Genomic DNA, 61,696 nt, shown 5'->3' with positions numbered 1-61,696 from the left:
GGTGACGTCTCTATATGAGTGACAAAGTCTCGAATGGGACGTAAAACAATATCCAATCAATCAAAAGTCCATTAAACAATACAAATTTTGGAGCAGAGCAAACACGGACCTCTAAAACATCAGAGGTGGGATCAGATGCCATGGAGGAGTGAACATCCCCTGCCGACCGGTCACACCCGCCGTGTGCTCCTTGTCATGATCGGGAAATAACGGAAAAATCCGTCTACAATTCCGTGTGTAAATAATGGCCTAACAATAAGTATGAAAAACGTCAGTCAGCGTTTGACTTAATGATAAATTGTATTTGCTGACAAGGTCATTGTACCGACAATAGAACTTACGAAATGACGACTTTAAAGGAGACTGCTAATATTCTTGTTTCATCAACCTTGTTTGTCAATAACTTACCTCATTTTAGAAATTGTTCATATGTAGAGCATGCTCTTGCGTATCGAATCAACTGAGAGATATAAACCCCATATGCAGGTGACGAAGGTATATTGCTGCATCAGTAAGGGATGTTGACGATTGAAAAGTTAAAGTCATCACGTTTATCATAAAGCTTGGTTGTTAGATTACCTTTAACGTCTTTTTCAAGTAAAATATCCAAATATAAAACAGATGTGTCAGTCTCTGTGGTATCTTTTATTTCAAGCTCACTGGGATATGGAATGGAAATAAATTTTGCAAATGACCAATGACAAGGTAAGTAAATTTACGAGTTCCATTTTTATTGAAAAAGCAGCTGTCAATGATATCAAAAAGCCTGGACTTTAATTTATCGTGGGGAATGGTTGTATATATAGTTGAAAAGTCGTAAGTTTTTATGTTGTTGATTTGGTAAAAATTTGTGATTTCAAATTTTCCAAAAGTTCTTTGGAATTTTTTACGTATCCACATGTGATTCACACCACTTCTCGAATATTTTGTTGCACAGTACTATTGAAGTTTCTCCTTCACTACTGTTAATATTTTAGCGAGAAGTAAAGAAAGAGGCTTGGTAGAATATTTACTGGAACCCGCTATGTATCTTTGTTTGTAAGGACTTTTATGAAGTTTCGGAATCCAATATAAATATGGTAATTCGAATTCATTTTGGTTGTTGGGAATATTTAAAATATTCAAAACTGACATATGCTTTTGAAGAATTTCCTCCTTAGAAAGGGAGCTATGGGTATAAGTCGGATTACCACTTGTTGAATTAAATCTCAGTTCCTCTAAAATACAATTTAAATAATGAGCCTTACGAACAAAGACAGTGTTGTTACCTGCTTTGTCAGCAGGTACCAGTACATACTGATCGTGTAATCTATTTAATTCTTTTTTCACTTCTGAATTATTAAACACAGAAGGATAGTTGGTTTTATTATAATATTTATGAAATTTTGACGCCAGTTAAAAGATCGGGATTCCCTAAATTTTGGCCCTTTTAAAATTAATGATTTAAGGTCCTCATTATTAACTATATTTAAGTCACCAGTAATGACGTGTCCAGAAGGACTATAGTTGTAGGGTAAAGAAGAACTTGAAAAGGAAGGAAGATTATGTATCAAATGCTCAATATCAGGGCTCTGTAAAGTTTTCTTGTAATTAAAAAGACTGGAAGCAATAGTCGATGTATATTTGTAGGAAACACAAATTGTAGTCTTCAACTTGAAATATGGTGGAATACAAGACTGGACCCTTTTGTGATTAAGAATATTACTTATATTAATGTCAATTCCCTTGTTGGCATATTGAAGTTTAAGGGAAAACGGATTGTTTTAGCTGCATTTTCTTCTGTAAAACGTGTCAGTTTAAAAGGCCGATGATTTGCAATATCCATAACCACAGATCCGAGCCTGTATTCTGGTGTCGAGGAATAAAAAAAAAAGGACTTTCCTTGACCGTTTAAAGTAGACTATTTAAAAAGTTTCAAAAGAACAGAGTAAAGTTTGGTGCGAATGTGATGAAGATCTAACTGTTGATTTACATAAGGTAGTAATGAATCAAAAGAGACATCGTATATTAAAGGTTTGTATTAAAGTATTGTAAGACCGATGCCCATGACTACGCTTATATCTCTGTGTATGGGTAAAAAGTCCCATCACATTTACATTGTTATACTGTGGACTGGAAAGATTCCCAACACTATCGACATTGTCATTGCATCCATAGGGAAAGACTATGCCTAGTTTTCTAATCCAATATTCTTCTCGTTGTCTACGGAAAGGTGTACTCAGTGATGGACTGTTTGTATGATGGTAAATCTTTTCTAGAATTCTAACTTTCATTGACAAAATAGAATGATCAGGTAAATTAAAATACTTTCCAATAAAAACTAACTGTCCAATTAAAAAAAACTACGCATGTCTTCAGATGCTTTTAAACTTATATAAACTGAATATTAAGATGATTGACTTCCTACTTCATCCTAATGCATGTAGGAGTCGACAAATGGAGGAATTCACTTTAGTGCACATTTTATTGATAATACATTATCTATTGAAATTGTAAGATGTATAGCTGTTTTACTTTAATTAATTATTTATAATTTAATTTTGTTTGTATTCTAGCCTCTGATTGGTTAATATCCAAAAAAGGAACACAAATTATTTCTATATAACCTGGTTTGGTATGGGGACACACCCCCCTGACAACCAGCTGAATCATCTGTATCCTTACAATCCTCTCATTTCCAGTCCTCGGGATTCATGGAAAATTCCAGATTTAATAAATGTATCTTTAACTTCAAAAATAATTCGATCTTACCACATGTAAACAAACAACAAGGCTGCTAGGCCTATGTATCAGTTTTACCTCCCCTCGCTTCCCATCACTTCCGTTACTTCCGTTACTACGGTTGTATTACTGAGCGGCAAATTTGAACTAATAAAAAGCAACGAAATTTTACACCCATTGTTATTTAATGATTTTAAAATTAAATTATAAGGAATGACTCTAATTCTTGGCCAAATTATTCGAGTATAACCTGGTTTGGGTCAGTTTACGCTGTTTTATAATCCGCTTCGCGGATTATAAAGCGTAAACTGACCCAAACCAGGTTATACTCGAATAATTTGGCCAAGAATTAGAGTCATTCCTAATATAATGAAATATGAAGATAATGAACAGTTAACAAGCTTAGAAGTCCATATAGGAACAATACAAATTAGGTGCAGAGAAAACACGGACCTTTAAAAACATCAGAGGGGGATCTGGCGCCATGGATGAGTAAGCATCCCCTCTCGATCCTTGTTCCGTCTGCTCTTTGTCAGGATCGGTCAAACGAAAAAATCATAAGTAGTTATATTTGAAGTCGTCAAAGTATGGAATTTGTTTTTTATTTGTTATTGTTTGCATATAAACATGTATTTTATACATATTCCTATAGCAGAGTAATCTGGTAGACAATCAGATTTTCAATTATGGGAGTCCATTAAACTTAACAGTCTAATTAAACATCTCTTATTCATCTTATAAAATCATTTCAATTTTCACTCGGCGGGTGTGACCGGTCGGCAGGGGGTGCTCACTCCTCCATGGCACCTGATCGCACCTCTGATGTTTTGGAGATCCGTGTTTGCTCTGCTCCTATTTTGTATTGTTAAATGGACTTTTGAGCTTGAATACTGTTCCTTGTCTCCATATATTTCATTCAATAAAAGTGTTTACCACCGATATCCAAATTTTCTACAAGTCACGAGAAGCTTTTACAATTATATGTGACTTTTGTACAGTCTTCGTTTTATATTGAAATCAATTTTGATTCTGATCAAATTAAGCACTTTTTTCTCTGAGTTACCCGCTCACGGTGGGTGCGACCGATTGACAGGGGATGGTTACTCCTCCTAGAGCCTGACCCTACCTTTGGAATTTCCAGGGGTTCGTGCTTTTCTGTCCTGTTCACATATTTGTTTTGTATGTAGGTTTTATGGGATCCAAAACTTCATAAAAATCCTTACGAACAAAGATACTAGCGGGTTCCAGTAAATGTTCGACCAAGCCTCTTTACTCCTCACTAAAATATTATTAGCAGTAAAGGAGAATCTTCAGGAGAACTGTACAACGATATATTTAAAATTGGTGTAAATCAGATGTGGATACTTAAAAACTCCAAGGATCTTTTAGAAAATTTGAAATCACAAAATATTACCAAAATCGTTAACATCAAAACGTATGACTTTTCGACACTTTATAGAAGCATTCCTCACGATAAATTAAAGTCTATCCTTTTTGACATCATAGACAGCTGCAATTTCAATAAAAATGGAACTCGTAAATTTACTTACCTTTTCATTTGTAATTTGCAAAATTATTTTGTTTAAAAAACATTCTGATTATACACAGAAGTACTCCGAAGTTGATATTTAAAAGATGCTTAAGCTTCTGATTGACATTATTTATGTAGTTTTTGGAGATCAAGTCCTCCAACCATCTGTTGGAATTGCCATGGTTACTAATTGCACCCCGTTATTTGCGGACCTATTTTTGTATTTATATGAAGCAGAATATTCAAAAACTTCTACATGAAAAGAAGACGTCTCTTGCTGTTGCCTTCAATTCAACATTTAGATACATCGACGACGTTTTAACCCTTACCCTAACCCTGACGTTTTATCAATTAACAATATTGATCTTTTACATTCCTACTTCATAGTGTCGGACATACTAGTATTTGTTTTATATTTGGATATTTTACTAGATAAAGATTTTAATGGTAACTTAACAACAAAACTTTATGGTAAACGCAATAACTTCAACTCTTCTATTGTCAACTTCACTTACTTTTGTAATAATATACCTTCATCACCTGCATATGGAGTTTATGTCTCCCAGTTGATTGGATAGGCAAGAGCATGCTCTATGTACGAACAATTTCTCAAACAAGGGAAGTTTTTGACAGATAAGACGATGGTACAACGTTATCAACTCTCTCGTTTAATGTCAATATTTTGAAATTTCTACGGTAGATACAATGACCAATCGTTGTTAAATCAAATGTTAGTTGACATTTTACATACATTTTGTTAGGCCATTAATTCACAATGAATTGTCGACGGATTGTTCTGTTTGCCCGATCACGACAAGGAGCACACGGCGGGTGTGACCGGTTGACAGGGGATGCTTACTCCTCCATGGCACCTGATCCGTCTCTGATGTGTTAGAGGTCCGTGTTTGCTCTGCTCGATTTGTTTTGTTTCAATAGACTGTTGACCTTGTTCGGTATCTTTATATTTTGATAATCACTGTTCGCTATCTTCACTTTGTCACTATTACTTTTTCAATTAAATGTTATTCAAATAAAAGGGGAAATTTGGCCTTTACTGTACCTTTCATTTCCTGTTTATTTCATTTGATGCATAAAAAATTATCAAAATAAAAAATTAAAACAGAAATAAACTTTCACTTAGAAATTATTCAGTACGAGTCAAGTTACAATCCAATTGAAATTCCAATTACATTGCAATTGAAATTCCAATTACATTGCAATTGAAATTCCAATTACATTGCAATTGAAATTCCAATTACATTGCAATTGAAATTCCAATTACATTGCAATTGAAATGAAATAAATCATATCATAAACATTTCAATAACCTATATAGTCGATAAACTTCTAGACTGAATCAGAAAATATGTTTAGAAGTCACAACACCACTTTTAGGTAAGCAGTTTCTTGAAATTAATTTTAAATTATAAAATATTTTAATTTTGTCTGATATCTGGCTTAACTTTTGCTAATGATGATTGTTATTACGGAAAATTATTTAATATTGGGAATTTTCCGCCAAAAGCTCGACTTCCATAAGCTGAAGCCTTACTTTCCTTCATTGATACTTCACAGACGGCTGGTGACATTCAAGGTGTGGACAGAAACTTCACATAAAGCTGGTGATATCCTGCGAGAGGATATACACGATATCCAGCAAGAGGATATACACGATATCCAGCGTGAGGATATAAACCACACCTATATCTGATGACAAAGAAAGGGTGGATAAATACTTTACCTTATGCTGTTGTCTAAAGTGTGCATAGACCTCTTACTGTTGAGAGAAAAAATTATATATTTATTTTGATATCTAAGTACTGTACAGGAACATAGCAACATAAAAAATTAAACATAAATGATGTTATAAATATCTATGATAATTAGCATCAACGTGTGCTTCAGTGAAAGTTTTATTTAAATGCCATTCCTCCAGACACTGTAAAGCCAAAGGCTGATAGTCATAGTAAAACTTGTTTGCGAAAAGGTTTTTCTTCGACACCAGTTTATTCAAATCGCCGATGCCAAACACACAGATGAAGTGGACGTATTTCCCATGGCATTTACGCTCCACATTCCAGGACACGGTTACAGCGATCCATAATCTCCTTACGTTCACACCTACAACTGTATTTTTAAATCGATCATGATAAATGACTTAATTTATAGGAAATTTTAGATACAACAAGATCAGTTTGTGAAACACTAATGCCCCCGTACGACAGCTCATTGCTAAAGATTTAATTGAATTGGGGGAAGGGGTTTCAATACATCTATAGTTTTTAATATTTCAAAATAAATATGTATGAAGAAGAATATATATGTATAAACAAGAAAAACCCTTCTCTATTACTGAAATCAAAGCCGGAGAATTAGTTAATTTCTATCTTTCAAAATCTATTGTTAATAAAAAAAATCCACCGAGAAAAAAATGAACCGAAGCTTACAATTACATGTTATACTCACTATTGTAGAAGACACCTGGAACATTGAGGCGACTATTTTTTGCTAAAGTCGCCCAGAAGAATTCATCAGGACTATAAGTGTCTTTTAACCATTCTAAAAGTCTCTGAGCTCTGATGTCATTGATTGAATAATTCACAAAACTACGACTAAATACACCATACGCACTCCCTTTTGCTATGGTTATATTATAGGGCGGCGGATACTTTCTCTTGTTTATAGGTTTCACCTTATTACCGATGACTTTATGTGACCTTTGAAAGCGATGACGCCATTTTTCAGCACTACGAACCTCGATACTACTTCTGCCATGGAAAAGTTTCAAAATCTTAACTATTTCTAAATTAGTTTTGAGGGGATATTCCTGAGACGGTAGATTAATCAAGTATTTCCAACGAACCTTTGTTGTTTGCAAAAGATCCGTCATACAGTTCAGATCTGCTTGCAACCGAGAAAAACTTGCATAAATGACCTCCTCAGCTTTCGAAACAATGAAGACGTTTGGAAAACAACTTGCTATTGCCTTTATGGCTTTATGAAGTGATGCACTAGAACTCTTGTCCACGTGAATACAATAAATGTTGTGTGGTCTGTAGATGGCTCGGAGAAGTTTTTCAGTTTGGACGGCATGTTTATGTGTCAATATTGTATAAGCAAGGGGAAAGTTGAGCTCCTCCTTGGAGACAATGAAATTTTCATAGTCGTAAATTTCAGAAAATCTATTACAGTTTTTAGCTTTCATTTCCATATCTGCATCATTTGAAAATTCATATTGCTTTGATTTCATTACATTTCTAGCATGTTTTATGTAGAGTTCATCGCCTTCTATTATTCTTTGACAGTCAACATCAAAGACTAAACGCCTTGGACTATGATGTTTCAAGGGATAAGGCTTGGCAATCTGTACGTTTGAGGTAATCATTTTCTTTAAAAGTTTTGTTTGATGATTAAGTTCCACATACTGGAGAACAAGGAATAGGAATGTAAGCGTGGTGACGAGAAAACCGCATCCAATTAAGACTTTCGATCGTACTCGAACCATCTTTCATTAATTATTGTCAAGATGAATTCATTCTGAAAGGAAATAGAAGAAAATGCATACTCATGTGAAATTTACTCGTTTTGATGTCATACGAACTTTAATTAAAAACAGTTTAGTTAATTCATGGCATACTCACGGAGTATCAGTATGTCACCTATCATTTTTTTAAGACCAAAAAGTACAATCTTCTTTTTATTTTTATTATTTTTTAAAAATTTTTTATTTTTTACAGTTTATACCTATACTTTCCATGTCTGTATCGAATTGCTTTGATTTCATCACATGTCAAGCATAATAAATATGGAGTTCATCACCCTCAATTATTCTTTGGCAATCAATATTAAGGACTAAACGTCGAGGACTATGCTGTTTCAAGGAATTAGGTCTTAAAATCTGTACGTTTGGGGTAAACATGTACTTAGAAAGTTTTGTTCTGCTCACATCGTTGCAGTTATTAGACTATATCTTTCAAAAAATAATAGTTTAATGTTTAATTAACTGTCGTGTGAATTCTATTCAGTTCTCATTAATTAAAAAAAAAGATTGGCGTTATTTATCTTCGCATTAGTTTCCTGTGAAGTATAAACATTCGTGCGAACAGGGCATAAATGAGGCCTCATTAATCCGGACTCTAAAAATCCGGACGCTTCAGCTTCCGGACGAAATTTGTGGGGAATAATATATATTTATGTATACCAAGTGAAATGGATTTTTAAAACTTCTGAGAATAGTATATTAAGAATCAAATTATTATTTTTTTACTTTGTAAGCGCGGTATGATAATTTGTTGGCACTGGCAGGTGCTTTATTCGACAGATGACATCCAAAAGTAATACTTCAATGCTTATATTTACATTCTCTAATTTTCTGTCTTTATAAATGTTAATTTTCATTTGTCTTATAAATTATAAAATTGGTTTGGGTAATCGACAGAAGAACATTTTGTCAGGGAAAGTTATAGATAACGGAAATGAATATTGACAGGAAGATAAATGACAAATAAATTTTAAACGTAAAATTGTTACGATTTTACAAAAAAATATTGGGTAATATTATTATTTTTAATTTAATGAGCATAGCAATACACATTATGGTGGTCCTAATTATTAAAAACGTTTGAAGTTCCTATTGTATAATATTGTATCTTGACGAGGTTTAGAAAAAAAAATGTTTTCTTTGTTAATTTGGGAATTAATGTGCAGATGTTGCAGCCCGCGTAAGCGTTATGTATTTTTTGAATAGCTGCAACGTTAAATACCGTAATAAGCCGAGAAAAACATTTTATGTTCAGTTTTATTTCTTTATAAATTATCGTACAAATTACGATGTTGAATACTGTTTTGTTGATATGTACGTCATTGTATGTTTCATTGATGTAAGAGCAAACTGCTCGGGTAATCTATAAAGGTGCAATACAACGCAAAATGTAATAATGACGCAAAATGTAATTAACAGAGACTATTACATTTTGCGTTGTTATATACTGTGTCGAGATCAACGCAAACGACCGGTCACAACCGCCGTGTGCTCATTGTCAAGATCGGGAAATAACGGAAAATCAGTGTAAAAATAATGGCCTAACAGTTTGTATGAAAAACGTCAGTCAGCTAAAAAAAAAAATGAATATCCTCTATAAATTTGAGATAAATGTCAAGTATAATCTTATTTCCAGGAGTTGGAATCTGTGAACGATGAGGTAATATCTAGAACGGCTCCATTTTGATTTTTTTTTAAAAATACAGGACAGCCTTAACAAAATCTTCCCTGGAGCCTTAATCGTTCCCGAAAATAGGTACAAACACCTGAGTAATCAAGGATGCATAGCACAAACAAAATTGATGCTTGGATTGATATATATTTTTTGACTGATTTAGAATAGAAATGACATAAATAATAAGTCCCTAAAATATAAAGAAATCGTAAGTTTTCTTGGTGCTTAAATGTGCGACTTTGTTTTGTTTTCTATATAATTCTATACAAAATTGTGTATATATTTTTAACATTGCTACAAAATCTTATAAAGGTCTCCCACTTTACCCGGTGAACATTATTCAGGTTACTTATTTGAATATAAATCTATGAGAAATTTTGCTTATTTCTGAAAAAAAAAAATGTTTGTGTTATTCATCCTTAATGCTAGTGATTCTGCACTCCCTGTTATTTTCTCACAGGGACGTTGTTTTCATCCAATATATAGTACGAGTTTTGACAAAGCATGCCATATTTATACACTTTTAGACCTCCTCCAAACTATCGGAGCTCCAGGTTGTTCTGTATATGACTGTAAAGACTGTAGCCTATCCCTGACAAAAACAAAAATATAGTAAACTATAGTTTACCATAGTATCAAAGTATTTGCTATTGTAAATCAGTGTTTTTACTATTAATTTCAAATAGATATATTTCATCCAGGTTTCCAAATGGCATGCAATTTTCTGATATTAAAAGGAAAAATAACTTGTATACTCATACTTATTTCTAAAATTACATCATTAACCTGTAGCTAAACTAATATTAAGGCTCTCAAAATAAGTTCTAGAGTAAAGTTTTATAGTAAATTAAAGTATTTAAGTATTTACTATAGCTAACTATAGTAAACTACAGTGATTTTTGAAGGGGATGTAAACTTTCTTCCAAATGACAATTGTGTCCGTTAATGTGCATCCAAGTAATGAACAAATGTTAACTCTTAAAGAACTGCGAACGATAGTATTGTTCTCCCGCCTACTTCCAAGTCAGTTTTCAAAAGTTAACATATTTGAATGATTTTTCAGATCTATATAGATATTTATAGGAATTTTCATAAAACATTACTTCTTTGGGAAAACAAAGAGAGATAACTCTATAATTTTGGTAAAACTTGAGTTTTTCACTATAGAAATCAACGGAAAACGGAAAATATTTTTAAAACATCTTTCCCCCGCATGAAACAAAAATTCCTTTTTACAGGTAATATGGACTGTCATTTCACAAATTCACACCAAAGCTTTTTGTGTTTCACGGGGGGGAACATATGTTTACAGACAAAAAAAATACAAAAATGCTTATTTTTTTCACCAATTTCAAAGGGGTTTACAACTAAAACATTGTATTTTGTTAATAATATATGTTTAATTTTATATGAGTAAAACATAAGAAAAGATTTAAGGAACGTTTATTCATATCCAAGAATATTTTAAAATGTGGTGATGCTTTAAAGCCCGATTTCTATGAAAAATATCGTCTACCCCCCTTATTTAAAGAGCTGGAATTAGGGGTAATTAACTACTTAACACTGGAATTAAATTTAGCAGTCAATTACCATTGAACTGTTCTTTACATTCAACAAAGATTTTACGGCCAGATTGCCATTAGTATTGAAAAAAATGGGTGTAAAATGTAGGCGGGAATCGAGAGTTAGCGTGCGTAGTTCTTTTAATTCGATAAACCTCTGTCTTTTGTTACACATGATTTAAGTCTTTTCGGAGTTATTTAGTCACATAAAGTGCAAAGTTCATAATACATGCATATTTTTCTCCTCTTTTCAATGAAGTTCAGTTATATATATATAGTAAATATTTTAAAACTTTTCAAATGCCCCTCGAATGTTTTATCGATCTGAACTTTTCGTGAATCCGAACAATTTGATCGGGATTAACAAGGCTCCACTATCAATAAATTGAACAATTAATCCGCCATACAAACAACTGAAATTAAGCAAGACTAAACTACACTACATACATCTGATACATTCTGAGTAGTTTTCATTTTCCGCACATACTTTATCCGTCATCTGAATGATTAAAAAAAGAACAGCTGTTGTAAAAGGAGAAAAAAGTAGAATATCTTACCCCGGATGATTATATCGGTATCAATTAAAGGTCACCGAGACCTCGGTAAGTGACAGTGTTGTAGTGGTCACGGAGAGACATGTTTACTTCATGTAAAATATACATTACCGACAGAGAGCTGCTTAAAGGCATTACATTAACAGGGCCACTGTATCAAGACATTAGCCATAAAGAGAGTATTGAATGTTTTGTTTGTTGTTTTTTTTAAATTTAAAACTGCCATAACTATTTTGATTTGAGATTATGTACGCCCCATAAATCAAAATCGAAACTATATTGACGAGGGGTCTGTACACGATAAAGTGGTTAGTATAGACGCTGACAAATTATTTACAATTCAATAAATTTCATTAAAAAATAACACAATTAAGAACAAGATGTGTTTGTGAAACAATGATGTCCCCGTATGGCAACTTATAGCGAAGTAAACTTTCTCAAATGCAAATCAAATATATTGGTACCCAAAGTAAGGTCTTGTCTCGAGGAATATACCTGGGAAATATGAAAACCACAGCAGCAACCATTGAATGGATATGGAAAAGGTTAACGTTTTTTCAAAAACTCCAAGGACAAGGTCAAAGTTGTTGGTATCCAAAATCAGGTCTTCTCACAAAAATACACATGTGAAGTGTGAAAGCCCTAGCACAAACTGTTCAAAAGTTATGGCCAAGGTTAGAGTTTTCCAAAAGTAAGTCATACTCCAAAGTCAAAGTCAATGGGCTTTAATTGTTGGTATCCTAAGAAAGGTCTTGTCACAAAGAATACACATGTGAAGTATGAAAGCCCTAGAACCAACTGCTAAGTTACGACCAAGGTTAAAGTTTTCCAAAAGTAAGTCAAACTCCAAGGTCAAGGTCAATGGGCTATAATTGTTGGTATCCTAAGAAAGGTCTTGTCAATTTTGACCCCTTGACCTTTGACCTACTTTTGAAAGGACAGGGGTTAAATTTGTTATTACCCAAGGGAAGATCTTGATCTTTTGGTCATTACTTTTGAGTGCTAGGGCTTTCCTATTTCACAAGTGCATTTCTCGTGACAAGATTTTCCTTAGGTACCAACAATTTTGACCCTTTGATCTGACCTTTGACATTGGCTTACTTTTGAATGACCTTAGCTTGGCCAAAACTTTTGAAATACTAAGGCTTTCAAATTTCACACGTATACCCTTTTGACAGGATCTTTCCTTGGGTAACAACTTTAACCCTTGTCCTTTTCGTTTGACCTACTTTAGAAAAACTTAACTTTGGCCATAACTTTTGAATGGTTGGTGCTAGGGCTTTCATACTTCAAATGTGTATTCCTTGTGAAAGGACACCTTTGCTTGGTAAAAAAAGACCTTTGCTTGAAAAATCCTTGGGTAAACGCAACGGAAGTGCATAAAGAATGTATTACCTATAACGATAACATCTGAGAGATTGTTTGACTGACGTAATAATCTATCTCGGGTGTTATCGTTATAGGTAATACATTCTTTATGCACTTCCGTTGCGTTTACCTAAGGATTTATCAACGCACTGAATGTAATCGTGTTTGAGGATTAATTTTGGGATTCATACGAGATGCAGAGTCAATTCAATAGCATGAACTATGACAGAAATATATGTAGACACAATGTGATCCGACATTTAGGTTTAAATAAAATAAATACATGTTTTTAACCCCGAAAAACCAGCGGGGGTACGATGTAAACAAACGGAGTGACATACCTTTCTCTCTTATAATGTAAATTAGGGTATTTTTTGTATGGAACTATTATAATTACGCGTTTTTCCCGACTTTTCCTATGCAAACATGTTAAATAACTGTAATAAATATAATTTGTGAAGAAATGTCCAACAAGCCTCAGGGTTGAATATTCCGCAAGTACCTGTGATCTAGATATTATAAATGCCATACATGTTTCGGCTGCTGGATCTGACCTACATTTACTGGATGAGTAAACAGGTTAAAGGTTTTGAAGCAGGTTTATTCCCAATTCACTGTCCTTCTTAAACAAATGCTTGAACTATATCGTACTACATGTAGTATACAAGTGAATAGCTGACCACTCTTAGATTTATTTATACATGTATATGTATCTTAAATGAAACTATAGCAGGTGACACATGCGTGCCTTGGAACAATCTAGTAAGAATTAGGAGTAGTGATTTGAAAAATTGTTGACAGACTAAACACGCACAGACGATGAATACCATCTTTTAAACCACTAAAGCTTAAAAAAAGCAGAAAGTCAAAGCTATAACTTTGATAACGATTTAATCTACAATATCCAACACGTCAACGTTACGATAAAAACACTTAACGGAATAAAACGCAGAAAGGATGGAACGTCGTGGAGTATTATCGTCATGAAAATAAATAAGAGGTTCCGAATAATTTATATGAGAGTACCCAAACAGCATACCCTCTCTGGTAAGAAATATAAATAAATCACAGACCTTGCATCACGGAGCATGCGCGCTCCATGGTTACCCTGCGTAGTGGTTAAACACAAAGTTCATTGTCATGGAAACGCTCCATGGCGCTAAAATATTTAAAATCACTGTAATAAAAATAAAACATCTCATGAAAAGACCGATTAATTATCGTGACTCTTCGCTGTGTAACGATAACGCCGTTTTCTCTGACGATACACTAATGTTCGAGGTTTGGTCACTAGAAATGTCTGGCAGTGGTTTATCTGCCGCCAAAAAACTTGTATCTGAAGCACTGTCATCTAAGCCGTCTCCCGTCGATAAAAGAGTCTTTTCTGACGTAACTTTAGCGTCATCACTGGGTTTTTCTGATATCATCGGTTGTTTTTCTATCTCATTATCCTGGTTATCATCAGTTTGCTGTGGTTTTTGAGGTTCCTGATTTTCTTTTTCCTTTTCCATAGCTTCCTTCTCTGCTAATTCTCGCCATTTCTTCAAGTTAGCACTGCAGGTCAAGATAAAATACCACTTATCATTTCTTAATCAAAATTCAGGATCTAATTTTACTGACTATGGACGATAGAGGTCAATTACCAACTAATTTGTATGATAAACGAGATGACTTCTGCTTTTCCATCGTCAACTTTCCTTATTTATGTAGTAATATGCCACCATCACCTGTCAATGGTGTTAAAGTCTCCCAACTTATTCGCTACTCAAGAGCTTGCTCTGAGTACGATCAATTTTCAAAGCAAGGCAGGCTACTCACTGACAAGTTGATATTGCAGGGATTTCAACAGCCTCGTTTAAAGTCAGCATTTCGTAAATTTTATGGTCTTATAATGACCATGTTAGCAAATATAACCTATCATTGGGTCGTATTTTGGCTAACTTGTTTCATACCAATTGTTAGGCCTTTGTTTTTAGTACTGAATTGACTACGGATAGTTCCGTCTACCTGATCAATACATAGGGCTCCCGGCGGGTGTGACCGGTCAACAGGGGATGCTTACTCGTCCTAGGCACCTGATCCCACCTTTGGAATTTCCATGGGTCCGTGTTTTATGCCCTCTTTACATATTTGTATTATTTGTGGATGTTTTTTTAGATTGATCACTTTTCGTTTTCTTTACCTTTTACTTATTAAAGACATTTTGCCTCACTGACATCAATTACATGTAAATTAAAAAAAAATATGTAAAAATAGAAACTTGTCAAATAAAACTAAAAGCGATATCTAGTAAATAAATTGGCAACTGTACAACTGACTCTTCCATTAAGGAGGATTTAATTTGGTCACTGTACAACTGACTGTAATTAAAGAGGATTGAATTGAGCAACTGTACAACTGACTTTTCAAATGGTTGTTTCATTAAGGAGGACTGAATTGAGCAACTGTACAACTAACTGTTTTATTATGGAGGGATTATACTTACATGGCTCCGTTCACCATTGGTTTTGTTTCTGGGAGGATCTGAGCCATCACCTCGTAACAAGGGAGGCAAATGCCAACAAGGAACCCCACCTAAAATGAGGAATCCTTTGGTATATAGTGACCATAAATATGTGTGAAAAGTAGAGGTCAACTTACATTGACAACATTCAAAATTTTAAAATTATGTGTTAAAAACAGTAACAATTTTAAAGTAACAAAACTCTCAGTTAAAAGTGCGTTACATATTGAAAAAAAACAACGATTATTAGCTAGAATATACACGTATGATATGCAGTTCTCATTTTGTCTCATGTGTTAATTATGGCTTGCTGATTGCAGTAATAATCAAACAGTTTAAGAAAATTACGTGGACAAAGTGCTCCAAATAAACAATGGCAGCACACAATACGTAAAAAGTGCAGAATTGACTGTTAATTAATGAAGGAGAACAGAAACTCAAAATGTTTTCCACAGCATTTCTTAATTCTTATATTACTAATATTCATATATCGGGATTCCGTTAGCTCAACTCTTTACCTCAAGATGTGGTAATTCGTTCTTTTTCTGTCTATCCATCATCGGCATAGGAGTCAGTCCCTGGGATCGTTCCTCGTCCCCCTAGGGAAGGTTAGTGACGTTAGTCAGATCGTGAATAAACAAAGTGAGGCAAACTGCCGCCATTGCGTTAAGAAAGGGAGACAAGTCAGTTTCACGATATATAATATGTTTATCCTTATATCTAATCCATTTTACATGTATTGTTGAATCAGATTGAAATTTTGATATTCCTTGTCTTGTAGATGAAAATAACACACAATAACGAATTAGTATTTTTGCCAACCTAAGAGAACACTATCATCTTATCAAATAAAATAGCATGACCTCTGAGTCCTTCAGTCGCGATACTATAGACTTCTAAGCTGAAAAATAATTTTGTTGCCTAAACATATTACTAACTAGTACTAAATCGTATAATATGATGGCTTAGAAGATTTCTGTGATGTATGATATCGTTGACAGAATGTTACTAAATAGTCTACTATAAAAGCTTGGAAGACTTATATGATGCAATTAATTTTGCTAATAATTTTTCTAAATAATTTAATTTTTCTAAATAGTTTTTCAGGTTAAAGATCTTTTTTTTTTCTTGTTTAACATTTTCTGGTTCCTGTTTGCTCAAATTCACAAGTGTTATATTAATAACTTATTTTCATTTCATCAAGAGGAATAAAACAAGACAGGATAAATATTATGAAACATATGACGACACAATCGTGCTGGTCACGTGCAGAGCGTTAGGCGTGTTAATCACCCTGAGTATCACGTGTACCTGGGATTCAGGAAGTTCGTTAACTTTATCGCGGTCCATAATGGGGTTCTGAACATAGCCAATATTGATTTTCTCTTGATCTCCCTTTAACGTAAATTTCAGATATTTTAAAAGACAAGTTGACAAATATAGTCAGGTATTGTTGAATATGTGAAATCAGTTTTTAACATTACTTCCCTAAAAATAGATTTCTGCATGGCTTGAAAATTAAGACTCTAAGATTACTAGAATCCTTCAAATCATGTGATTCCGATACGCGGGTGTTGCTATAGAGGGAGACATTACCTGCTGCCAGAACTCTTCCATGATGACGTCAACAAGTTGTACCTGGAGATCCCAGGGTTTATACATGGAACACAGGTCAGCCGCCGTCATGCTGTTGGCCATAACAAGACGTCTGAAATCACAACATCAATCACAACAATTACAAGACAACATAATCTCCAAGACAACAACACAATCTCCAAGACAACACAATCTCCCCGACAACAACACAATCTCCTAGACAAAAGCACCCAGAAAACAACACAATCTCCTAGACAACACAATCTCCCAGACAACAACACAATCTCTCAGACAACAACACAATCTCCCAGACAGTAATACAATCTTCCTGACAGTAACACATCTCGCAGAACAACACAATCTCCCAGACATCAGCATACATTTCAGACAACAAAACAATCTCCAAGCAGATACCAGCATAATCTCCCAGACAAGATAACAATCTCCTACACAACACCATCTCTCAGAAATTACCTCTGTAATGCTGTTACCTGATGACCTACTCGGTTTATCGATTCACTATAACCAGATTTAGTAATATACACAGAGGATATTCAATGTTTTGTTGTTGGATATGGAATTTATTTCACGAGTGAGACAGGATTTTTTGATATTTTTACAAGTGTGAAGCAAGAATGAAAATATCAAAAATGCCTGTCTCACGAGTGAAATAAATTCCATATTCAACAACAAAGCATTGAATTTTCTGTTTATTACATTTTCTTTATCTCTGCCTCTGTCTTTTCTTAAGACAGTGTTATAGGATATGACGTCATAGTTGAGCGGTTGAGACGTCATAGCTTAGCAATTGAGAGATTGAAAACATGGATTTTAGAAATATATATTTGGGAGGAAATTTACAGTTTCAGTCTCTATCAAGATGGTTTACTTACTATCTCTATCTTATGACAGGCCAGAAATCATTTTTACTTACTTTGATATCCTTTCACACTGTGACAAAATATCATTTTGGTATCCTTTCACACTGTGAAAGAATATCACTTTTGTTCAATAAATAAATCACAGTATTTCACTATTGAAAATGTAATAATACACAATATCACCCAGCATACAATATATCATGCCCATCTTTCACAAACTCAATTGCTAAGGATAGAGTCATTTAGTCTGTACTCTCTTTTAATAGCTATAGAAGGGTTCGGACAATTTTAAAATCCAACAATGTGGCTTTAAAAAGATATGGTTAGCACAGTAATTTCATTAATCTGAGTGAACTTTCCTATATATATTTCTCTGTGCTCATCACAGTTTCTTCTTTACCATACAAATCTGCGCCTCTCACACCAATAATTATCTTATTTCATAGTTATGGTGGCAAGAGGCTTTCATGTTTTCCCAAACAAGGTGTTTTCCAAAGCGTTACCAACAAAGCTCTCTTTCTTTTTAGGAACGTTTACACAATAAAAAAAAAACAACGACGAAAAGAAGCAGCTACGACCATCATGACTTCTAGCTCTTTAAAAAGACATGCAAGAACCAATGATCCGTCAGCATGCATATTGTACCTCTTTATAGAACTCATCAAAAATCGATTTCACAAGGTCAAGTTGAATATCCCAAGGTTTTGCGCTTGCGCATAGATCGCACCCCGTAATAATAACAGCTTGAAGAAGCATTCTGAGAAATCAAGAAATGCCCTATAAATTTTCTATTACTTTTACCACAGTCTGGCCAGTGGATATTTTTAATGTGTTTTTTTTGTAATGCATAGATCAATAGAGACTATGTTTTCACTGTACATAATTGAAAAAGATAGGTATTTTAGCTACTGTTTTGTTAAAGTTTTTGAAAAAAATGTGTTTCATATGTGTTTGAGAATTTGAAAAAAATATTCAATAAACACACCTGTGTTCTGCATTATCCCATGAAAACTCTCCTTTATCGGCAATATCCTGTAAGCGGGACCTATTTCCAAAGAACAATGCCAAATCTGTGGCCAGAATACAATGCCTAATATCACTCAAAATCTGAAATCAAAGAAAAGTTGTAAAATGCCAAAGACAGAGCTCGGTCTGAGATTGAAATTCATGTTTTAAACTTAAAATTTTATGAGTATGTCACCTGCTTGTATTCTGCTGAGGTAAGGTGTTTGAAAATATTGTGACCTTCATTCTGAAAAAGTACCAAAACATTTCTTCTACAAGATATTATAAAATAATAGATTAAATTTTAACTTGATTCATTACTATAGTTGCCAACATTCTTAATAAATCTGTAAGTTAAACTAATAAAAATATTTATTTTCTTTGAGGTTTCTTTAAGGTTTCTTTTCAGAAAAGCATGAGTATTAAGTAACAGTATTATCTTTCGTTTTAAGGAATGACAATTACATGCTAAATTATATCAAGTCCCTGCGAATCTGTTTCAGTCAAAAAATTTATGACAGAAATTGTTGCAGAGACCAGGATACCTGTAATATGGTGACAGTGTGGTTGAAATGATGGTGCTCCATAGTAGATGTCGAGTAAATGGCAGCCAGAGGAGCCGCGCTCTTGACCATAAAAGCATTCGTCTTTCCCCTGTGGTCAAGGTCATGACAGAGGCAAGCAATGTACAAAGCCAGACTCTGAAAGATGCATGGATTTCTTAAACTCATAATAGGATTGAAGCAATTGTATGTTTAAATTCCTTTATGCTAAAATTGTCTCTGAGATTCAAAACTGTCCTTAATCACTGTTAATAGAAAAATCTTTATTCAAGGAATTCAACTGGTCTCAATACCACCAATAGAACTTATGTTTAATAAAATCCTACATGATAATGCCTAAGTAGGCAGTCTTCTGAGAAACAAACATACATTTTTTAAAATTTTGAAACATTTACATATATTTCTAATATCTATATCTGTTGCGCAGAGAATTCTGGGACTGACCTCGATAGGCGTGAAGTGATGCTGGGATGTTTTAATGACGGCGAACATGGCGTGTGCGACAGAGAAGGCATGCGCCCAGTTGTGGTAGGGGACGTTCCGGTAGTTTTTGCGTACAGTCAGTGTAAACCGGATCATATCATCAATGTCAAACCTTCTAAACAAAATCAAACAGTGAAAGCCACTCACACATATACAACAAAAAACCTGTGTTTATGTTACAGAATTTGAAGTGAATTTTTATCATCATTCATAAGAAGATATCATTGAGAGTATTCGAGGAAAATTATATTAAACAATGATTTTTATTTTCTCTCCACACCATAAATGATAAAAACTTAACAGTTAGTCTTTAAGTAGTACAGTACGGTATTTCTTTATTTTAAACCAAAAAAAATGGCTTTAGTTCCTTGAATTATAAACAGGGAGAAATTTTGCGTTTTGTCAGAGATTGAAAATTCTCCAGGCATCAAAATAACTGTAAAAAGTTTTTGCTGAAAATTAAAGATCATGTCCTAGACATTTAGGATAACATCTTGAATTAATAGTTTCAGTTAAAATCATGCTTGCTTTGAAAATTAAATAAATAAAAATACAATTTTTGAAGGCACTCTAAATTTGTCAGTTATACACAAAATATCCAAGCATAACAATTGATTAACTTGCATACGTAATAAAAATTCAAATAAATGGTACAGATGTTATGATTTCATATAAACCAAGCTTTAATTAAGAACATAAATGTACAGTTATACATTCAAGCGCGGTCGACAAAAGTAAAAATGCTGGCGAAAATTATGTTAAATTTTAATAGTTTATTTGTAAATACAAAGTTAAAAGAATGTGACAAAACAGTTAAAAAGGGAGAAAAAATGATTTTAAAAATTCACTTTTTCTTTCAGAGCACCAAAATTGTAAATTGTTAGTGCTTCATTATCGTGGCCATGGGTCACACAAGTAAGTGAGACATGAGAATATATATGAGATTTATTTATGGACAAGAAAGTCAGAAATGTTGACCGTTTTAAAAATAGAAATTTATGTAGTTAGGAGGTGAATACATGTTTGTACGATTGATGCACATAGGAGTATAGTACACTAGCCCTCTAAAGTGGATTGAGATATAGAATTTATATCTTTAACTGAAAATTTGGTGTTGGGACTAAGTTCGAAGCTAGCTCTTTAGGAAACAAGCAGCCCGGGTTTCGTAACTTCTGTACATTCATGCATGCACACTCAATACACTCATCTGAAGTGTGATATTTTCTCATGGTCTATTTGCAACTTCCACATTTACTTTGAAATGTGAACTACGTACTCAGTTGCAGTAGATTTCATCTTAAAGCGATTAAGATCTATTTTTCTGGCAATATTTTATTTTTAAAATCCTGTTCTATCTTGAAGATAGATACAGGTTTTCATTCTAAACTCCGACTTTTACTCAATACTGCAAATTAAAGCAAAAATAATTAAACATCAACAGAAAAACACAACATCGATTATGACGTCACACAGCAGCGGAGATCATACATTAGTGACTTGTGGTTAGTACGCGGTAGGCGTGTTGCAGGATTTGATTGACACTCGTTTCAGTCTAAAGGAAAAAACGCACACTAAGTAAAAAATAAGTGGTGACCTCTAAAGAGCAAGAACCAGAGAGAGGCTACACTATAACGCTAAATGATAATACCTTTCTTCGTTTTTGTTACTACTGCAAAAAACCACAAGTGACAGGACTTTAATATCAGTTTTGAAAACAATACGGGAAGTTTTTTTTCTTTCAGCAAGATATTGCTTCTTCGTCACATTCCTGATATGACTTTGTCAATCTATACTTCAAAGTACACCATATGTGACCAATAAGCAAGTTTATGTAACAAAGAAACTGTCCTCATATTAATTCGCCGACCACGATAAAATAGAGTCGTGTTATATCACGTGACTTGTCAATATATTATGTAGTTTCTGATTGGTTCTTTGCGTCAAGCAGTGTTAGTGGCTGACTTACTGTGAGTGCATCTTAAAGATGTCCCTCATCATATACAGGACATACACAGGCTTGTTATCGTTGTCGATCGCCCAGGGGGAATAATCGTAACTAAAATGACAAATTGAAAAATACTGTCTTTAAAGAACTAGAAATTCTCTAGATTTAACACCCACTAATGCATTTTATTTAAAGTGAACAAGCAATCTTGATAGGTGTCATTTTTGTATGTATATCATTATTATTATGAAATCTCGCGTGACTTGAGAACTTGGACGTACTCTAGAATATCGGGAATGTCGTCAGGAATGGGCATTGTTTTGATCATCTGGTACTCCTCGTCATTACACTGACTGTGGTACGAAAGAACCTCTACCGCGACACGGTACTTCTGTTCTGACCGGCGGATCTTGTCATACAGCTAAAACAGGAAAGATATTTACTGACGTTTAAGGTATGATGTATAAACAATATAAATAATATAAATACAAAGCAGCAACTGATGACATATAACACAATTACTAACAGCTAGCAAACTACCGTGTCAAAACGCAGGAAGAAACAGTACTTGTCTGTTATGCTCGCAAATTGGAAGAATTTTGACATACAGAAACAAACATACACCATTGACTTCAATTTTTTTAACAAGTGGTAAGGTTCATCCTTAGTACATAATTGATCTTCACCAGCATAATGCACGTAAGAACAGAATCACTATTTAAAACAAATGCTTACTTTAGCATGGTGAAGAGCCAGTCCACAATAAATAGCGAAGGTTTCGAATGACTCTTCGTCCCCTTTTGTAAACACTCCGTCGATTTTATTTACCATCTGTACGACACCAATAATGCTGAAAGTATTAAACACAGGTTTTTTAACAAAATTAAAATGGGGTTTAATCATTAATATTTTGTGTCAGTTTTTGACAGTTTTTAAAATAAATGTGCGGGTAACATTTGAATATAAAGAGAACAAGAGACGTCTAGCGATAATTCAAAAGGTAAATAGCCTTTTTTTCTTCAAAATTTTATGAGCCAAACAGGTCGGCATATAAAGAAAAACTTAAAGTATGATGCTTACTTTTCCCTACATAGATCGCATACACTTTATAACTTATAGTTTGGCATACACACTTACTTTCCTCGGTTATAGATCGGCATACATAGTATGCTTTTAGTTCTGTATCCTGTCTGTAAGTCGACATCGCGGTTAAACCGGCTGTCCGTGTAGGCGTCTGCAATATTCAGTACCTCCCCCGTGGAAGCCACGTGACCAGCCACACCCCTATCCATTGGGAATCTGCATTGAAAAATAATTATGACTAATCATTACTTTAGCATAGTGAAGAGCTAGTCCACAATAAATAGTAGAATACGTTCTTGGTGTTGCCTCTTTTTTGTATCTCAATTTCGTTTCAATTTAATCTGCTTACTTGTTAACAATTATGTACAGAACGGATTGTTTACAAAACAGTTATTTTCGTCCAAAGGGTGAACATTTATCCCCCTGTATTTATCATGGACATCTACCTGATTTCTTTCTGAGGAATATGTTCCTCCACCCTGCCCGTGTCAAATATCCGCGCGTACAACTCGCGACTTTTCGTGTCCACCAAGAACAAGGACGCCCTATCGGCGATCACAAGCTTTTTGGCATAATTCTATAAGAAACAAAGAACGTTTAAATTATCTGAAATAAAATATATACATATTACTTCTACTTCGTTCACTTCAAGCGAGAAGACATTGAGTTCTAGCTTCATACTGAGTTGATAAAGACACTGAGTTCTAGCCTCATACTGAGTTGATAAAGACATTGAGTTCTAGCTTCATACTGAGTTGATAGGTCCGTTGTTGTGAGTCTGTATGAATTGTTCAACTTTATCTTTGAAAAAAAACCCAATCCTTACCATTATTTTCATGATGACTGTATCCATGCTGACTATGTCTTGGAAAATTGATCTGAAAGAAAAATGAAAAAAACTAGATTTATCAAAAACGTCTTGGGATAGGATAAGATATTTCAGTTTTTCTTAACATTTTTGAGATTCTAATAAAGGATACTTTAACATCTATATATTTTTATATATACTCCTAACCCCGGGAGAAGTCAACACAGAGATCTTCAAGCAACTTTTCCCAAAAATATCTTTAATCAACCAATGAATGAACAGTTTTCATAAAAGCACTAAACTTCAAACTGGTAAGCTCAGAGATCCCAGCTTTGGGGAAAATGGCCCTTTTTTTCCTTCCAAATTTTATTAGCTAAAACCAAGGTTGTTTAAAATATTTTGTTGTGCTGTGTTCCTTTAGGAGATACATATGCTAGATAAATGCTCTCCATATTTTAAAATTTAGTTACATGTATGTCAATAGGTAGAATATACAACAAGATTACCCTTTTACTGACTTGTGGCTCATAAAAAACAAGGTGTTCCTGTTACATACTTATTAACTTACATATTACTTATTTACTTACCAAGAAACTTAATTAATACTTAATTAGGTAATTATTTACTTATAACTTACTTAATAACTTACATATTACTTAGTTATTTACTTATAACTTACTTAAAAATTATCTTCGTATTTACTTCCTTGTTACTTACTAAGCTTCTTACTTAGTTACTTACTTATAACTTAATGAGTAACTTACTTTTTACTTAGTTACTTCTCACTTCCTTATTACTTACTATCTACTTGCTTATTATTTTCTTAGTTACTTACATACTTAATACTTAATTAATTTAGTTGCTTACTTATAACTTACTTAGTTACTTACGTATCACCTACTTAGTTACTTATAACTTGCATAGTTACTTACTTATAACTAACTTAAAAATATACGTATTACTTATCTACTTACTTATAACTTACTTCTAGTTACTTATTACTTACTTAGCTATTTACTTATTGCTTACTGTCTTATTATTTATCTAGTAACTTACTAATTTCGTACTTAGTTACTTACTTATAACTTACTTAGTTACTTACGTATCACCTACTTAGTTACTTATAACTTGCATAGTTACTTACTTATAACTAACTTAAATATATACTTATTACTTAGCTACTTCCTTATAACTTACTTCTAGTTGCTTATTACTTACTTAGCTATTTACTTATTGCTTACCGACTTATTATTTATCTAGTAACTTACTAATTTCGTACTTAGTTACTTACTTATAACTTACTTAGTCACTTATTACTTACTTAGATACCTACTTTTTACTTACTTAGTTACTTCCTACTTAGTTACTTACTTATTACTTACATAGTTACTTACTTAGTAATTTACTTATTACTTATTTAGCCACGTTCTTATTACTTACCTATTGCTTACTTATTACTTACTTATTACTTGTTACTTACCTAGTAACCTACTTATTTCTTACTTAGTTACTTACTTAAACTTACCTAGTTACTTATTACTTAGTTACTTACTTATTACCTACCTAGTTCCTTATGTATTACTTACTTACTTAATAAGTTACTTACTTATTACTTCCTTATTACTTACTTTAGTTACTTACCTATATATTACTTACTGTTTATTACTTATCATTTACTTTGTTACTTACTTACCGATCACTTAACTTATTACTTACTTATAACTTACTTAATTACTTACTTAGTTACCGCTAAAAGGAAATCATTTAGCTTCCTCTGCTTCATCATACTATTGTACATCTACAGCAGAAAAGATACAATCAACAAAAAGTTCATACTATTGTACATCTATAGTAGAAAAGACACAACCAACAACATTTCATTTATCATCTTAAAATATTTACTAAGAGTCTATTTCATTAACTGCTAATTTTGTATAAAAGATTTTAGTGCATTTCTAATCAAAGAAGGTGAAAGCATTAACTGAAGAAGCAGGTGAACAGACTCCAGGATCATGAACCAGAATTACACTTTCTCCAAATTTTCATCATTTGGAAGTATGCTTAGTACTTGTGAATTGGAACTCCTAATTTGCAGACACCCACAGTTTGATGATGCAAAATTTTTATTTTGGACTGTTTGACTTCAAATTTATTTTAGCATTATTTATGTTGTTTCATGATCTCGGAGTCAGAAGATATAGCACACCAAACCGAGCACAAATTGTACACATTGACGACGCAATACCCCAAAAGAATACCCCAAAAGTAAGGAATTAAACATTTTTGGAATCCCCACATATCATTGTTGTTTCTATCTAAAATAAAATAGTGCGACATGCGTAATCGGAACTCTTCTGGAGTATTCACAACAGACTATTATTTTACTCCGAAAAGAGTTTTCTTTAATGTTTGATTTCTAGGTAATTACATAAGCATGCAAAAGTGGGTAAATTTGGACATTTGAATTCATTCAAAAAGTTAGCTCCTGTTCTACAAAGATTACAAGGATGTACATATATAATCAAAGAGTCATGCAACATCGTAAAACCTCTTGATTTTTCTCTTAAATTTTACTACACAAAAAGAAAGGAAATTGTGTACAACAGCCCGATACCTCCATGTAATATACGGCAAAGCCTCCCCAAAGGATAATATTGACCACTATCTACATAGAAAATGGAAAGACTGTCAGACAAATGGCTGATAATTGGTCTGTTATGGCCGCTTCGTGACGTAACACATGGATTCCATTATCGATCATATCAAATACTCCTGTAAACTCTTTTGATCCAAAAATATATTTTTTTTTATCAATATTTCATAAATAAGTTAAACTTGTGTCTTATACACATATTTTCGAGAAGAAAAACATGATATGATAAAGATTTATTTATCCCCTCCCCCTTCCGAATGAGTTTGTATCTAAATTTCTCCATTTGAAATGAGAATTTAACGTTATGTTTTGACTTTGCTTCTCTTAAAAAGTGAGAAATTCTACGATAGTGTAACTACACAACAGGGATCCTCACCATTCTTGAACACGATTTTTTTTCATTAAGTAAACAAAGTATGCATTAGTATTTATCCTTGTTCTCGTTCAAGAACGGGGATAAATCTCTGTTTTGATTCTGCCTTTTTCGGTACAAAAGTAGAAAGAGTCGTGTTATTTAGTAGGTCATTCTACTGTTAATTATAGAGGTTAAGATTGTCATCCTAGCTTCTGTGCACACACTACTGTTAAAGAGCGCAAGATTACAAAGAGCTAAGACCCGGATGTAGCAAACACCCGGATGTTTACCTCCACGTATTCCATACAAATATCTGCCCACACTAGCATCATTTCTGCTACCTAGAATATCACATCGTCCACACAATTAAATACTTTTAATGTTTTGTCAATTACCTCAGACAGTATATGTACTGGTAACTAAATTATCGGCAATGAATAGATTCATCATACATAATTTCCATCGGATTTTATTTATTATCAAATACGATTTTCACAATAGTTTGCAGTTTCAAACATGAAATCGGATATGACCTCTGCGTATCTTACCTCTTCTTCTTCCACAGAGAAAGGCATGTTGCCGTAGTTTCTGTATAATTCAACAACACCTGTTAATAAATTTAAAAAAAAAAATGATTAAACAAATAAAATTATATACTGTAGATTCCTAAATATACGCGAGGAATTAATTATCGCGTAATTTCGCGAGAAGCACTCGTAGTACCAGTCCCCTCCCCATTCTTTTTAACTCACAGATATAGTTTTTGATGTACATTTAGTATGAAAATTTTCATTCAAAAACACCCCCTACTTTTTTGGCTGTAATACAGTCAAACTCTTCCAAGTTATTGTATTTAAAAAATGCCGAAGAGTTAGAAAATTTTCGATTTTGGGCAGTTGTCTTTTTGTTGTTGTAATTTTCAAATATGCGATGGACCTGATCGAACTGCTGTTTCTAAAACTCAATTTTAGAACAGGGAACAATTCGGCTGGTACTCATATCATTCCCTTTGAAAATCAGAATTACCGGAGTACTAATTAAAGACCTGCATAATAGATACACTGTATAAGGAACAGTTTGCTGATTTGTGGACGTATTGATAACAATATGTAGTACCTAGAATGGTGTTGCTGCCATGTAAGAGGGGGACTGCTATAGCAGACACTCCCTTTTCTGTTTCCACGCCGAACCCCAGAGGAAATCGAGGATCCTGCATAAAGAGAGGATATTAAATAGTTTTTTTGTTTCAAATCACTGATGAGCAATTTTTCGATTCCGAGTTTGTTAACAATGCAGTTGATCAATAAAGACAATAGCATTGTGAACATTTGTCAAACTGTAATTTAATCTTAAATCACACAACAAATCCAGAAATGGTACCAATTAATGCTAATATTAAAAACATTTTTATTAGTGTTTAGTGCGTCCTTAATTTTTAGAAAAATATACATGTACATCTAAAACATTGAGGATATGATATTTTCTATCGGAGAGATTCCTGCACTTTGTGACAAATGTGTTTTAAGTTAATTTTTTCCTTATCTAGCACCAATAAATGTCATGGCCCAGACAACAGGATAATAGTAGGCCATTCTGCAAGGAAAGATAACCCCGTTTTACTCTTTACAAAAGTAAAAGTAAACACTTTGTAACACTTTCTTCTTGTTATATATTTATTTTACTTATTTCTTTATTTATTTTAGTATATTAATTTACATAAATTATTTATATTTTGAAGATTTTTTTAAAAAGAAATAAGTGACCCTTTTTTTAAATACATAATCAAACACAATATATGTCGTAGACCTTTAGGTATATGTAGTTTTGGGTGGCACACGTCACGGCTGAGCTACAACATGTACAGAGCACATTGCCCTATGTGTATATAGAGGAAGCCAAATGTGTCACCTGCAATCAGCACAATTGGTGACGTCAGACAACAGAATTTGATGGTCACAACGATAACTTATCTGTGGCTGATTTCTTCAGATAAGTTGTATACTAAGTATGTAAACACTGGGTCGTGTGAACTCTTCATAAATAGACCAGGTAAATAAACATTCCGGGAATTCATAGCTGAGCTGTACAACATCACAACACATGATTTAAATTACAAATACAGAGGAAATATTTTGCTTAGGAAATATTAGAATTTTCACTACAAAAATGGGGAAATTTAATTCATGCCCAAAATAACAAAAATTAAAAATCTTTATCTATAATAGGAGTTTGGGTGCTCTTTACATAACATGGGTCTTTAATTCATAAAAAAGATACAGAAGAGCGTTTTAATGGGCACCTAAGGACATACACAACGCGTAGTTTTGGGTTTTATTTAATACCCTGTAGTTCCAATAATTGTAGGACTTTTTTGTGACTTTTATAATGCCTAATGATGCTTTTCAACTCTTCTAAATCAAATTTTGAGAAAATACCAGCTAAAACTCTGCTCTTGTTAATTTTTCTCTGAATAACACAATGATTTTCAACATTTGATATCTTTTCAAAACCCCTGGTGATGTATGCTGATTTTTTTGTCTAAGAACATCTGATGGTAGTTTGATTTTAAATCAAAAATATCTTGAAAAATTATCATTGGGTGAGGTACTCGGTAAGGTGCTGTATATGTACGATGACCTTAATTTGTAGTAACAAAAGTATTATAGCTGATACAGTACTAAGGTCCACGTTCGTTTTAGAAGTTGATACCGTTAGCCGTTATGATGGGAACACTTTTTTTTTTAATTTTCATTGGCCCTAGACTATTGTCTCCCCCACAGAAATCCGGATGTTTCAAAACTACAGTAAACTTGGTAAGATCAACTTCCTATAGATAATTAAGGTATACTTGTTTCGAAAGGGTTAACAATTCCTCGGATATAACTATTGCTTTGATTGTAAAGGAATATATTTTTATTGATAAAATTGAATTTAATTGATAAAATGTAAAATACTTTATCCTATCAACCAATCAAGGAATATTTTTTTTTTAAATTTTAGGATTGATAAACTTGTTACATATGCAAAACATTTGATTCCTGAACCCGACGAGAAAAAGAAAGATTTTTCTTACCCCCACAAGGTTCTGGGTTACCACCGACTCCTTGGTGTATGCCACGTAGGCTGGCAGTGTGGTGCGGGGTTCGATTCTCCCTACACATGTTGTAGGGGCGCGTTGGTTTCTAAAGAAAACAAAATCACACTTACATTTCATTGCCAAATGCCTAGAAAAAAGGGATATCATTTCAGTTTTTCACTATTAATGTGGATTTCAGAAACATTTTTAACTTGGAAAAGTAAGCATCTTCATCAAAGAAAGAACATGGGCGAACAAAGCGAGTAAAATGCCTATATTGTGCGATAAATTAGAAAATCAAAAATTAAATCTCAATTATGACAAAATTTTCTTTGATAGATCATTTAACATTAACGCATACTTTATGTAAAATGACCACAATTTCCACCAATTTCGCACAGATTAAAATTATTTGTTTATGAAAAAGCATTAACACACCAAAGAGGTAAAAATGATCCTTTTTATACTATAACACGTTTTTTTTTTTTGGGGGGGGGGGTTCCACACGAGTGGTTCTTCGCTCCATTTTTTTTTGAAATATGATATTCAAAGTATGTGTAAAATATACGATTTTGGGGTAACAAAAACATGGAGCAAAAGGCCCACCGTACCTTAGAAATTCACTTCCATATTTTTCTGACAAATATTTGAAGTTCATTTAGTCAAGGTTCACATCACAAACACGATTTAAATGCCGCCAATGGTAAGCGTGTTAGTCTCCAAGTAAAAATTGATACTCAGGATTTTTATTGCATGGGATTGAACTCAAAGATTTTCTTAAATCATAGAATGATTCTTTCCGAGAAAATTTTCCGCAAAAAAGTTTTGTTCATCATAATTTCATACCTTTCAATACGAACTTTACTCCAAATACTAAGTTCACAAGTTGAATATATCTTTTACACATTTTAAGCTATAGGCATTATGCATGCCTTGTTCGCCCATCTTCTTTCACGAATAATAATTCCCATCAAATGAGAGATACATGATGATTAGGGTGTTATAAATGATACTTACTTGCTACTTTTACTGGCCAAGAATAACTAGAGGTAAAAAAATATATATACGAATAAAACAATCAGTTATTTATAAAATTGAATAGTTTTATTTCAGTTAAGAATTCTTAAGTAATATTAAGATAGTACTTAATATATGCGTAAATTATGACCAATTATAACTCTACAAACATTTTCAGATCAGTTGATTATAAGGGTTTCCTTCCAAATGAATATTACAAATTATTATTTACTGTTTAAACTGATTTTAAAATAATCAAATGAATTGTTCCGAAATCATGTGAACATTTTCAATGATGAGTAATGAATATCTACCTGGTTTTGATCATCGACTAAATATAGGTTGTGTCCATCAGCGTTTACGGCTGTGAATAAGAAAAAAAAATTATCCTTTACAAATTTGCACTGTTTGTTTGGGATTATTCTTTCCTTCGAACTAGATGTTTATGGTTTCATAATAGGAAAGCTAGAGTGTATTTATAAAAAGCTAATCATATTTGAACAGCTTCAATTTAGATTAAAAGTCATAAGCCATGTAGAGTGCATATACTTTCAGGGTTTCAAGACAAGGGCATTCTGGGTTATGTCACGTGGTACACTTACATTCAGCTGCGCACGCAGCGAGTTCCGTGAACACTCGGGCTTTATTTGTTGTGTTGTCCTTCGTTAACTCCTGAAGAACTCGCCATTTTTTTGACTGAATACAGTTCTTAAAATCAAAAGATAATATTAAGTATATTTTCAACGGTGAAATACTGTAATTTATTCATTGAATTCCTTATCCATCTACAAAACATTGAGTATCTTCTATCTGCATGTATATATATTGCTATTGAGGGAAAAGAGTCACAATTTTACCGAAGGAGCTACACTGTTAGACGTTATATAGTGAATGGGAAAAGGCTTGTTATTTAACTTGTTTTATTGGCACATTTGGAATTTTCTGCTTTAACAAAACATACGGAATTTCTTACTTTGCACCCTAGAATTACGCCACATGTGATATGCATTTAATTTGCCCTTCATAGAGTACGAAGTGCTAAGTGTCATTAACCCGGATAATGACGTCACCATTTCAATCCTCTCCTGCACGCTTACCTTCCAATTACTCCGGTGGTCTTTAAATAAATCGCCTATGAATAAAAGAAAACAAAGCAATTGATTTTTTTGATATGCTATTCACAAATCTGATTTAATTGAACTTTTTTGATAATCGACATTTACTGTCTCAGAATATCTTTAGTAAAGGTAATGCAGTCACAAATAACGTAAGCCGTATATGAATATTACACTGATTTTAAATTTATTTTATAATTCACACACAATATCACTGAGGGACCCCTGTTTACACTTTTAATAACGTTAAAAATTTCAATACACCCGGTACAATGTGCACCACATCTCTGATGATTTAAAAGTCCAACAAACCTATGAAAAGGAATTCTAATATCTTTGTTCAGTAAATATGACTTCAAGTCTTAGACCAATGAATGAGTCTGTAAATTAATTTCTGTACATTTGGATTACCATGGTGATTAAGTAGACAGGGATGCACGTGCACCTGAGTCCCAAAATCCCGTAAGACAGCAATCCCATCCGTCACAACAGGGCCACGCTAATTACCGGAGGTCCATTAATACCATTACATGTATGTTTATACAAATCCTACATGAAAAGGTTACTTTCTGAAAATAACACTTTACCGAGACCATTAAATGCCATTGATAAAATCGTTTTTGAGGCCTTTAGAGCCATGAATATGGCATTTTGTTTCACAATGCAGGGATTAATCATGATGCACTGTGAATGGTTTCCTTTTTGAAATAAGCTCAGGGTATTTGAATTATATGCAAAAGATATATGTTTATCATGCAAACAAAATCTTGTCAAAATGTGTAATATGCTTTGTACCTGTCATGCAAGTATTTGTGAGTTTATGTTTTGTTGAAGATATTAAATGCATTGTATCCCTACATATACGGTGTGTTTAATTCTCTATGCGAACGAACATGCTGCAGCATTAGCCATTTTACTGCTAAATACATGTGCTAACTTGTATTTTACATCTGCAGTCTAAACAGGCAATAGCAGCCTACCATTTGTAAGGGTCAGGGCATTGTGACCTTGACCTTTATGTTTCCGTTGTGACCACTGCCGAACTCTGTCCTCATGCACGTGCTGAATCACAAAGGAATCGAGGAAATCCGGATTGTCAAACAAAAACTGGGTCACCGTCTCAGTCTGAAGATCTGCAATTTTAGAAGTGCAAAACATCAACAAAAAAAAAACTTCAACAAGAACGTGCGACCCTAGGATTATATTGTTTTTGATATAATTTGTTTACTATCAAAAATCTCTTGTAAATCAAATATGCACGCTGAAAATATGTTCTTCCTAGTAATTCAGTAATGTGAATTGTTTTTCAAGACAAATACAAATTATTACAATACAACAAATTTATTATTATATTTCTGAGTATTCGTCAACTTGGAGAATAATCAGATATAAAATGTTACTGTCAATCTTTCTTTCTCCAAGCAGATGATGTGGACTAAATCTATTTTGTTAAAAAAAACAGCCATAAAATCCTTGAAGCCGGGTGTTTTTTATGGTGGCCAGTAGCAAAAAGGAAATAAAATCAAATTAAAATCCTGAAGGAAAGCTTGTCTGATAGTCCGTAGAAACTGAAGTTTTTCTTTATATATATCCAGAAAAAGGAAAAATGGAGAAAGGGGAGGGGGTTACCTAATTATAGAGTAATAATTGTCATTTCAGAGAGACCTGTCGTGTGTTGGGACGATACCACTTACAAACAATTACTCAATGAATCCTTTTGTTTGTAAATCAAATGACCCAACTGTATAACAAAGCAGGACTTCAACCATAAACACACAACAAGTACGTAACCTTTAATGTATATATAGAATCATAAAGGTGCAAACAGTTGAAAGGTCAAACTTGGCACTACAGATTTACTTCGAAGCTATATTTTATCATAAAAGGGAATGAGATTGTTTGACATAACACTGATTCAAGTTTCGTGACTCTAGTAAAACAATGCGACGCATAGACTCACAATACAGGTAACCCTCTGTTAGTTTCAGCAAGTTATGAAAGTTAACTAGAGACACAGAGCCACGCTACAAGAATACCATATGAACCACACTGAGAGTTTACTAGGAACGAATAAAAGAAATCCCAGTGAAGCTCCACTAGGAATAACTTGGAGGCAATATTTCAAATAAGTTTTATACTAAAATTATTCTGTGGACATAAAGAATCCACGACATACACAATGAGCTTTGTATAAACGAGAATACCGCATACTGAACATATCTAAGGAGGCTAGACTTCAGTGCGGTCCTACCCTGACCAGCCATGAGAATAGCATCAATGAAATCTACTAAAGAATAAAGATACACGCTTTGACGAAAATACTTCCATGAGGGCCCAATAAAATATACCTTAGCCTGCCAGGATAGCACCCAATGAGGGCCAAACAAAATATAAGCTAGTCTGTCAGGATAGCATCTCAATGAGGGCCCAACAAAATATACGCTAGTCTGCCAGGATAGCATCTCAATGAGGGCCAAACAAAATATAAGCTAGTCTGCCAGGATAGCATCTCAATGAGGGTCCAACAAAATATAAGCTAGTCTGCCAGGATAGCATCTCAATGAGGGTCCAACAAAATATATGCTAGTCTGTCAGGATAGCATCTCAATGAGGGCCCAACAAAATATAAGCTAGTCTGCCAGGATAGCATCTCAATGAGGGCCAAACAAAATATAAGCTAGTCTGCCAGGATAGCATCTCAATGAGGGTCCAACAAAATATACGCTAGTCTCCCAGTATAGCATCTCGATGAGGGCCCAACAAAATATACGCTAGTCTGCCAGGATAGCATCTCAATGAGGGCCAAACAAAATATACCTTAGTCTGCCAGGATAGCATCTCAATGAGGGCCAAACAAAATATACGCTAGCCTGCCAGGATAGCATCTAAATGAGGGCCAAACAAAATATACGCTAGTCTCCCAGGATAGCATCTCAATGAGGGCCCAACAAAATATACGCTAGTCTCCCAGGATAGCATCTCAATGAGGGCCAAACAAAATATACGCCAGCCTGCCAGGATAGCACCTCGATGAAGGCCTGATAAAATATACGCTAGTCTGTCAGGATAGCACCTCGATGAGGGTCTACTAAAGATACCCAGCCATAAGGATAACATCTCACTACGAGCCCAACAACGAGGATAGCACCTCAATCAGGCCCCAACAGATACTCAGGAGGTATCAAATCTTAGTGAGGATATACATCAGATACCCAGGATGCTTTTCCTCAGAGATCGTCAGGTAAAGAAGCCTTCGGGAAGTTCTGTTAGAATTACCAATAAGGTTCTCAGAGAAGGTCCTCCACAAGTAGGACCTCTAGAGGCCTACAGAAAGCAATAAAGCTTAAGTGATGATCTAAATCACACGTTAACACGTAACCTGTGTGATATGAGCGACTCACAGCTATGTTTTAAATACCTGATAATTCTCTACACGCAGGGTATGTGCTGTTAACAAACTTTTCAGAGATATGAATTACAAGATCAATGTTTGTTTTCGCTTCAATGGCTGGAATTAAAACCGCCAACGGAAATCGGCAAAGCTCTCCTTTGAGTTTAAAGAAATGACAGTAACAATGGGTGTACATGTTTGGTAGAACACACACATTAGCTTCAGTGCAGCTACGGTCGCCAGTCAATCACGACAACATAACGATTTTAATTTTGTCGTCCATAAGCCTTAAGCAATCATTCTAATGTAGCATTTAATCATTTGTACATTTGTAAGGTAGCTCGCCTAATGTTATCGATATTGACGTTCAGAACTACTACCATACAGAAATATACATTGTCAATCGTTATCCTGTTCTCCTGGAAATCCCTCTTCGTCGGACGATTTCTCCGCAGACTGCTGTAGTAAAGTCCTTTCACTGGCATTAAATCCAAAGGTCAAAAATATCGAAACCTTCGATCGAAAATTTGGACGTAATTGGCGACACTTAAAGACTGTCGTAGGGGACTACTGGAGACACCTACCTGCCATGTTTGGGAGGGTAACATTTCCCGTACTTGTTCGGTCCCCCACGTTACATTTTCAATCGATCACAAAAGTTCTGAGTTTGTTGCCCACTGACCTCGGTATTTTCCAACTCGAGGATTATGGCGCTCTCGTCTTGGAAGTTTTAAGCATTTAAATTCTCGTCCCCGTGATCGGAGCGCGTAATTCAATCTATACCTATGTTTACTCTAGCTGCTGTGTTAAGCCGCAGACGTAATGAGCCCGTAAATGAAGGCAAACACTTTCTACAAATTTGGTCGTTCACCAACAAAAATAAATATTTAAAAAACTGAGCAAAAATATTCATTTGGGATTTAACAGGAGTAAATGAGACTTGACAACGTCACAGCGTATACTAGTATACAGTCACGTGTCTGCGGACAAAAGATTACATCAGTGGTTAATATTTTCATTGATTAACTCAATAATTAATTTGATAAGAAATAACAAAGCGCTATCTTATTATTTGAATGGGATAAAAGTTAATAGTCGTTTCAAATCCAATGCCGAGTTCCACTGAATAATTTTGAATTATTCATTTTAATACTAGTCGAGATCATCAGAGATCTTATTATTACTTATATAGATTAACATGCGTAACCGACTCCTATAAAGCCACTTGTCTGGCAAGCTCATCCTCTTTACGGCTTAAACTTCTACATACATATAACCTCAGATGTTTCAATACAACCGACGGAATACAGGGAAGCAGAGGAGGATTATTGAATACATTGTACATTGTGAAGTACCCATAATGATGTACCATAGTTACATTGTACATTGGGAAGTAACTATAAGGATGTACCATAGTTACATTGTACATTGGGAAGTACCCACAGGGATGTACCATAGTTACATTGTACACTGGGAAGTACCCTAAGGATGTACCATAGTTACATTGTACATTTGGAATATACCCGTAAGGATGTACCATAGTTACACTGTACATTTGGAATGTGCCCATAAGGATGTACCATAGTTACATTGTACATTTGGGAAGTAACCATAAGGATGTACCATAGTTACATTGTACATTGGAAAGTAACCATAAGAATGTACCATAGTTACAATGTACACTTGGGAAGTAACCATAAGGATGTACCATAGTTACATTGTACATTGGAAAGTAACCATAAGGATGTACCATAGTTACACTGTACATTTGGGAAGTACCTGTAATAATGCTCTGTAGTTACATTGTACATTGGCAGTGCCTATACAAATACACCATAGTTACAAAGTGTTCACCAGAGTAAACAAAGACACCAAAATTTTAAGTTTGAACATCAGAGTCACACTTAAACACCAAAGTGGTAAGGGTGATCATCAGAAATACAGATAGATATCGAAGTATTAAAGGTGTAGATCATAGTTACACAAAGACATCAAAGACTTATGGATATACATTCAGAGTTACACATAGACACAAAGACTTATGGGTGTACATAATAAGACAACAAAGATTTATGAGTGTACTTCAGAGTTACATTTACACACCAAAGACATGGGTGTATATCAAATTTAAACATGGACAGCAAAGAATTATGAGTGTACATCAAAGTATAACATATAGACATCAAAGACTTATGGGTGTACATCAGAGTTATGCACAGATAAAAAAGAAGTATGGGTGTACATAAAAGTTACACAAAGACACTAAAACCTTGTGGGTGTATGTCAGAGTTACATATAGACACAAAAGACTTATGAATGTACATCAGATAAACACATAGACAACAAAGATCTGGGTGTACATAAGTTAAAACATAAACATTTAAGACGTACGTACATCAGACTTAAACATAGAGACCAAAGACTTGTTGGTGTACATAAGAGTAACAAATAGACACCAAAGGCTTATTGGTGTGCATCAGATTTACACATAGACACTAATGACTTCCGGGCATATATCAGAGTTAAGCATAGACTTATAAGACTTATTGGTGTACATCATATTTATACACAAACAACAAAGACTTATGGGTGTACATCAGAGGTACACAGAGACACTAAAGACTTATGGGTGTACGTCGGTTACACACAGACACAAAGACTTACGAAAATACTTCAGATTTACACCTAGACACCAAAGAGTTATGTACATAAGAGTTACACATAGACACTAAAGACTTATGGGTGTACGTCGGTTACACACAGACACAAAGACTTACGAAAATACTTCAGATTTACACCTAGACACCAAAGACTTATGGGTGCAAATGAGTTACACATAAACAGCAAAGACTTATGGGCGTACATCAGTGTTACACATAGACACCAAAGACTTATGGACGTACATCAGCATTACACATAGACAGCAAAGATTTATGGGCGTACATCAGCATTACACATAGACACCAAAGACTTATGGGCGTACATGAGAGTTTTAAATAGACACCGGTGTGATTGGGCACTATCTCTCTACACAGATGGATAAATGAATTTCTAAATTGAGTTGAAAAAAAAGAGAGGAAATGCAATGAAAATATGGGTACCAAAAAATCATATGAATTCTCAACAGAGTTCAATCTATACTACAGTTAAAGGGAGAGACATCCGAGTGTGCTAAAGAGTTAAAGGTTACAGATAAAGGTGTATGGTAAGGATTTTGTTGAGTATACTTGAGATTTTTTTGTACATACAGAAGTTGCAGACCATAGAGGTAATGGCCAGAAATGAAACATACACACCAAAGAGCTCACCGAATACTGCAGAAATGTTTGTGTGCACTTAAAACTTCTAATAGTGGGGCCAAAAAAATCAAGTGTAAATAATACATGTATGATAAAATATGAAATAGACAAATTTTAATGTAAAAGTACCCTCAAAACATCATCTTTCTAGATGATTTATTTTATAAAATGTTAGGTGCACATAATATTACATATACATGTATACAGTGCTTCTGAGCTCCAATGCCATACACTATATAGTCACTGTAACCGTGTTGCTGGTAAATGTACAGATTGAGGAGCTTCGATAAGATTTTACTTGTTTAGGAGAGTAATTAGAAAGCATAACAAGATAAAGTATTGTAAACATTTGACGATATTTAACTTAATTATATGTATTTCATAGTTGGATAAAACACAAGATTTTCGCTGTTGATACAATTCTACGCATGCGTATTTTACCTGGTGTCCGTGGATACATGGTTGAGGAACTATGGGTACTCCGGCTGGAATGGTGGGATATTAGACCAGGGCTACATGTCACCCCTACAATGAAAAAGGCTAAGAAAGTTAAAATGTGCACTAAACCAAAAGAAAAAGAGAAAAAATGTCGTCTTTGTTTGATTATAGTTGTCGTTCTGAAAACGATAAAAAGACAAAAACGAAAGAAATAAGATAATAATGAATTGAAGAATAAAAAGTAAAAACAAAAAGTCCATTCACCGTTGTGGCCATATGACGTATACATTACAGTTCCCCTCCTCTCTATAACTTTTAATAGGACTGTAATTAAATTATGCCGTTTGTATACGAGTCTTTTTTAACAACGTTCATTGATTGCGGAAGAACGCTTTTCAGAGGAAATGCACGGTACTGTTTAAAATTGGCAAAAATAACAAACTTCCGGCGACAATGAGCACTTTTTTCCCCTTTTGCGTATAAACTGTTTAGCAGAAGTAAAAAAACAGTGTCAGTTTCATTCTGATCCAAAGTGAAATGAGAAATACCTACAGATGACAATCGTTTATATCATTCAAAGACCGGTTGTCATGGAAATCAGACATATATCTATATATCGATCTCAAATTGGGGTTTTATGAAACACCTTATTTCCTGCAGGTTCCTATTGATGACGTCAAAATAACGCCATTCACAGCAACTTCATGTTACAAAAGTACATCATTTACATCAAATTTAATAAAGTTCTCTAAAAGGTCAGCTGATGGCGTCACTGACCATTATGGATTCGCGGCTACTTTCCTTTGGTTCAGTGAACTGAATATCTGCGTATATCGTTTTAAAACATATTCCAGGTTTAATTCTCAAACTAACGGCTAGTCTGGATAAACATATTGCAAGTTTATCGTTCAAAATATGGAACCGAGTACTGTCAATCAGATTATACCTGAATTTTTGTTCATGAAACAAAATCTCTAGGTATAGGGAAACTTTATATATGTGCATGCCTAATAATTAAATAGACACTTAGCGCTTTGGCAGGGAAGAAAAAGGGGGCCAAGCTTCGTCATACAGTGTTTACTCTAGCACTAACTAGGGATCTTTTGTACAGATTCTTATAGAGTTATATAATTACTAACAATTGTCTATCCTGGTCTCGTCTCACAGCAAAATCACTTTGTTCTTGTACTATGAGTGATGTTTATTTACTCTGACTCAATATGTTTGACATGCTAACATTTAACATTAATAGGCTGGGGCTATCTTCTGTGACAATTTCACATTAATATGCTGGGGCTTCTTTTTGTTAAAAATCAATTTCAATCTGGTCTCTATTAAATGTCTTAAGAGTAAACCCTTTTCCTCATTGGCAAATTCGTGTATCAATTAACAATATGTTTCCTTAATTCATTATTATTGCCTATAATTAACAATCACATTTAATAGATTTATCAACAAGATGAAGAAAGACGAATTTGCTTGTATTGTGTACTTCATATGTTTCACTCAAAGTGGAATGTTTTTTAGATGTATTACATGTATATCCGTCAGCATAGTTGATTTACAGAAGATGATAGTGGAATAAGATTGTACTTGCTAATTATCTTTATTATATGTCGTGATAACGTTTTAATAATCTTCAAGTAACCCTCGATGGAGAGGAAGATTTAAATCATCAGTATCTCTCAAATACTCATTATAATTAAGTACCTGATCAACTTGTATTTATTTCTTTAAGTGAACAATTATTCATTTGTTTGTTATTATAGATAGGTTTATTTACTTTAAACAGAATTTATTTAAAAATAAAAATGGCGACATAAATAAGCCTCAATCCGGTCATTGTTTCTTCAGAGATTATATTCTTAGTAATCTTCTGGCACTGCTCTCCAGTAAACAACAGATTAATACATATTTAATGTTGTACAGTTAATAATTCGGAGGACTCTTGTCAACATCTTGATATAAAACGTAAAGTTTAGGTACCCAGTGCCCTCACACAACTTAAAAAGATAAAGCGGACTTAACCGAACTGCACGGTATTTAATTATAGAATTTTACAGTGATTTAAAGATGATTACAGCAATAACACACTCACCTCTCTAATCCACGGAAAAGTGAAACTGACAGAGAAATACAGGACTGCCCACATCTATAGCCCCAGAGAACGTGAAACCGACAGACAATAGGACTACCTACCTAACGATTTCACCGACATTCCCAGCAAAGCTACTATGCCCGCTGTCTGTCTATTTGACACATCTTATGACGTCACAAAGACACAAGATAACGGAGAGGGAGAGATAACGAGGACACAAGAATCCCTCCCGAAATCTCACGTGCACTTTCCCGCGACTGGAACTTCGTGTGACTACGATGAGTACACTTCTGGGGCTGCGTTTGTGAATTTGAATGAAACTAAATTATTTTCGTAGGATATGACTTTTTGAAAGATTTATTAAAAGGAATTATGAATTGTTAGCCTTTGACCAGATGATAACATCTCGCTTTGTTTCGTTATGCCTGCGATAACACACAACGCTACTGGGTCTTCCTAATTGAATAAGACATTTATGGCAGAAGAATTGCATTCCAGATAATTTGGATAAAGTGAGAATAAATTTGACCTACTCTACGGACAATGACTTCGTGAAGATCATGATTAACAATAGGGACATGTGGGAACAGAGTTTGATTTCCAGCAGGCTGTGAGGGAATCAGGATCGGTAAATCCAACGAAGGAGGCCACCCTTGTCGTCTAAGATGAGGATTGACAAACACTGAAAGCTTATGATTTAATAAACTAATTCCGCCTTGTTTATCCACATGGAATTTACGCGAAGTATTTCGCTAGTGATGGAAGAAAAAAAGTGCCGAGCAGTTTAGGGGGATCTTTACCCTAATTATGACAGAGCACGACAGCCGCTGATCTTTTTTTCAGTAAAATAATTCATATTCTATTATCATATTTATTTTACAGACCACCCGGCTTATTTCGAGTATATTTATTTATTTAAACTTTACAATCAAAATGTCCGTCTGTGAAAACACTATTAACCTATGCATGATAAACACAATTAAAAAAACTATATTTGGTGAATAAATTGTATTTTTCATAAATCATGATAAATGAATGAACGAAAGTGGAATATGGAAGGACGTAATTATCAGCTGCTATAATGGTATACAACTTTAATTAACTTACAATTTCTTAATTAATTTGCGTATTACTTATTGTTTCGGAATTTTTCATATGTACATAATTTGCACCTTGATTAAATTCTTATACAATGGTCATGGATTGAATATTTCTTAAAAATAAAATATTAATAATATTGATATTACTTTTATCATATGAGACAAAGAAAAAGACATTTGTGTTATTGTAGAGTGTGTGTGTACGTGTGTCTGATTTAGAATTGACAGGGTGGTATAGTAAATGCATCATATAAGTTAATACCTTATAGAGGATTCTTAAAATTGTCAACATTTGTGTGGAAAAACTTAAACATCTTGTATTGTAGGTCTTATCATCTCTTGTTTCAGTTAAAACTCACAAGTGAGAAGATTTTTATGCTCTTTTTCATTGAAAACAATCACAAATGATTAAGTATACGAAATAATATTTGTTTCCTGATATTTGATTTTTGTGTGAATTTGAAACAAGGGAGCCAAAATTATACTTGTAATTATCAAGTCTCAATTAGCAAGTGAGGAATCCAATGAAGAATGACTCCAGATTTTAAATCAAATCCGATTCTCCATATTTTGTTTCAGCACGTTTCAACAACCAAGAAGAAAGAAGAGAAGTGTTAATTCAACACGAACAGATCTGTTTTATCAGCCGCTATTACCCACCCTAGCGTACAACATGCCAGGAAAATAATTCCAGGATCAAATCAAGATCTTTTAATTGCACGCTTCTGAATTTTAAGAATTTATTAGATGGTGCAGTTCAGTACGATTTTTTTTTATCTCCTACGATATTAAAGTAAAACCAAACAGAGCCCTGCGTTGTCTACATGTATATCTATTTTAAAACTTCAAACACTATACGTAACCTCTGGATGAATAGGGTCGCGTTCAGTTCGTATGTAACCTGGAGGAATAGGGTCGCGTTCAGTTCGTATGATGCGATTACTACCCATTCGGAAAAGGACGTTGATACACATATCCAAATGTTTTAGGACAAATAATTAATAAGATATGTAACTTGGTTGATTTGATTTTACATATTTTTTACTTAAATGCATGTATCAAATTTATTTGGTACAAAATGAATAAATATTTGTTTTAAACAAAACTTTTATGTTTTAAAAAAATACAAACTACAAAGAAAGAATATGTTGAATATTTTGACTTCCTTAAAATTATCTGAATTGGGTATGTTTAATTCCTTGTCAGTACTCATCGAGATAAATAAAATAAACAGATTACCAGACAGGTTTATTCGTATTTTTGGGCGTCAAGTGACCAAGTGCTAAAGCAACAATCTTCTTACTCAAACATTTATACAGACATGAAAAAACCCACGCAACAGCCACTCGTCTTATATGGATGAAAGTCTTACATCTGTCTTACATCTGATATATGTGTATAATTTTCAGTTTGGGGACAGGTGTTAAATGACTTTTTAATTTTGTTTTAAGCATCACTTAATGTAACGTGTTTTTTTTTTCTTCTTTCAGCTTTAATTTTCCATAAGCTCCGAAGGTTATGACATTACCAGTACGTTAACGAAAGAACTGGGCGGATATAACATAAAAATAATCAGATCTAAGTCTCTTGATTAATAAGGAATGATAATAAATAAACATGGTATAGGCAAATCTTTAGATACAGTAAATCAAATCATAGATATGTTGATTCTGCAAGAAAGAAGGATTACGGTAGACTTGATCAGTTTTCAGACTAGCTTCAACCGAACTCTGGGCTGAGATGCTCCACCAGGTCTAATCTCTGCCACCAACAAACAAACATACCTGACCAGCCCTTCTCCCTTAAAATATCTTCATCACCAAAAACAGCATCACTTCATTTACAGGACATGACAAGGCATGAATTGTGACGGAAAGACAGAAAATGCTTTGTATTAGAGTTCTATCCGACCAGGATTCAACCTCCATTTTCATTTGAAGGCATTCCAAACAGGTGCTCTACATGCTCTACAAAGAAAGTAACCTCTCTGGCCGCGAACCTGCCTGACCGGTACATATGTTATGAAGGTAATAAATGACCATCAAAGACACTGAACAGTATATAATTTAGAAGATATCATTTAATCTCCTGATAAGTAAGTAATTTGGATCAACAGCATAATTGTTATGGCGCCTTTTTTTTTAAATCGTAATGATACATGTATGAAATGAGGAATGTCGAATCCGCCCATACGGTAATATGTAGTTAACCGTTTACTATCCTTCTATCAGAAGCTAACTAACCCTCAAATGAATACAGATTTATAAGCACTTTCCCATATGGATTTGAACTCTTTTGTGTAAATTCGTAAAATCATATACTACATGTGGTCAACTGACAGCTAATTAATTTCTTAGTGATTAAATATATATGTCCATGAATGAGTTGATCATAGTTGAAAGTACTCAAGCTTTACGTCATTTCCTGTCACATGACTTTGATTGATTGATTGTTTGTTGTTTACGTCCCTCTCGAGAATTTTTCACTCATATGGAGACGCCACCACTTGCCGGTGGAGGGCTACAAATCTTTACCTTTACTCGGCACTTAGGACCATTGAGCAGTGAGGGATTTTTTTCGTGCCAGCACTTACTACTGCGACACGGGACCTCAGTTTATACGGTCTCATCCGAAGGACCGGTCTCCACGTCCCGCAGTGGGATTCGAACCCGCGACGTAAGGATCAACTCCATGACTTTGATTAAAACAAGTGTTCATGTTCATCAAAAACAAGTATTTTTAAGGAAGAATTTAAAGGGACCCTTTATGAACCAATTTAAAATGACAAGCAAATGTTCGTAAGGAAGCTTTAAACATTATTTTGGAGTTTGAGAACATTATATAATATAAAGGTATACATATTGAGATTACATGTATCTAGTTCATTTTCAACATCTATTTGGCTACCTGTCATATATCCCCAGGAAAAAATATACAAAGATAATGAATTATCAGTGAACAGAAATCACTGCTGTTAACTTAAATATTCTCTTTAGTGGACAGACTTAAGCCTACATCCACCTCTTCGCAAACCTTTTTTCTGGAAACGATGTAATTATGGAACCCACCGTAACCCGTGACGGACTGTACTTCAACTGATATTTCGATTCAACCATGCATTTAATTACATAATAGATATGTCATTTCTACACTTTTAATATAATAAATGCATATGCAACTAACACCTACTCCTTTTTAATCCTTCGTCTTGCTTCATACTCTCAATATTTTCTATTCCGGATTTAAAATTATGAGCAAGTAACTCGTGACGGATTAATAAAAAAATCTTTCATTTTGGATAAAACCGGAAATATTTTTTACAAAATAATGAAAAGGAAAAATCATCTACTTTTTTAAATTTTACGGGGCAGTATTTCTTCATTTTTTGTTCGAATTCTTTTGATCTGTTATTTTTTTAAAAATCATTTTTCAGGAAAGAAAAAGTTCCTATCGTGTAAAAATAAAAGAAAAGATTTTGCAATATTGAAATAAAGAAAGTAATGAATTTAGCTTTAAAGTTCAGAGTTAAATTGTATTAAAATACTGAAATCATATATTATCAATTACATTAAGTCAGAATTAATCAAAAAGTAACATGTCAAAAATATTTTTGAACAACAAAATACGTGTTTATAATTTTATCAAAATTTTTCCTTTTAGAATTTTCGATTTTTTCTAATAATCTGTGGTAGATAATCATTACTTTAAATCCGGGGTGAAGAACTTGTGAAAATGGATTAACAACAAGTGAGCATTTTTTAAAGTTTGTTTTTATGATACAATTGTAGAAACAGCATTACGTAAGTTCAGGCATATTTGGGTCGAAATATCAGTTGAATTGTATACCGTCACCGATTCGACATTTACACGAAAAAATGAAGGTTTGCAAAGAGAATTGGAGGTAGACTGCTCTAAAGAGAACACTGTTTACGTATACTGTGAAAATACATGTAAATAATGTTTTCAATTACTCTATCTTGGTCTAATATAATGTTAAGAATATTTTTGGCTTTAAAAATATTTCATTCATTGGATGAATTGGTGCCTTATTATGTAAGTGGAGATTTATCATATACCGCTAATATAGTTAATGTATCAGTTTTTCTCTTGTGTCTATATAAATATTGATCTCATTAGCTAGTTAACGTGAGACGTGCATCACACAGTGTCAAGTTGTTTTTAAATTAGGGATTTGTTTAAAGTATATTTCTTGGTATTAAATGAACAAAACTGTGATTAATTTCACAAGATACAATATGTAATAAAAACTGTCAGCGAGGAGAATGTTTGAAGGTTCAATGATTTACATGTAGTAACCAAATATAGTTTCAGAAGCGAGTATAAACTAATAACCAATTGGTCATTTGATTGAATGTGACCAAAATACGTCAAATTGATACATTAAAATCAAGTAAACAATTGGCGTAATTTCATTTTTTTTTAAAGATTTTTCATGATAAAATTCAATTTTTGGCACAAGAAAGCCGTTTTACGGTCAACTAACCAACGCAATACTCTAGCTATCAAATCATCGTGTTCTTTGTATTCGGGCAATACATTCTGGATAAGATTTTTCCTACCCTCTGATTCTAGACTACGTATTAACAGTGAGGTGCCCGTGGTATCACTCAAATAGATAAAAAGGATTATAACCAACAATTGCTCTTAGTGATTTTGGTCTTCGTGTAGTGATTTTAATCACGTTTTTGAAATTAATCCTATCATGAAATTATCGTTAAGAATAATTAGAGGATGCTTCAAATTAAATGTAATTATTAAAAAAATAATAATAAGAGGATGCTTCAAATTTAATGATTTTTCTAAATAATTAGAGAATGCTTCATATTTTTATAGAATCAGTAAAAGTCTACAGTTTTGTTGTTTTACAAATTTGTTTTTTGAATTATGAAAAAATACATCATAGATTCATATACATGAATTTATCTACAACTACATACAGCCTCAAAGACCTGAACTTCCAGTGAGGGAGATAATAAAAAGGGAATTTAAACTTTTCCCCCTCATATTCAATACCAAACACACACATTCGGTAAACACACTCGACTATTTAACGCCTGGTGAAGGATTCGGTGAATTGATCCATGTTTCTGATTACCTATTAAACATTTGCCCTTCAATCGTTTTCTTTTTATCAGTGTTTAGTTGCAGCCGTAGGTTATTCATTTAATGGCTCCCTGTCGCGTAATCGAGAATAAATTAATACAGGTAAACTTTAAAGTTTAGATTCACAGTTTAGTGAGAAAAAAAAAATTACACTTAAATTAAAATTTATCTCCCACATCACATATGTTGTTTTCGATTGAAATATATTGAGAGAAACACATTCTGTGACTGAAAACTCTTGGGTTATATAATACATATAATTTGAAGGATGGATTCAAAGTTCAGAATATTTAAGGATCTATAATTTTCAATTTTCCTTAACTTGACTCTCTCTCTCTCTCTCTCTCTCTCTCATCAAGTTATATAAAATTATATCTAAACGAACATACAGTTTTCCAGTAACAGATCAAGTAAATCGGTATATTATGTTGGTATATTACGTAAGCTGTAGTATTGACATGCGAAGAGACTGATACAGAGTTAAACCCCTTACCTGTGATAACCATATCGTTGACAGGAGATCGCCGGCCCTGGCGCCTGTGGGGTGCCACCCCGGGGAGAGGCGGTAGTCTCCGGTGGGTCATCTGTCGGACAGGAGAGGACATTATCCATGGACTCACATCTCCTTAATCCGGTCAAACAGCAAATACACAGCAATTCACCAGAAGCCACTTTATACGATTTTATTCATTTAAATACCAATGACTGAGGAGTGCGCGGATTACAGAGCCAAAATCATTTTCACCTGATGGTAATTCGCGATGTTTGGATCAGCAGGAGAAAGATCGGGAGAGAGGCGGCGTTAATGGGCGTGATGTCGACATCGTCAACCACAGCATCAAAAATCGATCTCGGAATTTGTCCCCGGCCTTCCGTCAAAGCAGACGACAGTGCTCTCGAGCTTCCTCTTGGTTATGACGTCAAACGATATGATCAGCTTTTGAGAATTAATTGAAAAAATGCGGTTGCTATTGACGACGAATCCACGCTCGCTGAAAGAGGAATTTATGTAAAAAGTATAAATGTACAGCTGATTTGAGAGTAAAGAATCTGATTAAATAATTTCGATGGATTTCGACCTGCATCATACCGTGTAACAAGACTGTGGCCATAAGGAAAACATAAAATTTCAAAATATATAATTATACACAAGTATACAAATTTACCGGGAGGGCATGTTTCGAACATTTATATAAAAGATTATCGAGTACGTTGGGGCCATTTATTTTAGGAAACATTGAAACATTTCTCTTAATATTAGTAAAAATCTGTATGCGAAGTCGATCTGTTGTGGTTGAAACGAAAATAAAACATTTTGTTTCCGTTAGGCCTTGGAAAAAAAAAGGACGATCAATTTATAGAATTTATGAATGGTTCTCAGATTTACACAGAAGAAAAGTTTATCAATAATGAAAGAAAAAATAATCTTCAAATGACTTTTGTTTTAAGTTCAAATCGGTCACTACCGTATAGATCATAAAAACAAGATTTCTAACACGCTGGAAGGGAGGTAAACAGCACAGAAACCTGTCGTATTGATCAATAATTCTATTGTTATAGAACGACCACTGAGTATTTTTACCCCATTTTCTACACATTTAATTACATTCTATTATGTGTTCCAATGGCTACATTACATTATTTTACGATAAATAATCATCTCGCTATTAAAAGACATACCTGCAAATAATTCCTCCATAAAAATTGGCAAATAATTGCATTGAACAAGGTGTCAAATCGTCTTTAAAAGAGATTATTTCCTTTTTTCCTTTTGCTAAATTTGAAAGGCAGAACACTATTTATCCATGGAAATACACAAATATTGTGCTTGTCTTAGTAGAAAAAATGCCACACTTCATTTCTCGCGAGGCAGAGTTTAACACTTTAGATAAACATAAATCGAAGGTGAACTCCTAAGTACCCATTCAAAAATATTGATTTAAAGAGATATGTAACATTTTATTTGTGAAAACAGCGTAATTATGGAGATATACATATGTGCCTCTTGGAACTTTATATACGAATGAAAGGATTTCTTTATAAAAAAGAAGAAATCTCTCGATCAAGCGAAAGAAATAGTTTCTCATATGAAAAAAATCGATGTTTCTCTGTACTATGATATTATCTTGCAAGTTTCTAGGTAATTAAAAAAAAAAGAAATAAAAATTCATTACATAACACCCATTGTAAAGGTCCCCCTTGAAGCGATTTAAGTCAATTCTAATTACTTGTTATATTTAATTCATAATGCCCCGTTTTTTAATCTCCTTTGAACGTGACGCACTCGGTTTCACTCGTTAAATGTCGGTAAAATCCGTGATTATCGAAGCGTCATTAGCAACAAGGTAACAGTGTATTGGCTATAGCTCTGGGCCTATTCAACAAAGATTGGATTGCTGTTAATCATCATTGGATTCAACGTAAATATTTATCAAGAAAGAAAATTCTTCAAAGCCATTTAAAAAGACAAAAAATTAGAACTTTCATTCATTGTTTGAGAGAACTCCATCATGGGATGTAAACATTCAAAAGGTGCGATCCGAATTCAGCCTGTGGGACCGGCTGAAATCCGGAGAGACAATTCTAAACTGAAGAAATGCAACAGTGATATGAACATAGAGGTAGATCCCAGCCGCAGGGCCGGGAAAAAGAGCGCTATGCGCCGGACAAAATCCCAGAAATCCACCGGGAGTCATCTAACAGCGTCGTGTGCCAGTCTGGACTCTCAGCTTTCCTATACCGACTCTCCCCGGGGACAAAGTGCCACTTCTAAAGTCTCTAAACATAGCACAGACTCAGGACTCGGGGAGGAGTACGCCCACGTAATCACGGAGTTCTCCCCCGAAAGCGATATCCAGAAAATTGAGGAGGAATTTCGGGAGAATGAAGGACTCGGTAAGTTGTCAGTCATATTAAGTACTTGCTTCATTAACACAATAGTACGAGGCAATGGAATTTACTGGATTAAGAAGCTCCTATACGTTAAATATATATACCTATATTTGAGTCGCACATTTTTTTTAAATGAAAAAAGAGAGAGAAAATGCATGTACTAAACATACTTGGTTTCATCTCAAGTTTATAGATTTAATTGTTTGTTTATTGTATGTAGAAGGAGTACGTTTAGTCCCCATTTCAGATTTCTATGCATAAAAGATTATTCCAGCTATACTTTCCACATCGAACACGTATTAGATATCATACAGTCACTTACTTATTTGTTTATGAAATACAATTGTGTACCCTGGAAAGAATTTCATTTTAATTTTTATTTATTGTTATTTTTTTAAAGTCAAAGTGAATAATTTCAAATTTATAGTTGACTGTTTTCAACCAGTAACACAGTTTTTGTCCTTTTTTAGAACATCGATTTTTATTATCTTACAATTCTAACCAACTCAAACAAAAACTTCCTGTCAAATGCAAATCAATTTCCTCTTTTTATATTGTTGAACTTCTTTTATCAAACCCTTGACAATGTAAATCTGGAACGGAGGATTTCTTGATAACTGTGGTTCTTTTTTCGTTCTGTTTTATCGTCGATTCCTGTGATTGTAAATCGGCATATCACAGGTACAGACAGGTACTAACGCGTGCTGTACTGTTAACCGTGCACCATTTAATTAAAGGCAATTTACCATTTAATTATTCAGAACAGTGATGTTTAACATCAATTCCCGCTAAGTATTGATTTGACATCGTTCTTGACACGTAATTAAAGCCCTAATTAATTAATACCAATGTATTGCTGATTCACCAAATCTACCGCTGTCGTCAAAAATTATACAGCTAACATACTGTAGTCAAAAAAATTATGCTGTTTTAGTTACCTTTAAAATTTAATTATTATTTTTTTTAGATTAAAAAAAATATCATTGTTTTGAGAATACGATCTATACAAAGGCATGTATATGAATTTATAAACAATTACGCTGTAGAAAAAAAATAAAGCTAAACAAAGACGGAAAAATACCCAAGATCTGGTTACCCTATATTGTTAACATACACACGAAAGTACTGCATGACCTAGATGAACAAGTGTCAGATTTCCTACAGGTAAAAGTAGGTAAAAAGGGGGATTTTATCAATCCGATTAATAATTAGTATTATGTTAAATACCGCAAAGCGCTATAAACGTATTAATGTATTGTAAAAGGATAGATTTTCTCGGTTAATGAAGCTTTTGTTACTGGTGATTTAAACAGTGATGCTTTTCAGTTATTTATCGAATTCTCTGTTATATATTTACAATTGAAAAAAAAATCTATTAGATTTTTAAAACTTCGAAATGGAATTGACTTTTGTTAAAAAATAAATAAGAACCAAATATTTGCCATCAGTCGATAGAAGGCGCGCCAGGATTCTGGACAGTAATCGACCTGGGAACACAATCGTCTCTCCTGTCAACGTTTACAAGTCATATGACTAATAAATGGTCACGTGATTTTTTTTTTAAAATTTTAATTTCATTATTCGTCCAATATGGAGAAAAATAGTCTGCTGTGATATGTTTTTTTTTTTTTTTTTTTTTTTTTTTTTTTTTTTTTTAATTGCTAAATACATCAAAATATTGAAACAAAAACTTCAAACTGTGACATCCTTAAGTTTAAATTAATTTTATGTGGAGTCGAATCACTGAATGATAGCTAGAGCAAAGGTCGTGCTAAATAACGCGTAGTACTAAGTAAAAAAGGAAAATTGCTAGGACTTGTGTAGCTTTTAATAGTGTCCCCCACCATCTACTTTGAGATGACAGTCAAGGAATTTTCTTACAAAACTTTAAGAGTTTTTCTTCAATTTTTATGGAACAACTTAGCACTGACAAATTGAACATCAAACATTATTAATTCTGCCTGTTTATAAATAATATATATATCTGAAGTTAATTAATTAAAACAAACATTAAAACAAAACAATATCTTGAGCGGGACACACAATTACAAGTATGAATAAAATTATATTTCAGATTTGGGGATTTCTGGAACGGCAATCCCTGTGCGAACGAGTGCCAAAGACCGCGAGAGGATGCAGGAAGCCATGATTATGCAGGCCTTGAGAGAGGAGGGGCTAATTGCCCGACCTCAGGCCCAAGGCGCTTCTGGGGTCAGTTTTGAAATAACAGAAGACGGCGCTATGATGAGGCGACCACCTCCACGACTAGAAAAGCTGGAGAAAAGAAGAAAGAAGAAGAGGGCACTAACTGAGGATGAGATCAAAGAGAAACTAGAGAGAGCAGAAAGGAGAAAAAGGGTATGACGTAACAATTGTCGAACCCGATAAAAAATACAGCTTTTTTTCAAAAGGAAAATGCTCTTCAAGAACTTGTTTTATAAGAGATTTTCATTCTTTATCAGTAATTGTATGTATCTTTTTATACTTACAGAGGAAAGAACAGGAACGCTTAGAAAAAATCAAAGAAAAAGAAAGGACAAATCCAAATGATGCACTAGAGGCGTTTGCACAGATGCAAAAAGAAAAAGAGGAACAAGTGAACAAAAAATTAGACTCTGTTTCCGACAAACGGGAGAAAATGCTGAAGGAGAGACAGGAGAGACAAAAAGAAAGACAGAGACGGGCCGAGCTAGTCCGGCAACGAAAACAAATGGCTTCCATGGAAGCCAATGACCAAGAAGATGACGTCATACCCACCGGAAATCAACTAGATCGATCCTAATCCCGAAGTTAATATTAATTTTTACATCTAGTCTTGTTTGGAGCTTGTTTATATCACTGCTTCCACAGTTCAGGGGGAAATCAAAGTTTATCTGCTGCATAATATTGTTCCGACACATATCTGTACAGTAGGAATTAGAATCTTATCAGTATCTTTGTGGACAAATGAGCGCAATTCAGAGATGAACATTCATATTTACATCTTAGAAAAAAGTTGCTTTTTTTTTCATTAATTTATTTTCACAAAGTGAAATGTTTACATTAGTGGAAGGATGAAAAGTCTGCTTTTAATAAGTTGACTTTTTAAATTCTTTCCCGAGAGAATTAGAACTAAAATAATCAGTATTGTTTTTGATAAAATGTTGCAGTATTTGTCTAGCCAGTATTAAAGTTTTGTATCTTAGCTCAGTATTATCATACCTTCAAGGTTGGATACTTTTACACTGTGATATGTATGTATATACATTATATAGATTTATTTATGAATTTTGTCAATATGTCTGCCAGTGTGTGAGATATACTCAGGACATGGGAACACTACATTTATAAATAATCATGTTTTTATCATTATATAATTAACAAGTGTTGCATTCCCGACTATATATCAGGTGATGCTACTGTTTGTTATTAAAATGCATCTGTTTGTTGTCATCTTGTTTTTCTCGGAAACATCTGAAGAGATAATAAATTTGCTTAATGACATACGTATAAGGATAAAGGATATGGTCATACTACATATTTCAAGAAACAACAGAGAAAACTTACACTTGCTTTCATATGTGTATTTCGGTCTAGCATATTTGAGACAGGCACAAGTGAGTTAAGGCTAGGTATAGAAGTTTCTTTGCAAGTGAGATTATGAGATTATTAAAACACATGAGGTACATGTATATTTATTACACAGAGAACCATATATATATATAGAGAGAGAGAGAGATAACTAGGGCTAGTGTTAATTAATATTAATGTGTGGGTAAACAATTAAATCAGAAAGTGTTGATATTTATTGCATCAGAGGAAATGCAAAAGGTTTGTCCGAAATAGCGACACCGAAATTCAAAGCACGAGCGGCAAAGGCAGCTTTAACTGTCCATATTCAGTATTTGGTGGAAAACGACAAGTCTACGAAAAGTGTTGACAAATACTTACTTTCAGGTTTGCCTGCTTTACGGTTTGTTCTGGAAAGGTATTTCAACAGCGAGTTGAAAACAGACATTATGAAAGTGCCAAAATTTAAGAAAGCAGATGATGTTTTTCTTGCGGATTGTGTCAGTCAAAAACGTGTTAGACTGGGAAAAACAGAGCACACACCGGCTATAGCGGGAGATGACGTAAAACTATTTAACCATACAAAGCTTGTAACAATATCATAGTCTTTGTTTGTAAGGCTCATAATTTACAACTGTATTTTAGAAAAACTCAGTTCTAGTTCTACATGTATATGTGGTAATCCGAATTACCCAAACTTCCCTTTCTAAAGATGAAATTCTTCAAAACCACCTTTAAGTTTTAATTACTTTTTAGTATTAAAAATAGATATATCTGAAATATGTGGAGATAACGAACAGTATTCGAGCTCAAAAGTCCATGAAACATTTACAAAATAGGAGTAGAGCAAACACGGACCTCTAAGACATCAGAGGTGGGGTTAGGTGCCATGGAGGAGTTAGCATCTCCTGCCTACCGGTCACACCCGCTGTGTGCTCCTTGTCATGATCGGGAAATAACGGAAAAATCCGTCGACAAATCAGTGTGCAAGTAATGGCCTAACAATTAGTATGAGAAAAGTCAGTTAGCATTATATTTGACTTAATGAAAGATTGTATTTGCTGACAAGGTCTTTGTATCGACCATAGAACTTACGAAATGATGACTTTAAACGAGACAGCTGATATTCTTGTTTCATCAACTTGTTTGTCAATAATTTATATACCTCGTTTTAGAAATTGTTCATACGTAGAGCATGCTCTTGCGTATCGAATCAACTGAGAGATATAAACCCCATATGCAGTTGACAAGGGTATATTGCTGCACATGTAAGGGAAGTTGACGATTGAAAAGTTGAAGTCATCACGTTTATCAGAAAGTCTTTCAAAACGTGAAATGTGAAAAAATGTGAAATCTTTCAAAACGTTACCAGTCATTGGAAATGAGTTTGATTTACCGTACCTTTACTGGATACATAAGCTTAAAAAATCCTTACAAAGAAAGATATATATTACAGGATTCAGTAAATGTTCAACCAAGCCCCTATCATTACTCCTCACCAAAATATTAACAGCTCTGAAAGAGAAACTTCAGACGTATTGTGCAATTACTTATTCAAGACTTTTCAGCAACTTAAAAACCTTTAACCTTTCAAGCATCAATATCATCAAAACATATGACTTTTCTACGACCATTCCCCACGATAAATTAAAGTTAAAGCTTTTTTGATATCATTGACAGCTGCTTGTAAATTTACTTACCTTGTTATTGGTCATTTGCAAAATTATTTTGTTAAAACATACTGATTGTACACACAAGTACAATCTGAAGTTGACATAAGTTTTTGGAGACCAGGTCTTCCAACAATCTGTTGGAATTTCCATGGGTACCAATTTCGCCCCTTTATCAGCAGACCTTTTTTGTATTCATATAAAGCAAAATTTATTCAAAATCTTATACATGAGAAAAAGAAAATACTTGCTGTGGCCTTCAACTCGACATTTAGATATATGGACGACGTATTATCAATTAACAATTGTTACTTCCATTCATGTGTCGACTCGATATACCCAGTGAGCTTGAAATAAAAGATACCACAGAGTCTCACACATCTGTTTCATATTTGGATATTTTATTAGGAAAAGACGTTAATGGTAACCTAACAACCAAGCTATATGATTATAAACGTGATGATTTCAACTTTTCAATCGTCAACTTCCTTTACTTATGTAGCAATATACCCTTATCACTTGCATATGGTGTTTATGTCTCTCAGTTGATTCGATACGCAAAAACATGCTCTACGTACGATCAATTTCTAAAACGAGGCAAGCTATTAACAAACAAGTAGATGAAACAAGAATATCAACAGTCTCCTTTAAAGTCATCATTTCGCAAATTGTATGGTCGAAACAATGACCTTGTCAGCAAATACAATCAATCATTAGGTCAAATGCTGACTGAGTTTTTCATACTAATTGTTAGGCCATTATTTACACACTGAATTGTTGATGATTTTTTCCGTTTTCCCCGATCATGACAAGGAGCATACGGCGGGTGTGACCGGTCGGCCGGGGATGCAGAATGACTCAAGGCAAAGACCGGAGTGAAGCAAGGCTGCGTTTTGTTCCTTTTCCTCCTTGCGTTATACTGGTTTATGAAAAAAAAAACAACTACTTTGGAGTGACAAAAGAAATTAGATGGAATTTTACTCATCCCTGGAAGACAAAGATTCTGCAGATAACATAGCTCTCTAGCATCAACGTTTCAAGATCTAAGTGAAAAGACCAGGAAATTAATATCGGAAGAGCAAGAAAAGGATTTAACTTAATTAAATGCAAAGAAAAGTAAAACATGGAGGGCTGATTACACGAGGAATAGATATGTAATCACTATGGCATGTCAAACATTGCAATATTCGTTCTATTCCATTTGTATTGTATAATTTTCCATTCGTATTGTATAATTTTTCCATTTCTATTGTACATTTTACAATTTATATTGTAGAATTTTTATTTGTGTTCTATAATTTTCCATTTTTATTGTATGTTTTTCTTTTGTATTGTACATTTTTTAGCTGTATTCTATAATTATTATTTTATTCTATATTTCATTATTTAAATTTCCAATTGTATTGTACCGTCACGGTAGCTCAGTCGGTAGAGCGCTCGCTCCGTGATCGGAAGGTCGTGAGTTCGCACCTCGGCCGCGACTTACCTAAGTCGATAAAAGTAGGTAGCAACTGTTCCTTCGCCAAGCGCTTGGCACTTTAAAGTGAAAGTTGCAGGGCCTTCGGATGAGACCTTAAAAACCGAGGCCCCGTGTCACGGCAGGCGTTGGCACAATAAAGATCCCTCACTGCTCAATGGCCCTAAGTGCCACGTAAAGGTCTAAATTTGAAGCCCTTCACTGGTTTATGGTGACTTCTCTATATGAGTGAAAAATTCTCGAATGGGACGTAAATACAAATAATCAATCAATCAATTCAATTGTATTGTATAATACATTAATACACAACTTGCATTCTATAATGTTTCAATTTGTATTGTTTATGAATTCTATTTGTATTCTTCGATAATGAAATATCTTTGAATTAAAAAAATTAACATCGAAACAAATGGAATTCCTAAACAATAAATATTACAGAATGTGTATGGCTTATTATACAATACAAATTCAGATCACCAAAATATACAAAAAAAAAACTACTTGCATTCTAAATTACCTTCTAGGATTAGATGGCAAGAATGATGAAAAAAGCAAGAATAGGTAACATCAGCTGAGAAGAAGGAACTGGATAGGGCAATACTAAAAAGAGAGGGCAAAGAGGACTGTAATACATCTTCGTGGTGGCAGCCAGAAGGAATCGAGCGAGATGAAGACCAAAGACAACCCGGAGAAGAGCAGTCGAAAAAATAGGAATTCAGTTGGTTGGCAAATTTGGAACACCACCAAAACAGCAGCAGGGGACAGAAAAAGATGGAAAAAGTCTGTCGGCCTAGACGTCGAGAATTTCAAAGTAAAATAAGATCAAACTTCAAGCTCATATGGCTGAAGATTGGTTCAGCCCACTGGGAATTAAATGCAATGAACTCAAAGAGTCTTGCAACAAATGTAAAAGTTCGAAAATAAACGATCATAAAAAGTCTCAAATATAAATTTCCGAAGGGGCAAATGTTGCCGATGAATTCAATCATACGATGACTATTTTTCAGACATATGTTACAATGGAGTAATAAGTACCTTTGGCAGAGACAACACCTGCTGTGGATGGAACTATAACATAGTACCTTGACTCAGCTACATCATGTTGTAAAATAATTCACTGTTACATTTCAATGAGTTGACACAAGTAAACAAATTTCAAATTAACTTTATTTTTATCATTATCAAAATGAATATTTATCGTGATCCGTGTTATAATTTTGCATGTTTACAGATCTACAAATAGCAAAAACAGTGGACAGCAAAAAACATTTCTCTCAGTATTTTCCTTTTCATCAGTAGTGGACGTATTTTTTCCATTCATAATGTTAATTTACTTAAGTATCTGTTGGTTTAAAAAACGTATCTGAACAAAACGGGACATTCTGACATAAAAATTTAGCTTTCTGTATGACTATTCAATAAACTCTCAATATTTACTGCATAAAGCAATACTAATTATCAGTCTTAGAATTAAATACTAGCAATACTAATTATCAGTCTTGGCAATACTAACTATCAATATTGGAATAGAATACTAGCAATTCTAATTATTAGTCTTCGAATTGAATACTTGCAATACTAACTAGCAGTCTTGGAATTCAATAGTAGCAATACTAATTATCAGTCTTGGAATTGAACACTGTACCAATACATGAATTGGCGTATTCAGAATTTAACGCGATCACCGGTTATTGATTTTTTGGCGTATTATTGAATTAGCGCTACACACAAACGTGCCATATATTGTATTTTTAAATGATTTATAAGCGGTATTTATGAATTAGCGCATCGTTGTCAGCGCCAAAGCCGCTAAAATATGAAATTTAAGTACACTGTCTTACAGTACTAAACAATATTAACTGGCAGTCTTGGAATTGAATACTAGCAATACTAACTATCAATCTTGGAATCAAATACTAGCAATACTAACTAGCAGTTTTGGAATTGAATGAAATATTAAGATAACGAACAGTATTCCCTCTCGGAAGTCCAATGTAACGATACAAATTTGGAGCAGAGCAAACACGGACCTCAAAATTTAGAGATGGGATCAGGGGCCATGGAGGAACGAACATACGATGCCCACCGGTCACACCCGCCGTGTCCTCCTTGTCATGATCGGAAAAAATTCTGGAAAAGACCACAGACAGTTCAGTGTATAAATAATGGCCTAACAATTAGTATGAAAAACGTCAGTCAGGATTTGACTCAATGATAGGTTGTATGTGCTGACAAGGCCATTTGTATCGATCATAAAACTTGCGAAATGATGACTTAAAACGAGATTATTGATATCCTTGTTTCATCAACTTGATTGTCAATAGCTTGCCTCTTTTCAGAATTTCTTCATACGTAGTGCATGCTTTTGCGTATCGAATCAAATGAGAGACATAAACCTCATATGCAGCTGATAAAGGTATATTGCTACATAAGTAAGGGAAGTTGAAAAGTTGAAGTCATCACATTTATCATAAATCTTTGTTGTTAGGTTACCATTAACGTATCTTTCTAGTTTAATATCTAAATATGAAACAGATGTGTCTGACTGAGGTAACTTCTATTTCAAGTTCACTGGGATATATCGATTCGACATATGAGCATGCTCTACGTATGTACAATTTCGAAAACGAGGTAAATTATTGACAAACAAGTTGATGAAACAAGAATATCAGCAGTCTCGTTTAAAGTCATCATTTCGTAAGTTCTATGGTCGATACAATGACCCCCTGCTATAACATCTTTAAAAAAATCTACGCGTGGTCAGCTATTTAAGCAATTGCCTGCAAAGAAAAAATATCCACGGATAACAAGACAACGATTAAAAAGCATTCATCATCGAGAGTTACCAACCTCCCCAGTGTCAAAAAGTAAGGTTTATATCAGCATTATAAATTATTTTAAAAAGTAGGTCAAGTCGAAACGTCACGAGGTCGGTAACCATGGTAATTTACAAAAGCCATATCCTCAAATACATGTAATACATGACAAAATATCAGATCCAAACTTCTTACAGTTCTCAAGATAAAAGATGTATAGAGAAAGAGAGGGACGGACAGACAGACGCCGGTGTAAAGTGATCCTTAAACGTCGCTCTGCTCTGCAGATGACACAAAAAGTTGAATACAAAGGTCCATCTTTGTTAAAAATCATCAATTCAAACTGAGTCTTAACCGTCACGATAGCTCATTCGGTAGAGCGCTCACTCCGTGATCGAGAGGTCGTGGGTTCGAGCCCTGGCCGTGACTTACCTAAGTCGATAAAAAATAGCAACTGTTAATTCGCCAAGCGCTCGGCACTTTGAAGAGAAAATTGCGGGTCCTTCGGATGAGACCTTAAAAACCGAGGCCCCGTGTCAGGGCAGGCGTTTGCACGATAGAGATCCCTCACTGCTCAATGGCCCTGAATGCCTAGTAAAGGTCTAAATTTGAAACCCTTCACCGGTATATGGTGACGTCTCTATATGGGTAAAAAATTCTCGAATGGGACATAAAACTACATACATACATACAATCAATCAATCAATCAATCAATTTTTCATTCTACGTCTGAAAATCCAGCTTAAACTAACAGTTCACATGAAAGATGAAATTCTTCAAAATAACATTTTTTTTATACGTTTAACATTTCATCCAAGGTGAGTTTGATCTACCCTTTCTATACTGGATTCCTAAACTTAATTTTAAAAGAAAACTTACAAAGATACATTGCCGGGTCCAGCAAATGCTCTAAAAGGCCCCATCTCTACTCCTTACGAAAAATATTAACAAGGCTGACATGGTCCTTGTATAGACCATTAAATTTGCGATATGTTGACTTTAAACAAGATTGTTGATATTCTTGTATGATCAATTTATTTTTCAGTAGCTTTTCTCGTTTTAGAAATTGTTCGTACGTAGAGCATGCTCTTGCGTATTGACTCAACTGGTAGAAGTAAACCCCATATGCAGGTAATGAAGGTACATTGCTACATACGTAAGGGAAGTTGACGATAGAAAAATTGAAGTCATCACGTTTATTATAAAGTTTTGCTGTTAGGTTACATTTAACGTCTCCTTCTAGCTAAATATTTATGTAGTAATATTCCACTATCACCTGCAGACGGTGTTTACGTCTCCCAACTTATTCGATACTCAAGAGCATGTTCTGAGTAAGGTCAATTTTAGAACCGAGGCAATCTATTGACAGATAAGTTGATGTTTCAGGGATTTCAACCACCTCGTTTAAAGTCAGCATTTTGTAAATTCTAGGGTTGTTATAATGACCTTGTTCACAAATGTGATCTACCACTGGGTTGTATTTTGGCCAGCATGTTTCATACCAATTGTTAGGCCTTTGTTTTTTTTTTAATACTAAATATGGCCACGGAATGTTTGAATTGATGATATATTGCATGTATTATTAAGATTTCTTAAGTCTATCCATTGCTGGGATGTATGTCTATGTTATGAAAGCAAGTTTTTCAAGCTTGAGCCCATTAAGTGCCGAGTATAGAACTAACTTAATGTATGAAAATGATAGACCTAACAAGAGAATAAGCTACAGATCATTAAAGCATACTACTTTTTTGCGAAATCGTTGAGTAGAGTAACATCTTTAACATTGAAATAAAAATTGATACGATGA

General features: G+C 34.0%; 3 protein-coding genes across 15 annotated transcripts; 1 reads left to right on the top strand and 2 right to left on the bottom strand.

Annotated features, from left to right (window-relative positions):
- Window positions 1-6,116: 6,116 nt before the first annotated feature.
- Window positions 6,117-7,637, bottom strand: LOC133200820 (beta-1,3-galactosyl-O-glycosyl-glycoprotein beta-1,6-N-acetylglucosaminyltransferase 3-like). The gene is made up of 2 exons (XM_061336635.1): window positions 6,719-7,637; window positions 6,117-6,379 (listed from the first exon to the last, which is right to left on the bottom strand). Exons 1-2 carry the CDS (start codon window positions 7,635-7,637, stop codon window positions 6,117-6,119), a joined length of 1,182 nt encoding a protein of 393 aa, XP_061192619.1.
- A 6,189-nt stretch (window positions 7,638-13,826) lies between these two features.
- Window positions 13,827-48,336, bottom strand: LOC133200806 (probable 3',5'-cyclic phosphodiesterase pde-5). Of its 13 annotated transcripts, none has more exons than XM_061336611.1 (28): window positions 47,979-48,333; window positions 39,167-39,250; window positions 33,016-33,168; window positions 32,018-32,052; window positions 31,523-31,628; window positions 31,235-31,284; window positions 30,921-30,946; window positions 29,901-30,009; window positions 27,944-28,037; window positions 27,376-27,434; window positions 27,118-27,168; window positions 26,434-26,484; window positions 25,559-25,617; window positions 23,838-23,889; window positions 23,458-23,588; window positions 23,066-23,227; window positions 22,664-22,778; window positions 22,210-22,349; window positions 21,950-22,039; window positions 21,632-21,652; window positions 19,945-20,098; window positions 19,483-19,638; window positions 19,134-19,184; window positions 18,918-19,039; window positions 18,578-18,689; window positions 15,974-16,054; window positions 15,438-15,526; window positions 13,827-14,506 (listed from the first exon to the last, which is right to left on the bottom strand). In XM_061336611.1, exons 1-28 carry the CDS (start codon window positions 48,088-48,090, stop codon window positions 14,170-14,172), a joined length of 2,802 nt encoding a protein of 933 aa, XP_061192595.1. In that variant the 5' UTR covers window positions 48,091-48,333; the 3' UTR covers window positions 13,827-14,169. The 13 variants fall into 13 exon arrangements, 12 of the variants coding, with proteins under 12 accessions (XP_061192595.1, XP_061192594.1, XP_061192596.1 ...); XM_061336610.1 differs by lacking the exon at window positions 18,578-18,689 and adding an exon at window positions 17,052-17,163 and having other exon boundaries at window positions 47,979-48,331; XM_061336612.1 differs by lacking the exon at window positions 18,578-18,689 and adding an exon at window positions 17,052-17,163 and having other exon boundaries at window positions 19,945-20,095; window positions 47,979-48,331.
- Window positions 48,337-49,832: 1,496 nt separating this feature from the next.
- On the top strand, window positions 49,833-53,161 carry LOC133200960 (reticulocyte-binding protein homolog 2a-like). The gene is made up of 3 exons (XM_061336772.1): window positions 49,833-50,380; window positions 52,452-52,735; window positions 52,869-53,161. The coding sequence occupies exons 1-3, from the start codon at window positions 49,996-49,998 to the stop codon at window positions 53,157-53,159; spliced, it is 960 nt and encodes a 319-aa protein (XP_061192756.1). The 5' UTR covers window positions 49,833-49,995; the 3' UTR covers window positions 53,160-53,161.
- Window positions 53,162-61,696: the final 8,535 nt, after the last annotated feature.

The sequence above is a fragment of the Saccostrea echinata genome, unplaced genomic scaffold, assembly GCF_033153115.1.
Source record: "Saccostrea echinata isolate AGI-Se365-2 ecotype Australia unplaced genomic scaffold, CSIRO_AGI_Sech_v1 ptg000041l, whole genome shotgun sequence".
Lineage (NCBI taxonomy): Eukaryota > Metazoa > Mollusca > Bivalvia > Ostreida > Ostreidae > Saccostrea > Saccostrea echinata.
The sequence above is the reverse complement of the archived record's forward strand: the minus strand, read 5'-3'. Positions and strand labels throughout refer to the sequence as shown.

Bases quoted from the DNA above. Each gene is read 5' to 3' on its own strand.
- LOC133200960 (XM_061336772.1), top strand. From the start codon at position 49,996: ATGGGATGTAAACATTCAAAAGGTGCGATCCGAATTCAGCCTGTGGGA. The intron at 50,381-52,451 runs GTAAGTTGTCAG...ATTATATTTCAG, and splicing joins TCGGGAGAATGAAGGACTCG to ATTTGGGGATTTCTGGAACG. The intron at 52,736-52,868 runs GTATGACGTAAC...TTATACTTACAG, and splicing joins GAGCAGAAAGGAGAAAAAGG to AGGAAAGAACAGGAACGCTT.
- LOC133200806 (XM_061336611.1), bottom strand. From the start codon at position 48,090: ATGTCCTCTCCTGTCCGACAGATGACCCACCGGAGACTACCGCCTCTC. The intron at 25,618-26,433 runs GTATCGGGCTGT...TTTCTGCTGTAG, and splicing joins TTGCCGTATATTACATGGAG to ATGTACAATAGTATGATGAA. The intron at 23,228-23,457 runs GTAGATGTCCAT...TTTTCAATGCAG, and splicing joins ATTCCTCAGAAAGAAATCAG to ATTCCCAATGGATAGGGGTG.
- LOC133200820 (XM_061336635.1), bottom strand. From the start codon at position 7,637: ATGATTACCTCAAACGTACAGATTGCCAAGCCTTATCCCTTGAAACAT. The intron at 6,380-6,718 runs GTGAGTATAACA...TTAAAAATACAG, and splicing joins TCCAGGTGTCTTCTACAATA to TTGTAGGTGTGAACGTAAGG.